The sequence below is a fragment of the Oryctolagus cuniculus genome, chromosome 6, assembly GCF_964237555.1.
Source record: "Oryctolagus cuniculus chromosome 6, mOryCun1.1, whole genome shotgun sequence".
NCBI classification, from domain to species: domain Eukaryota; kingdom Metazoa; phylum Chordata; class Mammalia; order Lagomorpha; family Leporidae; genus Oryctolagus; species Oryctolagus cuniculus.
Genome location: NC_091437.1, coordinates 42168922 through 42241010, shown reverse-complemented (window position 1 = coordinate 42241010; position 72089 = coordinate 42168922). Strand labels below are relative to the sequence as shown.

At 42.4% G+C, this 72089-nt stretch overlaps 2 long non-coding RNA genes across 3 annotated transcripts; one reads left to right on the top strand and one right to left on the bottom strand.

The window, feature by feature from the left end:
• Positions 1–33207: 33207 nt before the first annotated feature.
• On the bottom strand, positions 33208–58322 carry LOC127490526 (uncharacterized). Its single transcript, XR_011389869.1, has 3 exons — positions 57062–58322; positions 56230–56279; positions 33208–37063 (listed from the first exon to the last, which is right to left on the bottom strand). It is a non-coding gene; the product is annotated as an uncharacterized lncRNA (long non-coding RNA).
• LOC103347937 (uncharacterized) lies at positions 57229–63713 on the top strand. 2 transcript variants are annotated; one of them, XR_007918511.2, is made up of 3 exons: positions 57229–57315; positions 57623–57837; positions 63078–63713. It is a non-coding gene; the product is annotated as an uncharacterized lncRNA (long non-coding RNA). The 2 variants fall into 2 exon arrangements; XR_007918510.2 differs by lacking the exon at positions 63078–63713 and adding an exon at positions 59035–59639.
• The last annotated feature ends 8376 nt before the right edge of the window (positions 63714–72089 follow it).

Sequence of the window (72089 nt, the reverse complement as noted above, 5' to 3'; positions counted from 1 at the left end):
TCCAATAAATATGTACAAGTAAATAAGTATCAATTAAAAGGAAAAATACAGGGGCAGGTATTTTGTCCAGCAGTTAAGATGCCACTTGGGATGCCTATATCCCATATCAGCGCTCTCGATTCAAGTCTCAGCTCCACTCCTAATTCCAGCTTCTGCCAAAATGGAAGAAGTTTATAGCTCAGGCTCTTGGGTCCCTGCCACCCATGTGGGAGACCTAGGTTGAGCTGTAGGCTCCTGGTTTTGCCCTGGTCCTGCCTTTGCTATTGTGGGCATTTGGAAAGTGAACCAGTAGATGGGAGACCTCTCCCTGAATGTCGCTGCATTTTAGATAAATAAAACAAATAAAGAGCCAATTAAAAAAGAATAAAAATGGAAGTAAGTAAAAATAAAACAGAAAAAGCAGGCTGTCCTTTGGCAAAACAGGGTCTTGCTAGAATGGGGTGGGAGAGTAGTCTTCCTGTCTATCTTAAATCCCAGTACCAAAGCCCACTCAGTAAGTCACTCGTTTCCATAACCAACCAATGTCTCCATAACCAACCAATGTCTCCATAACCTTTAGCCCCAAATACTGCCCATTCTGTCCCAGGCATGGTGGGATTCTGGGTAGTAGTTAGGGACACTGTCTGTGGAGTTTGGCCATCCTGATTGGATAGCTGACTCTGCCTTTTAATAGCTGTGTGACCTAGAGCAATTTGCTTAATTCTTCCAACTCTTGGCTTTGTAAGTTTCCTTATCTAGAAAACAGGTATGGTAATAATATCTCTTTGCACAGGATTAAAACCCTTAAGGCAATACCTGGTGCCAAACAAACTCAATCGATATTAACAATTTTGATTATCATTCCCATAATCTCATTGAGGCCAATACAATAGGTTTTATTAATCCATCTGATAAAACCAAGACTCAAAGAGGTAAAACTATTTACTGTCTGTGGACATATAGCTCATTCAAGGAAATGGCGTTGTAAATCTAATTTAGGATGGTGCCAAGATCAGGAATCTCCTTCTTTGAACATGTGGGTTTTTTTTATTTTATTTTAAGATATTATTTATTTATTTATTTGAGAGGTACAGTTACAGACAGTGACAGGGAGAGACAGAGAGAAAGGTCTTCCATCCACTGGTTCATTCCCCAAATGGCCACCAAGGCCAGAGCTGGGCCAATCTGAAGCCAGGAGCCTGGAGCTTCTTCCAGGTTTCCCACATAGGTGCAGGGACCCAAGGACTTGGGCCATCTTCTACTGCTTTCTTAGGTAATAGCAGAGAGCTGGATTGGAAGAGGAGCAGCTGGGATAAGAACTGGCACCCCTCTGGGACACTGGCACTGCTGGTGGAGGCTTTAGACCACCATGCCACAGCGTCAGCCCTGAATATGTACAATTCTTTCTCAAACATGAATGGAACCTTGATTTTAAGGCTGTCTTTTGATACCCTCCTGGGGAAAGTCTCCAAGAGGTTCAGAATCAATTCAGAATCCAGCAAGACAGGTGTTCTCCTAGGAGGCTGGAAGACCACAAGGTTCTTTGTCATCATCCAATAGTTATGTCACTGGCTAGCAACAGGCAACTCTCATTCACACAGTCACCAATCCTGACCCACACCAGCGGTTCAGACAGTCACATGGCACCACCCTACAGTAGCTCTAGGAAGCAGGCTTTCTCAGCACAGCCTAGGCTCCCATCTCAGAAGAACATGGAAAAATTTTTCACCACTCAGACATTATGAATATTATACATATATATATATACACATCATACACATTGAAGAATAACTCTTATCCTGCACATGAAATTGAAATGAGCCCTTTTTTCCCATGGGAATGTTTACACTTAGAAGAGTTTGAGGTCAGAGGGAAGCAGCCTTGTGCCTCATAAATGTTCAACAGCAATCTTCCCATGTTGGCTCTCATCTTTGTAGGAAGTAGCTATGGCAACCCTGATTCTACAGCTTAGGAAGGAAATCATTAGCTAGTTAACATCAACCTTAAAGACTCAGGATGGCCCCTAAAAGATTCCAGTTTCCTTTAATAGTCTTTATGTTTGGAGATCATACATTTATGCTAAGTGCGTTACACTAATACTTCTGTAATATCCAACATTTTTAAATTCCCTTCTCACATGCAGAAAAGGCCAGGTTCTTTAAAATCTCTCCTCCCAAGTGATCTTTCTTAATAACAAGAGGTAATACCATCCTGTCATAAAGCATATATGGGGAGAAGCTAAGTGAATCATGGCCAGTACAGGGAAGAATTCTATCCCCTGCACATAATCTCTTCAGTTCATATTTTAAAACCCACTTTAAGTTCCATCTTTTCCAGAAAGCCTTCTTAAAGGACACAAGCATAACATCAGCTAGAGGAGGCCATGAGAATTCTTAGAAACAATCTCAGTTGGTCCCTTATTCTTTAATGTCCTGCGACAATAACAATAGTTCAATGCTTTGTTATATCATTCATAAACACATTTATCGTGTTCTTAAATTCACTGTTTGACTTCCATGTGTATCTTCATTTGTACTCTCCCAATTGCCTACTACAACTTAGGATACAAAGCTACAGTTAGATTAAGTATTGGCTGATGTGTCACATGATGGTGACACCATTTGTGTTTGTGTACTGCCAAACCTGTGGAAGTTGTATTAGCTTTTATTATCCTCTCATGAGTCAAAGAAGCAAAATGGATCCGTTGTACCACAAGAATAGAGCTTCTAATGGAAAGAGTGAGAAGGTTCACTCTTCTAGGCACTTCTTCTGGGAATTAACTTTTACTTGAATGAATTAAAGGAAAGAAGAAATAGAGATTGCTGTGTCTGGCAGATGCAGCCAAAGACCTTATGAGAAGAGCTTAAAGGACTCAAGGTTTCTACACTGACTAATTCCCTCAAGCTTCTGCATTTAGCCCAGACCCTGCTGTTCATTGTGTCCCAGACCAAACAAAGCCCTGGCCAATCACAGCTTTCTTTGATTGGCTCCAACAGGACCACATGATCTGAGTAGAGACAATCAAAGTACTTCCTTAATTTTAATATATAGGCATTTTATATATATAAATATTAAATATATATAATATATATGTGATATATATTATACACACACACACACACACACACACACACACACATATATATATATATGGTCACCTGGCACAGGGATCATTCAAGCCTATATCTGTTAGCAACCATCTTCCTTGGCTATATGGAGGAATCTGCCTACATTGTGACAGAAGGAACTCAAAAACAAAGACAGCACAAAGGGATCACATAAACAAAACTAGTGTCTGCTAATACTGATAGAATTAAAAAGGGAGAGAACGATCCAATATGGGAAGCAAGATACACAGCACACTCATAGAATGGCAAATGTCCTAAATAGCACTCTGGCCTCAGAATCAGCCCTTAAGGCATTCGCATCTGGGTGAAGAGCCTGTGAGAGTATTTCAGGCATGGAAAGCCAAGACACTCTGGAAAAAAAAAAAAAAAAGAAGACCTAAATGAAAGATCTCTGTGAGTGAGATCCCAGTGAAAAGAACAGGCCATCAAAGAAGGAGGTACCTTTCTCTGAAGGGAGGAGAGAACTTCCACTTTGACTATGACCTTGTATAAATAAAATCAGAGTTGGCAAACTCAAAAGGCTTCCATAGCCTTGGTAACTCATGACTAGAGCCTAGGTTTATTACTGACTCCATAAACAGGAGTGTCAATTTGTTAAGTCAACAACAGGAGTCACTGTGCACTTACTCCTCAGGTAGGATATCTGTCCTTAATGTGTTATACAATGTAAATTAATGCTATAACTAGTACTGAAACAGTATTTTACACTTTATGTTCTGTGTGGGTACAAACTGATGAAATCTTTACTTCATATATATTAAACGGATCTTCTGTATATAAAGATAATTGAAAATGAATCTTAATGTGAATGGAATGGGAGAAGGAGTGGGAGATGGGAGGGTTGCAGGTGGGAGGGAAGTTATGGGGGGGGGGGGGGAAAGCCATTGTAATCCATAAACTGTACTTCAGAAATTTATATTTACTAAATAAAAGTTTAAAAAATTTGAAAAATTGGAGTTAAACCTATTACAAAGGGCATATTTTGTCATTTACTCATTTTTTCTTAAAATGTAAAGTTTATTAAATTGAATTTTATTTAAAAAAAAAAAAAAACAAAGACAGCAAAGCCAAAGGCGCATGGAGAAAAAAGCCTTCCTAAATCATGTGAGCCAGTGAATCAAGTGTGGCTCAATCTCTCTCCCCGCAGGACTTTCTAGTTTCTCAAACCATGCCTTCCCTTTTCACTTAAGCCAGTATGACTTGAGTTCCTGTCACTTACACAGAAGAGTTCTGGCAAACACAAGGCAAAGTCCTAGCAGCAACAGAAAGTATACATCATGAGTGTGAGGAAAGTATGTGTTATTGCCAGCTTGATGATTATTTGGCAGAATGAACGAATCAATATATTAGGGTTTCTAGATACTTCAGCAGGAAATGGTCAGCCAAGAAGAGGCCAAAGGCCCAGCACACATCTGAATTATCACTGTTGTTTGAGAAACAGTATCCATCCTTCTCTTTATTATTCCAGTCTACCCTAGGCAATTCTCAAGAAAGCACCAAACATCTTCTTGGTTAAATACTCCGATTTTCTTTCTTTTTTTTTAAGATTTATTTTATTTATTTGAAAGACAGTTACAGAGAGAGCTAGAAACAGAGAGAGAGGTCTTCCATCTGCTGGTTCACTCCCCAGATGGCCGCAACAGCCGGAGCTGCACAGATCCATAGTCAGGAGCCAGGGGCTTCCTCCGGGTCTCCCATGCGGATGCAGGGGCCCAAGCACTTGACTGATCTCTCACTGCTTTCCCAGGCCACAGCAGAGAGCTGAATGAGAAGAGGAGCAGCTGGAACTTGAACTGGCGCCCATATGGGATGCCAGTGCTTTAGGCCAGGGCTTTAACCCACTGCGCCACAGCACTGGCCCCTAAATACTCCAATTTTCTAACCCAGCTCCTTCTTGGTGATTTAACTCTGGTTTTTAACTATTTATTGTCATCAAAATGCTTTTCACATTTCTGTGGTGTTCCTCTCAAAGATCTTTAGGGTTTGTCCTTCAACCATTCACATTCTTCAGCATACCACAGGCCCTTACCAAATTACAAAGAGGTTTTCTGGTAGGATGTTGATCAGATGGTTTAAAATAACTTCCATTCCCCAAAGTAGAATCCTTCAGTGTGGTAACTTAGCAACATGACAAAGCACCTCCACAAACAAAAAGACACAGGAAAGTCTTGGTCTTTTGTCATACTTATTTACTTGCAACAAGTATGTTACTTACTGATAAGCAAAATAGAGATGCCACTGCACATATGTTTCCTGTTGGTGTTGACAGGGATGTTTGTGTACAAACAGGAAGCCCACGTCCACAAATGGAGTCTGGCAAATCTGCCATATATCTGATGCCCTTAGCTAATTTTTCATTCCCATTCCACCCGTATGAAATACCAGGCAATTAGAAAGAGACAATAGGGGCTGGCATTGCAGCACGGCAGGTAAAGCCTCTGCCAGCAGTGCTAGCACTCTGTTTGAACACTGGATAGTGTCCTGGCTGCTCCATTTCCAATTCAGCTCCCTGCTAACGGTCTGGGAAAAGCAGTAGGAGATGCCCCAAGTACTTGGGCCACAACCACCCATGTGGGAGATGCAGAAGAAGCCCCTGGCTCCTGGCTTTGGCCTGGCCCAGCCCAGGCTGTTGCAGCAATCAGTGGATGGAAGGTCTCGCTCGCTCTCCCTCTCTCTCTCCCTCCCTCCTTCCCTTCCTCTTGTAACTCAGACTTTCATATAAATAAATAAATCTTAAAAGTGGAGGAGCAGGGAGAGAGAAACTATTTGGAATCAACTTTAAACTACGACCTTTTTCCTGTGCCTTGCAAGATGTGGAATACCAAAGCAAATGTTCACATGTATCCTAGACACAGTGTACCTGAAGGATTCTAGTACAGTACAGGGAATTAACAAGAAGATGCTGAGGGGGTTTCCTCTTGCACAGGTCTTCAGTGAAGGGCATTAAATGAGACATTGGACCATGTGTGGTGCTGATGATGGATATGGCCAAAGCCTGGGCCTAGCATCATGAAGCAGGTACTCCTGATAAGAAGAGCCTGCGAAGCTATTCTATTTGTCCTTTCTGAGGTCACAGAGCTTTTCTGATATGATTCCATTATGTTAGTAATAATCAGGCCAATGAGGCCACAAATGCCATCTCAGCCTCTGCTTAGTCTCAGGTCATACTGATAAGGCAATGCCAAAATATCTCCAGAGTGGGGTTCCTTATGAGCAGGTTAGTCCATATCAGACTACATCAGTTTCAAATTTTTAAGGAATCCCTGCCCCCATAGGATAGACATGTCTTAGCATAAAAAACAGGACTCCAATTTCTCACGTGCAAAATATCATGCTTTGCTCCCCGAGAGCACAGGCTATTTCAGCATTCCCATTCATCTCCTAGCAATTTTTTTAAAGATTTATTTATTTATTTGAAAGGCAGATTTACAGAGAGGCAGAGGCAGACAGAGGGGTCTTCCATCTGCTGGTTCACTTCCAAAATGGCCGCAACTGCCAAAGCTGGGCTGATGTGAAGCCAGGAGCCAGGAGTTTCTTCCAGGTCTCCCACACAGGGGCAGAGGCCCAAGAGCTTGGACCATCTTCTATTGCTTTCCCAGGCCATTGAAGAGAGCTGGATCGGAAGTGGAGCAGCCAGGACTCAAAATGGCACCCATATGGGATGCCGGCACCATAGGCAGCTACTTTACCAGCTATGTCACAGTGCTGGCCCCTCCTACTGATTCTTATCCCAGTGCTTTTGCTCATTTTGTTCCCTTTTCATAGCCTCCCCAGATCACCATTGGTGGTCAAAATCCTCCCATCTTTTTTTCCAGGAGTCCTTCCCTACTCCCTCTTCTCCAGGCCACACATGCACAGGCTGGCTAAGTTCTCCTTTTTGGTGCTTGTGCATCTAGCAAGTTCACTATAATTTTCCACTGATGAGTCAGTCTCGTCCATGAAACTAAGTCCTCTTTCTGCATAAGAACTGCATCTTAGGCAATTCTGAATCACCAATGCCTGGCACAACAATTGACTTATAGAAGAAAAATACTTGTTGAATGAATAAATTAACTTTTACGTTTTCTCAAAGTAAATCATAACCCCCTTAAAGCGTACCCACAAGTGTGCACGTATACTTGTATTTGAGTATATACACACACACACCTTATTACAATGTTTTAAAAGAGCAAAACAATCAAAACAACTAGATACCAGCATTACAAAAGTCTATCCTTTTGCTTGACGTGAATATCCTCTGCATCTCGTTCACTAAGTCATGTCCAACATGCGCATGTCCCATGACTGATGGAGAACTTACCACTTCCAAACACAACCTATTCTACTCTTGGACTACTTGAGTGTTCTCAGGTCCTGTTCATGAAGAGCTGAAATTGGCTTGATTATTATTTCCATTAACTCACTGGTTCTAGCTGTGTCCCTTGAAGCTATACAGATCAAGCCTAATCCTTCCCACATAGCAGCCCTTCAAATATGTAAAGAAGCCAAGATTTCGGACGGTGCCGAGGCTCACTAGGCTAATCCTCTGCCTGTGGCGCCGGCACATTGGGTTCTAGTCCCGGTCGGGGCGCCGGATTGTGTCCTGGTTGCCCCTCTTCCAGGCCAGCTCTCTGCTGTGGCCCGGGAGTGCAGTGGAGGATGGCCCAAATGCTTGGGCCCTGCACCCCATGGGAGACCAAGATAAGTACCTGGCTCCTGCCATCGGATCAGCATGGTGCGCCAGCCATGGCAGCCATTGGAGGGTGAACCAGTGGCAAAGGAAGACCTTTCTCTCTGTCTCTCTCTCTCACTGTCCACTCTGCCTGTAAAAAAAAAAAAAAAAAAAAAAAAAAAAAAAAAAAAAAAGAAGCCGAGCTTTCTCTAGAGTAACTATCACAAATCCTTTTAAACTGACACCAGAATGTTTAAGTTCTGAATACCTCTCAAAGCATGGCCATTCTTCTAGGACGTATTCCAGATTGATCCCCCAGGATCATCTGTTATGAGATGGACAGTTCTACATTCTAAAATGATATTCTTAAACTTGATGGAACATTAAAATCACCCCCAGGGAATTTATTTTAAATGTACCTGGGAACACCACCTCACAGAAGCTCTGATTCCTTAGATACACATAGCACCTATGGCATCTGCATTTTGGTGGCTACTCAACCAAAAAAACACAGTCAACTAAGATGTCTACAAACTCAATTTTTAATTCTGCAAATGGGGATTACACCTGTGTTGCTCTCAGTTCACAGGGTAAGTTGAATCGTAACTCCAAAGTTGCTTACAAAATACCACCTGACAACTGAATGTACACTCAGAATAGAATGGGGAATCATACATCCTGTAAGCATTCAGATTTAAGCAAGATAGGAGCTGGCAAGGCTGTCCCTTCACCGACACTGAGTTAAAAAGGTTGGTCAAGGAGGTGAGAGCAGAAGTCAAGTTCTTTATCCTCCTAAACAGTAGCAAACAGCATACTGGTAAGCGATTTGCTCTCTCTACTTTCTTAATGTGTCATGGGAAGGCTTTAACATTCCATAAACACTTATATTAGCAAATCAAATAAGCTGGAGAAGCACTTAGGCATAATGCCAAGAGAAAAATCATGCCAGTGTTGTTTCACCTCGTTAATGTTATTAGTAAATTATTAATTGCCACTATTGATGAGTTCTACTTAAAGAGTATCTCTAATTCAGCTATAGAGAATGAGTTACAGAGAGTAAGGCAGTACAGAGACAGTTTCAGGGAGGGAGGCAGACCTCAAAGGATGCTAACTGCTCCGACTCCAGAATCAGACAGTCCTGAATTTGAGTTCTGGTCTTTCCATTTCCTCACGCTTTACCTTTAAACATGGTACTTCACTGTTCAGAGCTACCATTTTCTCATCTGTATAGTGGAAGTCTTGCTGGTATCATTACCATGGGTTATCGCCAAAATTAAATACAAAAAATAGTACAATGCAAAGGTCTCCGTTTATTAGGTGTTACTGTTTTTCCATATTTATATACATTTACATTTATGCAATATTTCTTCCATCTCCATAAAATACTACATCAAACTGTCAAACTATTACTCCCATTGCACAGGTGAAAAAACTAAGGCAAAGGTAAATCGCTATGGAGGTAAAATCCAGGTCACTCAGGCACCTCCCAGTGCTCCATTTTCCAGCAACCTCTCTTTGAGAGCAACCCCCACAGTACCTGCACAGCAAGAGCAGCTGCTCAAAGCAAACTAGGCAGACACCGACCCTACGGAGCTAGAACATAGGAACAGCTGCGGCTAAAATTCTATCCCATTCGATGCATCTGCTTATTCCTTCACTTGTTCCTATTTATTGAACCCTTTTTCCTGTGTCAGGCCCTGTGCCAGGATTGGGGACAACAGTGAGTAAACTAAACTGGAGTGTCTCTGTTCTTTCTAAAAGAAAATATCTATTTATCTGAAAGGCAGAGTTATACAGAAAAAAAAAAAAAAAAAAAAAAAGAGCCCACCACCCACTGATTCTCTCCCCAAATGGCTGTACCAGCTGGAGCTGGGCCAGGCGGAAGCCAGGAACCTGGAACTCCATCTGAGTGAATTATCTTCTGTCAATGGGGTGGGGGACAGGGATTTGGCAACCAGTTGCATAAGTGAGGTTTGTTTCTAATCAGAAGGTGCAGCAGAGTATCTCTAGAAAAGGCTGCCTTTACACTCCCCACGGGGTATTCTGGGAAGGCAAGGACTTCCCACACCTCCCGTTTTGTTGAAAAACTGGAAGTATAAAAGCCTCACCACATCCTCACAATAGAAGAGCAAAGCAGGTAGAGGGGAGCAAACAGCTCAGATAGGGGCAGAGTGAATCATTCAGGTGCAATACCCTCCAGGCCTCTTCTATTCCTCTCCTCCGTACCTACATGCAAACAGCATTTCTGGAATCTTTTTTTTTATTTTTTTTTATTTTTTTTTTATTTTTTTTTTTATTTTTATTTTTGACAGGCAGAGTGGACAGTGAGAGAGAGAGACAGAGAGAGAAAGGTCTTCCTTTGCCGTTGGTTCACCCTCCAATGGCCGCCGCTGCAGCCGGCGCACCGCGCTGATCCGATGGCAGGAGCCAGGATCCAGGTGCTTTTCCTGGTCTCCCATGGGGTGCAGGGCCCAAGCACCTGGGCCATCCTCCACTGCACTCCCTGGCCATAGCAGAGAGCTGGCCTGGAAGAGGGGCAACCGGGACAGAATCCGGCGCCCCGACCGGGACTAGAACCCGGTGTGCCGGCGCCGCAAGGTGGAGGATTAGCCTATTGAGCCACGGCGCCGGCCCGCATTTCTGGAATCTTAACCACAAGACCCCAGACTCTGACATATTCACAGCTTCAGATTAACACCATGGTACTCTAATTTGAAACCCAGGGATTTTGTCCCTGACACTTGATGGCCATGCAGCCCAAGCCCATCACTTCACTTATGGACCTCCATTCCCTCATCCAACTCATTTCTGGTAAATAGCACTTAAAAAAACATACAGAGCATTTTGGAGAGATAATAATTTTATACAGGATAATTCACATTAAGCCATCAGCACTCTACCTGGAATTCATTTATTAGATTAGCTTTGAAAAAGACATGACAATGAATGAACACAACCAAGAGCAGGCAAGCTTCAATGAAAAAAAACTAAAACATGATCCCCTGCGGCAGAGGGCAGGCCTGGAGACGGAGCTTTCACTGGGCAGCCCAAAGCAGTCAAAGATGACAGAACAAAAGGAGGAGCCTGAAGAAGGGCTCAGAGTCAGAGGCGTGAATCAGGAACGTATTAACTTCCTTGGAGAAGGCATTTGGCCCAGTGGTCCCACATCGTAATACTAGGATTCATTCCCAGCTCCAGCTCCTGACTCCAGCTTCCTCCTAATAAAAACTGTGGGAGACATCGGAGATGGCTCAAGCAACTGGGTTGCAGCTACTCAGGAGGGAGACCTGAAATGAGTTCCTGACTCTTGTCTTCAACCCAGTCCGGCCCAGGCCATTTCACATGTTTGGAGAGTGAACCAATAGATGGGAGCGCATGTGCTCTCTCTCTCTCACTCTGTCTCTCTCTTTCTCCATCCTTCTCTCTATCTGCCTCTCAAATAAATAATAAATATTCTTCAAAAGTGATGGGGGGAGGTCACCTTCTCTATAACTTTGCCAACAGCAGGCCCTGCCCTCCAAACTCTGGGCCTCAGTCATTGCACCGAGAAAATGAGCACATTAACTACCCCCTTAAGGTTGGGTGAAGATTGAATCAAGAAACATTTGTCAAGCACCAGTGGGCTTAGAACATAGCAGATACTCTCTAATAACGTGGCTAATTTAAAAAATAATAGTGATGGTAATAAGATAATGGCAGAGATGAGGAAGGCCTGGCAAGAGTGGTCTCTATGGAGACAGATGAAGGAAGAGAAAAGTCAACAATGGTGGCCAAAGGGTACTTCTTAAGGAAGTGGCGCTCACTGCTTTGGGCTGATGGCACCCCATTTCTTAGGACCAATCCTTCTGTCTCAGCTTCACTTTCCATGTGAGAGCATGGCAGGGCACCAACAAGGAGCTTCAATAAAAGGTCTGTGGAATGTAAGAGTACGGTTGACCTTACCATGGACCTCCTTTGTACCAATACTCTGTGTTCCCCATCTCATTAACACTTTACTACTCTTTTAATATGTTATGATTATTATTCCCATTGCACAGATGAGGAACCTCAGCTGCCTAGCAGGTAACATTCTGAGTCCTCATAGCTATCACATGGTGCAGATGGGATTCCAACACCTAGATACTATCAATCATTAACATTTATTGGGTCCTGCTGAACTCCAGATAGTGCAAATGCCCTTAATATATCATGTCATTCAATCCTGAGCCAACTTTAGGAACTGGCTGCTATTAGGATATCCATTTAAAGGTGAGTAAACTAAGATTCAAAGAAGTCAGGCATCTCACGTTTTCACAGTTAGGGGAAGGTATCTGGCCAAACAGTTAAGATACCTGTGCCCCACGTCATAATATCTGGGTGCAATAGCCAGCTCTACTTCTGATTCCAGCTTTCCGTCAGTGCAGACCCTGTGACGCAGCAGATACAGTTGAAGAGATCGGATTCCTCCAGGGTCATGAGCAACCTGGACTGAATTCATGCCTCTGAGCTTCAGTTTAGTCCTGGAGCTGTTGCAGTTGTTTGAGGAGTGAAATACTAAATGGGAGCTCTCTCTGTCTGTCTGTCTGTCTCTCTCTCTCCCCCCCATCACTGCCATGCAAACTAAAAAATTATTTTTTAAAAATTACACAGCCAGTAAGTAGGAGAAACAAGCTCCAAAATGCAGAATCCATATTGATCTTGTCATGCTCGTGGTCTGTGGCTTGTTCCACATGCCACACTAACAACTTGGATAACAGAACAGGGAAGACACAGCATGTTGAAACTGGAATGCCATGTACTGCAGAAGCCTAAGGGCCCAGGAAGAGGAATTTAGCTGGGGAATGGAGTGCCTCCAGCCAGAAACAGAGAGCCCCACTTCCTTAAGAAGTACCCTTCAGCCTCCAGTCCTGTCTTTTCTCTTCTTCATCCTTTGGTGTCTCTTTGTCTCCGTACAGACCACTCTTTTTTTTTTTAATTTTTTTTTTTTGACAGGCAGAGTGGACAGTGAGAGAGACAAAGGTCTTCCTTTGCCGTTGGTTCACCTTCCAATGGCTGCTGCGGCCAGCGCACCACGCTGATCAGATGGCAGGAGCCAGGTGCTTCTCCTGGTCTCCCAGGGAGTGCAGGGCCCAAGCACTTGGGCCATCCTCCACTGCACTCCCTGGCCACAGCAGAGAGCTGGCCTGGAAGAGGGGCAACCGGGACAGAATCCAGCGCCCCGACGGGGACTAGAACCCGGTGTGCCAGCGCCACAAGGCAGAGGATTAGCCTAGTGAGCCGCAGCGCAGGCTCATACAGACCACTCTTGCCAAGGCATTCCTCGTCTCTGCCAGCCCCTCCCTACTGGTGAAGCCATTGATGAGCCAGTTCCCACCTTCTGACTGACTGTCCTGGGGGACCCCAGCTGAGATGCCATGAGTACCAGCAATCTTCTCTCCAACATCCTCCCCTGTGCCAAAAAAGGCTTAAAACTAAGGACCTTTATTATGTGCTGCCTGATAGTTGAAGCCAGGAGGTTTCAAACAGCCTATGGTGAATTCCCTGCCAACTCTGTTCCCACAGGTAAGTGTCTCCTTATCAAAGGGGATCCAACACAGTTCTTGCTAAGCCCTGAGTAGTAGATACAAGTTCCTTGTAAGCCCATGAAATTATTCCACTAAGGCAGTCACATCCTCCTATGCGAAACAGGAGGCACCACATCCTCTGGCTACTATACAACCTGCATCGCACAGCCCCTACTGGAACACTCTATTGCCAATTGCAACCCACTTCATGTGTATCCATGACTAATGCGATGCTGTTGATCCTACTTGTCCAGCATGAGGTGTCACACACTGAGCCATCTCCAGAGCACTAGAGTGGGAACAGAATGAAGAGGAAGGAATTGAAATTCCCTGGATGACAGGCTCCATGAGAAGACCATTCTGTTGATCTTGTTCAGTATTCTCTCCATAGACCAGCCCAGGCCCAGTGCATGCTAAGAGCGCCGACACCTGGACACATGGAATTGAATTATTTCAAAGACCTCACAACTACCCTTGGAAGCTTTTTTTTAAAAAAATGATTTTTTTTGAAAAGTACAATTACAAAGAGAAATTGAGATCTGCCATCTACTGCTTCACCTCCCAAATGGCTGAAGTGACCAGGAGTGGGCCAAACCAAAACCAGAAACTTCTTCTTGATCTCCCACATGGGTTCAGGGGCCCAATCATTTGAGATATCTTCCACTGCCCTTTGAGGAGCATTAGCAGAGAGCTGAATAGCAAGTAGAGTAACTGGGACTTGAACCAGTGCCTATGTGGGATGCCAGCATTGGAGGTGGTAGCTTTACCACTATGCCAGTATGCCACTTGGACCATCTTCCATTGCTTTCTCCAGGCATATTAACTGGGAACTGGATTGGAAGTGCAGCAGACCATACTTGAGCCAGCACCCTTATGGGATGCCACAATGTTGGCCCCCACTAAACTGCTTTTTATCATAACAGATTTGCTTATTCTAGACATTTCAGGTAAATGGAATCCTATGATACGTGGTGTTTTATGATTGGCTTCTTTCACGTTGTGTGATGTTTACAGGGTTCATCCATGTTGTAAGCCATATCGGGGTACTTCATAAAGTTTGCAGAGGGGCAGGAGTTGTGGTACAGCAGGTTATGCTGCCTCTTGGGACACCCATATCCCATACTGAAATGCTAGGGATCAGGTTCTGCCTCTGCTTCTGATCCACCTTCCTGCAAAAGCACCTAGGAGGCAGCACATGATGGCCCAAGTATTTTGATTCCTGCCACCCACGTGGGAGACCAGGCTGGAGTCTCTGCCTTCAGCTTGACCCAGCCCCAGCTGATAATGGGCATTTGGGGGGTGAACCAGTAGATGGAAGATCTCTCTTTTCCTTCCTCTCTCTCCATCATTTATGTCTTTCAAATAAATAAATAAATCTTTACAAAAAGTTTGTGGAAAATGGAAATAAGTTTATTTTTATGTAAAACATATTTGAAATTCATACATAGGGCTTTTTCATAATATACATTTTCCACAAACTTTCTGAAGACCTCTGTACTTCATTCCTTTTCTTACGGAGTAATATTCCATTGTATGGATATATACCATTCATCACTTTGGTGGAAACTGGAGTTGGTTCTACTTTTTGTGTATTATGTAATATGAACCTTTATGTACCAAAAATAAATAAATAAATAAAAGCTGGCCTGGAAGTCACCTCTCCCATTGTGAAAGTACTGCATTTCCTTATATCAGATGACTTTTCTTTGTGGAAAAAATGATGTAAAGTATAAAGGATCATTTAAAATAACAATAATAAGACCTCCTTGGGTTGCACATTTGGTATGCAGCTCAAGCTGCTGCTTGGGATGCCTGCGTCCGTCCTGTATCTGAGTGCCTAGTTTGAATCCCGGCTACTCCACTTCTTTTGTGGCTTCCTACTAGTGTAATCCTGATAGGCAATGGGAGGTAGTTCAAGTACTTGCTACCTGTCCCCAGGGATGGAGTTCAGGACTCTTGTCTTTGGCCTGGCCCAGCTGTGGCTGGTGAGGACATTTCAGCTCTGTCTCTCTGCCTTTCAAATAAAAGTTAATAACAGTAAGAACATCTAACATGTAGTATGGTTTTCCATTATAGCAGACACTGCTATGTGTTCACAGAGAACACTGGTAACCTATTTGGAGTGGTAGTCCTCACTTACTCACAGCTTCATTTTCTAGTTTCAATTTTCTACAACCAACTGTGGTCTGAAAATATTTAATGGAAAACTCCAGAAGCAAACAAAAGTTTTAAACTGTACATCATTCTGAGTAGGATGATGAAATCTCATGCCATCCCACTCTGGCTGGAATGGGATGTGAATCATTCCTTTGTCCAGTATATTCATGCTGTACACCCTGCCCACCCCTGAGTCGTGTAGTGGCTATTTATTATCAGAACAGCTGTCTCACGATTGCAGCCCTTGTGTCACCGTGCCGACATCTGTATCTCACTTCATCTCATCTCACATCATCATCAGAGGAAAGGTGAGTACAGTACATAAGATTTTAAGAGGGGGAGGGATTAGAGACAAATACCATACTCACATAATTTTTATTATAGTACATTATTTTAATTGTCCTATTTTACATTTAGCTATTATTAATTTCTTACTTTTTTTTTGACAGGCAGAGTGGACAGTGAGAGAGAGAGACAGAGAGAAAGGTCTTCCTTTTTGCCGTTGGTTCACCCTCCAATGGCCGCCGCGGCCGGCGCACTGCGCTGATCCGATGGCAGGAGCCAGGTACTTATCCTGGTCTCCCATGGGGTGCAGGGCCCAAGCACTTGGGCCATCCTCCACTGCACTCCCTGGCTACAGCAGAGAGCTGGCCTGGAAGAGGGGCAACCGGGACAGAATCCAGCGCCCCGACCGGGACTAGAACCCGGTGTGCCGGTGCCGCAAGGCAGAGGATTAGCCTAGTGAGCCGCGGCACACTTTATCTATAAATTAATTATCTATAAATTAATTATAATTATCTATAAATTATCTATAATCTATAGATTATCTATAAATTAATCTTTGCTATAGGTAGATATGTATAAAACATATAGCATAAGCAGGGCTCAGCATTAGCCACAGTTTCAAACATCTGCTGAGGGTCCTGAAACAAAGGGATACAACTGTAAGAATCTTTTCTTACTTTCATCAAGTGCTTTGGGCACCAGGTGTTGTGCTAAGGGCTTTACCTACACTCTCTTATGTTTATTTTCATGGAAGTATTTGTCCCATGTTACAGATGAAAATTGGTGGTCCATTCGGGGGTTGTGAAATTAATTCAGTAAGTGTTGATGTGCATTGCATTAAATTAATAGGCAGAAGAGAAAAGGTACAGGAGGGAATGAAATAGAATAGAACATATCAAAACATATTATATGGGGTAAAGGTTAAGTGTTATTTCATTAGCTGAGTTTTAATTCGTGTGCACCTCAGTAGCTGTATTGTGGAATGAAATGATTACTGGGTTCTCGATGGGAGGTCCAAAAGCCACAGTGCCAGAAGTCATGCGGCCAGAAGATTTAGGAGCCAGGATCTAAATCCAGACAGTCTATCTGCAGAGACCACACTCTCCACCTTCAAACCATCACAGGTCAAAAAAAAAAAAAAAAAAAAAAAAAAAAAAAAAGCAAAACACATATGCAGTTTAAACCTTTGTACTATCCATATCTAAAATGTTAAAAAGCAGCATTGAAAAGTGGGGCTGGTGTTGTGGCTTAGCAGGTTAAGCTGCCACCTGCAACACCAGCATCCATATGAGCAGCAGTTTCAGTCCCAGCTGCTCCACTTCTAATCCGGATACCTACTAATACACCTGAGAAGTCAGTGGAAGATGACGCTAGTTCTTAGGCCCCTGCACCCACGTGGGAGGCCCCGGTGACACTCCTGGCTCCTGGCTCCTGCCTGGCCCTGCCCTGGCCTTTGCAGCCATTTGGGGAGTAAATCTGAGGATTTAAGATTCTCTCTCTCTCTCTCTCTCTGTCTCTCCTTCTCTCTCTGTAACTCTGACTTTCAAATAAATAAATAAATCTTAAAAGAAATTATTTGGGCCCATGACATTCACTTGGGAGATCAGGATGGAATTCCTGGCTTCCTGACTTCAGCCTAGACCAGCCCTACTATCAGGAAGTCAATCAGTAGATGAAGATATTCTTTCTCTCTCTCTTTCTCTCTCTCTCTTTCTCTCTCTGTCTTTGTTACTTTGCATTTCAAATAAATAAATTTCTTTTTAAAAAACCAGTATTTCACACACTAAAAAAATGGAGGGGGAAATAGTGAGGACTCATGGGATAATAGCAATGCTTTGTTCTTAATTTGGGTGTTGGTTATAAATGTAATCAGATGACAAAAAACTCATTTGTATGTAAAAAAACTTAAATAAAAATAAAAGTTCCCCCATTCTCTACCAAAAAATTAAAATTAATTTAATGTTTTTTTAACTTTTATTTAATAAATATAAATTTCCAAAGTACAACTTTTGAATTACAGTGTCTTTTTCCCCCATAACAATTAATTTTAATCATATATTTTTCAATTTTCCCTCAATATATCAAAAACATCCCAACATGTGAAAATAAATTTTAAAATTAAAGTTGAGGGAGTTTTTTGGCACTAAGTCTTGGATAGCTAGTGTATATTTTACTCTTGTAGCACCTATCAGTTCCAGGGAGCTCACCTGCAAGTGCTCAGTAGCCACAGATGGCTCATGAATACCATACTGCACAGCACAGCGCTGAACTACACAACCTCCAACACCCCACTGAGCCCTGGCCTTGATCTTCACGATTCAGTACAAAGGAAAATTCCCTGTCATTTCTCATCCACTTCTATTACCTTCCAGTGGCCTCCTTCCCATATTTCCAGAATATTTAAACCCAAGTCCAGTGTCCATTGTTATTAGGTTCTGCTCACATTGGCTACCCTTTGATGTCACATCCTAACTAGGCTTTGAGGGAGAAAAACTGATGTGAAAGGGACTCAGCAGCCAAGGCATCCTTTGTCCTAGAGTGAGGACAAAGACTCTAGATAATAGGAACCTGTAGGGGGAGGAGGGGAATGGCCCAGAACATGCTATTTACAATGCTGCAGGTTCATTGGCCTCTGAATACCAGCTTTTAATAGCATTTCTCCTATTCAGCTCTGAAGAGACACCCTCAATCCTTCACATTCAGCCGTAACAGAAATCAGCTGGCCTCGTTTCTCTTTCTTTGCCAAAATAAGCAGACTGTGGAAGTGCACGAAGATTGGTGTCTGGTCATTAGAAGGGGTGACAGCTATTGAGTAACTTGGGAGCAGCCCATTGGATAATGGGATAAGTATCACACATAAACGAGCTGTAATCACAGCTGATAACAGCCCTTTCACAACATGCACCAAGGCCCAGGTGGCCATTACTTAAGTTGTCTTTGCTGCTTCAGTGGACTGAGAGAGCCTCTGCACAGACACAGAGTTGGCGAGCGCTCCAGAATCCAGGGACAGCCAGGGCTTGGAAGCAAGAAGCAGACATCCTCCAGTTTCATGCTCTTCACAGTTTCTACTAGACCCAGCTGCCCATCTACCGAGGCAAGTCTACTCATCAGTCCTTTGATTAGACTTTCAAAGAGACCAGCCAATCCTCACATTGAATGGGGGAGCTGAGAGAAGACTCACCATGGAGAAGACAATGCCAGGGCTAAAAGAAAAAGAGAAATCATTTTTGCCTGGATGGTGGGCTATGTCTCCCTCAAATTGAGAAATGAAATCACAAGTCCATGGAGTCTTTGTTTATCTCAGTGGAAGTGATCAAGACTTCTGTTATTCACTGGCTTCCTGCTCACTATGCAACTACTGCGCGCAAAGCACCCTAGCTGGATCCTCGGCCCTCAGAGATACACTGGTTGCCTTTCTTACATTGGAGTACTCACACACCAGCCAACAAAACTGATTACAAGAACCCATCACTGCACAGGCTTAATTGGAGCCAGAAATTAAGTTGGACCTGGAGAAAAGGGTACTAAATATTCATGGGGTAGTTGGGGGAGGGGATAGAATGGGCAACTGTTGCTCACAGGATCCTACACATTTTTACTATTACAAGAGCTCATGAGCATCCTATTCAAGTCATGTAATATTTATAAGGCCAGTAAAATGCATATTTTATTATTGGGGAAGTTGAGGTCAAGCATCAAGGTACTCATTTATTAAATGGAGATAAAGCTCTCACTTCATGGACATTGGAAAAGTGGCAGCCAACCATAATTATTTGGAGTGTATGCCACATCCTTTTATTTCCTTGTTAAAGAGGCTGCCCTACCACCACATCAGAGGGTCTGGCTCACAGCTTCTGTCCAAGACAGCCATGACATGACATACTTGCCAAAGACTCTTCCATAGGATCTTAGAATTGAGACCAGACCTTCTTTTCACTCTCTGTGGACCACCTAGACAGCTACTTCCACCATATCATGGAGAAGCAAAATTCAGAGTCTATTCCAAAGAGTCCAAAGGTGGAAGCAATCTAAATATGCATCAGCTATTCAATAGATAAGTAAATGTAGTATATCCATACAATGGAATATTGTTCAACCATTAAAGGGAATGAAGCACTAATGTATGCTACAATATGAATGAACCCCAAGAACATTTATGCTAACTGAAAGGAGCCAGACACAATATCTGTGCATTGTTTGATTCCGTTTACATGAAACAACCAAATGAATAGGCAAACAAATGAATAGGCAAATTCAATGAAAGTAGATAGCAGTTGCCAGGGAATAAGCAGAGAGGGGAATGGGAAGTAACTGCTTCATTGATGTGGGGTTTTATTTTGGGGGTGAAAGAGCTCTGAGAATCAGAAAGACCGTGAGGATTGCTATACAATGTACTGGAAGCTACTGAACTGTGCATTTTAAGATGGTGAAAATGGTGAATGTTATGTGAATTTTACACCCCCAAAAAGTAATTTAATAGTCTATGTTACTCTTTTAAAAATAGCTTTAGTGGATCTATGTCTCTCACAACTAAAATTCACTGACTAAAATAAGTTAAATTTCTTGTCAAGGGCATTTAATTCTTTTTTTTTTTAGTTTGTTTTAAGGTTTACTTATTTATTTGAAAGGCAGAATGATGAGGGAGAGATCTTCCATTCACTGGTTTATTTCTCCAAATGCCCACAATAGCCAGATGTAGGGAAGACCAGAGACAGGAACCAAGAATTCCTTTTAGGTCTCCCACATGGGTGACAGGGACCCAAGAACTTGGACAAGGGACTCAAGAACTCTGACCATCTTCCACTGCCTTCCTAGCTGAATCAGCAGGAAGCTGGATCAGATGCAGAGAAACAGGACAGGAACTGGTACTCACATGAGATGCCAATGTCAAAGTGGCAGCCTAACCTAAAGCACCAAAACGCTGACCACCAGGTCACTTAATTCTTAGAAGTCAGGGCCTGGTCTCAATGCTGTGTGCTACTAATTGCCATCCTATCTCTTTTTCCTCCATACTGTACCCCTATTTAATATGTAAAAGAACTCTTTTTGCATGTCTTAAACAGACAGCTGGCTGGTTCTGCAAACCTGCCCATAAGTGGTGAAGTGTGCATCCAAGTACATTTATTTCAGATCCTGTCAGCAGGACTTTATTAAGAGGGCGTGAGCAGGCCTCTTTGCTTTCCTGCTTTTGTGAGAATTCTTAATGGCTCCAAGGCACACATGCCATTTTTCAGCAAAATCTAATATTTATGTCATTTCCAGAAGAAGAGCATTTGTATCACTTCTCGTTGTGCTTCATGGCACAGACTGGACAAATTGCTCAGGTACTGTATCTGTCACATATCCCCTCACCTGCCTCCCAAGTGCAAGGTTAGGCACACTGTTCACTGAAGCAGAAAAGGCAGTGCAGCACCAGGACAAGAAATAAGTCCACATCTCAGAAATGTCCTGGTCTAGTGTTTTATGGAAATTCAATCTAGAGGAGACCTTGAAACTTTAAGAAGTCACAGAATCTCTTTATCCAAATTATCTGAGACCTGTGATTTAGCTATAAAATTTCAATAATTCTATTATAAATAATTATAATATTTATTTTCAGCTAGCCACTGACTCTTGGTTTTGACTAATAGAAAGAGCTAATGTTTAGGGGAGAAAAGTTAGGGACAATGATGGCAAGGAGGGTGTCTGTTAAGCTACTTACAAAGAAAGGGGTGTGTGTGTGTGTGTTTGTGGGGAGTACAAGGTGCATGCTTCACATGTGTGACCTCACAAATTTCATCCTCCTTACACAGATGATGAAACTGTGGTTCACAAGATTCCATGATCTGTACCAAGTTCCAACATTAAGTAGGTGAAGATGACAGATGTTATCTCAAAGCCCACATGATAGTATAGAATGATTACACAGTAAACAGTCTAGAGTCATATCCTGAGTACACAACAGTGCTTCCAATTTGTACAGCAATTCCCTACTTGTTTTGAAGTATAGACGCCAAGCTGCAGAATTTCTGGGGTGAGAGAGAAACAGGCAGCAGACAACAGGTAAGACTGCAACATGGAGTGGGCTTCAGAGAATTGATGTTTTAATCATTAAGCAAGCAAGTGAAGAGGGCAGCACGAAATAGAAAACACGAAATAGGGCAGCAAACACAAAACTGTGGAAGAGAAAGGTATAATAAATATCTGTGAATCCCTAGAATAAGAACATAATCGTCAACTAGGTACCACAGAGACATTCACTTTGGGGTCTTTTCCTCAGAGGCAGCATACAATGATGATGACCATGATGATGACCATGATGGTGATGATGATGATGGTAATGATGATGATGGTGATGGTGATGATGGCTGCCACTCACCGAGCCTGGTGAGCATGTTCATTACCCTCTGGTAACCAACCACAAACGCCCACACGTATGTATTTTCAGGTCACATGATTCTCTCAAAACTGGATCCATTCCCAGCTCCTAGCGTCAGTTTTGTGACCCAGGTCTTCACCAAGTAGAGCATAACATAGGAACCAATACTGGCCTTGATATGGATTCAGAGATAGACATGATAACCAATCAGAACCAATGGTAGCAACTTCTTCCCTGGAAGCAGGTAAGGGTTGGAACTATTAGTGTCATCTTGTTAGAGGTGCAAAGTTCTGAAAACATGGTTTGAGCCCCCAAACCCGGCCTTTCTCCTGTACATTTACATTTGGCTGAAAAACAGAGTGTCCTTTAGCCTATGGTGGCATCAGTCAGGTTTTGGGCATTCAACTCACGAAATCCTAACCAACATAAACACTAAAAAGCACCTTGGCTAATCCCCACAAAAACATCAAGTACACACACACATACACACACACACTTTTTAGATGAGAATTTGAGACACGGGGAAGTGAAGTCACCCTCCTACCTGGTAAAGGCAGGATTTGAATCCTCATAGTGGGACTCCAGAGCCAGTGTTCCCAACAGCAGCTTTAGGGCTTAGCTCCACTCTTGGCAAACAGAACTCTCCACGAACTCAAAATAAGTCTTTGCACTCAAAATAGTTCTGAAGGCTTAAAATACCTTAAAGGGTGTAAATTTTCTCAAGCTCCTGTAGGTTTGCAACAATCCCTTTTTGGCTTCAGTTGTCTCCCTGAAAAGAATCATTTAAGCAATAAAAACGACTCTCCCTGAGTCATCCTTCAATTGCTGAATCTTCACTTTCCCCAAAATTACAGATAAAAATAACAATGCACAGACGCCAAGACTATAGCTGCTAAAATGGACAAGAGGGAAGACACGAAGAGATCCTGGCCAAACATTGTCTATATCAGTATTCAAGAAGGTTGGATCAATATCATCTGGTCATTTTTGATGGCTTTCTTAATTAAAGTGGGTTTTTATCCATCACACAAACTCTGGGACTGGTAGCATGGAAAAGCCCCAGCTGCTGCCTCCTAAATGCTTTAGAAATTAAAAAAATAAAATAAATACTAGCTAAGAGGACAGAATGACATGTATACCACAACTAAGCAATCTTCTCTCTTTGTTCAGTTTCCTAGCAATTTGCCAGTGGCTGGGCAACTCTAAGAGATAGCAATTGTGAAATCAAGAGAAAGCAAGGAGAATACGCCAGGATCAAAAAACTCAAAGACCTACTGGTATTCTCCAGGAGCATCAAAGACACACTTCAGCCATGAGAATTGTTCAACTCAATCTGTTTGATGGCCAGAAAGAGGTTGGACCTAGGAGCAGGAATTCTTCAGACTGCCACTGTCTAATTTCGAGTTTCAGGTTGCCAATTATAAAATGCTCACTAGGCAAAATCCTCTGCCTTGCGGCGCTGGCACACTGGGTTCTAGTCCCGGTCAGAGCGCCGAATTCTGTCCCAGTTGCCCCTCTTCCAGGCCAGCTCTCTGCTGTGGCCAGGGAGTGCAGTGGAGGATGGCCCAAGTACTTGGGCCCTGCACCCCATGGGAGACCAGGATAAGTACCTGGCTCCTGCCATCGGATCAGCGCGGTGCGCCGGCCGCGGCGGCCATTGGAGGGTGAACCAACGGCAAAGGAAGACCTTTCTCTCTGTCTCTCTCTCTCACTGTCCACTCTGCCTGTCAAAAAATAAAAAAATAAAATAAAATAAAAAATGACATGAAAAGACTTTATGTTTTGGGTTGGATTCAATTAATAGTAAAGAGGGTGTATAATGAAGAAAAGCATGGGCTTTGGATTCTGAAAGAGTTAAATCTACACATCAACCTTGTAATTTAATATAGATGCAACCTTGAACTGGTTACCTAACTGTACTAGCCTCATTTCTTCATCTCCAAGTGAATAAATGCTGCCTACTCTTAGGGCTATTGCAAAAGTGAAAGGAGACCAAATAGACTTAGTACAGTTGATTCCTCTGTATTAAGAGAAAATAAATATAAACCACTATTATTTTTTTATTAGCATTACTAATGATGAGGTTTAAACTTGGGTGTAACTCAGAGGGCAGTAAGGCCCTCCCTTGTAACAAAAAGCCACACTGGAAAGCATCCCAGAAAATGCTGGCAATCAGCAGCAGTACTTTCTTGGTTTGTATTTTGTATTTTTGTATTGTTGATTGTCTGGGGTGAGACACATTTTTTGGCTTGTTCTTTGTGTTTTTTTTAATTCTGTCATTATCATTAATTTTATCATAACTTATTGATGTGAAGGTACCTGGACATTGCTTGCTGGCATATGACTTGGCCTCAGTTTTACTCATGTGAAATTTGTGGGTGCTAACAGGCTGGCAGGTGAGACTGAAACTCCAGCCATGCTGCCAAGCCCTGCTCCTTTCCATCGTAACTTTTCCTCACTGCCCCTAAGAAGACCTTGTAGAAACGCTTGCCTTAGCCGCATATTAAATCATAGCTGTTCTTCCTCCAAGACTATGCACTATCACTTGGACTTTGGCCAAATGATTAGGGAAATAGCATGCTTTATCTCCCAGAGATTTTCCACTCATGAATAATTTTAGCAAATCTAAGGATTTAACAGCATCTTTTTGACCAAAGATCTTTGTTTTTGACTAGACAGTGTAAGACTGAAACGCCTAAGGTAGATAGCATGGCATGGGATGTGGTATGGTCAGAGAAGTCAGGCAAATTTAACCATGGTAGCTACAGGTGCTGTGACTCCTTTTTTACTGAGTTTGTTGGACTCCAGGTGGCCTATCCTACAAAGGAGACTGTATCTGATTAAGTCATCCAGAAGATCTCTCACAACTGTGAAACTCAGCACCTCTCTCTGTCTACACAGTGAGATTTAACGCTTCCTTATATGCCATCTGGTGGTAGTCTTTGATTCTCCTGTGAATTTCAAGGTAAAGTGGTAATCAGTAATCAGGACTCGGTTCCAGCCCCAGCTCTGAGACCCTTCTTTCCATGATAATTACATGGCCGTGGCTTCATATGCTACCAAAGGAGGTATGCCACATGGATCCTCTGTTGAGAAAACACTTTCTTGCAGCTACTAGGTAAGCAGTTGGTTGACAGCCTGCAGCTGTAACACTTGCAAGGTCCATTTGAGCTTTTGAGCCAAGACAGTCTTTTTTCTAGGCAGCCCCCAGCCAGCAGCAAAACACAGCATGGTTACTAGGGTCCATCATTTCTGCTCCACGCAAGTTGCCTCTGATGGGAAATCACTGGTCTGGAGCGCCTCCTAATAGTGAGACATGCTCCATGTTCTGTGCTTGTCACTCTCCCAAATCCTGTTCTCTTTCCCCTTTTCTTCTGCTAGCGCCTTCATCTGAGAGCCTTTCCCTGACTCATCTGTCCTCCCCCTTTATTTTCACAGGAGTTGGCAGCTGCTCCTGACCCAAGTTCAACATCTCTTTCCTGGGATAGTCAACTGACCTGGTATTAACATTCCAAACTTGCTCACTGGTTTTGTAAAGCAGGCATCAATAACAACATCATCATCATTATCATGAAGAGGAGGGGAAGAAGGCAGAGCAGGAGGAGGAGACAACAGTTTTGCAGGATCATTTTGAAGTGCAGAGAGTACCCCCCAAACTCTTCACATCCCACCACTACCACCATTCATTCCAAAGTACTCTTGCCTCAGGAAACGGCTTATAGAGCAGAAAAGCTAAATAACTGATTCTGAGTTTTCATGGCATAGCTTTTGTGTCTTAAGAGCCAGGCTTTTTGAGATTTAAACATCTAAGGTCTGAAATACTTGAAACAAAGTTTGTGCCCTAAAACATTTCAAAGAGAAATTGCTGCACCTAGTGATCCTCTAAATAAGGACTGGGTGGATTGAGAAAAGAGGGAAGAGAGGGGTACGGTGCGCGGGAGGGCAGTGGAGCCTGGCATTAAAAGGAAGAACCCAGAGGTGTAAGTCTTCATCATTGAGAGGGATCACCACTTCGATTAAGACACCCATCTTCTCCCAGCACCTAGGGCCCTGTGGGAGCCACAGCAGCACCCACTAACTTCCTGGCCTCCACCAGGGTAACCACCCCTACAGGACCAATTGCCAAGGAACCTCCTAAGTTGCCCTTGCTGTGGGGGCCTCCTACTGCCTACAGCCAGCAGAAACACTCCCTCTCCAAGCACTAATCCTCTGATGGCTCCCCACGCCATTTACTCTACGACGTCTTTCTCTACAGCCTGCATTATTTACCATCTGCTTGCAGCTTCCTCAAAGAGGTGAACCCTGGAGTGAACATTTGGCTCAGTAGTTTAGACAACATTTGGGATGCCTGCATCCCATATCCGAGTGCCTGGTTCAAGTCCCAACGCCTCCACTTCCCACCCAGCTTTCCATGAATGTGCATCTCCGGAGGCAGCAGATAATGACTGAGGTCCCTGCCACTCCTGTAGGAGACTCAGGTTGAATCCCAGACTTCTGGCTTAGCTTGGTACAACCCTGATTATGGTTGGCATTTGAGGAATAAACTAGCAAGTGAAAGATCTCTCTTTCAAATGAAAAGAAAATTTTTAAATTACACAAAGCATGAACTGTAAATATTTAAAGGAAAGATCCTGTATGGTTTTTTATTAAAAAAAAAAAGCATCCACACCCCAAATTCAGTCAGAAGTGAAAATAAAATAGTAATAACCATTAGCTATTTTATATGATTCTATGCATTCCTGAATGCCAAGCACGATAAAATGTCCTTTCCAGACATCATCCCATGACTCCTCAAAAAGCAAGGCCACTGAGGCTCAAGGAGACTTAGCAAGCTGCACAGACTCATCTAGCTGTAAGAACTGCAAGGTTCTACTTAATTCAAATCTCTCTCTGGTCTTGACATTAAACTCCTTAGGAGAAGAGCTGTCTTCAACTTTTGTGCCCTTCTCTGTCCCCCCACATAACACTTAGCCCAGTACTGGTCACAAGATTCTCAGTAAATATTTTGTGTTTGGACCAGCTGTTTGCTATATGCACCCCTCATAGAAAGGAAAAAAAACGGCTTGCAATGTGTGTCTCCATTTCCTCAGCACCAGCAAGACTCCCAGTGCAGCTGCATAGAAGGAGGTGGGAGGCTGTGAGTGTACATCCACAGGAGAGATCATATTTCAGTCTTTTCATTTCATTTGACAGGAGCAATACTGATTAAAATCAGCCGAACATGTCACGAAAGGGTAACTGGGATCTTCATTTTTTTCTGTGCGGTGGCAGCTGCAACTGTACTTCAGAAGGAAACTCTTCATGCATAAAATTACTAATAGACACCATCTATCTGATGAATGTCTTCTCCTTAATAATTTATATCACTTGATCTATTTTCAAAGGTTAGTCTTACATTAAAATTACAATCCTGAATAGGTCAGCCTGTTATTTAAGAATAAATTATTTCACCTCTTCATGTTAGTGTTGTGTTTGGTTAATGATGAGGTTTTTATTTCTAGCCCCCAATGAAACCACGACGGAAATTGCTAGCCTGACCTAACCCTCATCACCCTGAGTCTTACTCCTTGCTTTATGCTGACTCACTGTCAGTCACTAGCCTGCATGCTTCAAGGCACTTCACTCCATCTTGGTCTTACTCTTCCATATTTTTCTCACCACCTGGCCATCTTTCCCCATTTCCTCTCCTCACCCACTCCCACCTTTCCCAGCAAGGAGCATTCTTGAGCCCTGTCTCTGGACACACAGCTCTATGTCCACACCCTCTTTAGCCCACTCCTCCATTTCTGCAGAGATAATAAAGGTGGCCCACAGTACCTCCTCTAGCTTTTCCCAGGGAGTGACTCACCACTCATTTAATAAGAATGAGGAAGCCCTATGGCACATGCAAAGAGGACTACAGAGAAAGCTGTTTAAGTTCCACAAGAACTATTCCAGGCAGTAGTGATTCACTCCTGGTTCTAGTTTTTGTTTTGCTTTGTTTTGTTTTAATGCAATGGAAAGAGCCCAGATTTGAAATCAGATAGTTTAAATTCAACTCTGGCATTCCTCATCACTTGGTAATTTGGAGCAGAGCAATCTCTGAGAGTTGTTTTCTTCTATAAAAAGGGAATTGTCACATTTCTCTGAGAGATTTGTTGTAAGAACTTATCAGTTAAAATAGGAAAAATATCCCACATAATGTAAACGTAATAAAAAGCAGTTAATTAAAGTTTGTTAAATGAATTAAATGTTGGGGAGGAGGCAGTTTATTTGGCCTAGCATTTAAGATATCAATAAAGACACGTCCCAGTTCAGAATGCCTCGGTTCAATCCCATTCTCTTAACTTCTGACTCCAGCTTCCTGCCACTGCGTATCCTAGGAGGCAACAGTAATGGTTCAAGTGATTGGGCTCAGACCACCCATGTGGGAGACGTGAATCGAGTTCCCAAGTTCGGCCTAGCCAGCTGTAGGCAGTTGTTGGCTTCTGGGGGCTGACAGAGTATACCTCTGTCGCTCTGCCTTCCACATAAATATTTTTAAGTGAATCATGGATTAATAGATTATCAGTACACCGAAGACTTACTATGAGGAAAAGGATTTTTAATAAAAAATTTGCCTAGTGAAGAAGACCAGAAATTGCAAGTTAAATAAAATTAAGAAGATGATCCTGTTGAAGAGTGGCTAACAGAATGCCTCCCTATAAATGGAAGGTATCATTGATAAATAAAAATAAAGTGGAGTGAATGGTCTCTGGTAACTCTACCTTGTAGGAGCTGTTAAGGTAGATAAAGAAAATACTTTGTAGCCAGAAAATATATGAACATATGAAGAGATTGTTATTACTATTATTAAGGATATTAAGAATGAGCTGAATAGATGACTTTTATTGGATGAAGTGCAAACCCCATGAGACGCTTCTCCACCTGAGGTGAGTGTATGTGCACAAATACTTGAGAAAGGTATAGGGTTGGTTTGTTTAATTAAAGGATAATTTCTGTTGTTGCTCTGAGTGCACAAAGTCATAAAGTGTGGGTGTTTAAAAGAGAGGCTGAAGTCATGTGCAGAGAATCTAATTGATACTCTAAAGCTGTTGATTGTAAATATGCTCAGGAGGTAGATAAGTTCACACTGTTTCATGGCAGGAAGGCTTTTTATTGGTAATTTCGTGTAATTGTGAAGTTGGAAGAATCACTGGGCTGGAGGGATCCTCTCCTGCTTCGAATTTTGAGGAGGACCCATGGGAGCTGTGGCCATGACCTTCCCTTTTCTGGGTAAAGGGTTTTCTCTGAAGAGACCAAGAGCAAGACACAAGAAGACAAGAGGTTGTCAGCCCAGGCTTCTCCCCACATTCCCAAGGGCATCCTCTACCCATAAACATGTGTCTCTGCTCCTAGTATCAGAAACAGGCCAGGCAGGGGCAGAGGTGATCTCACAGCGGTGAGATCTCGGAAATTGACAGAACCACACTAAAAGCTTCCAGGAACCTAAGGTGTTGGCCTGCTCATTCTCACACATGTGCCTTACTTGTGATTTGCTTCTACCTCATCACCTTGTATATCTGCTCCATTCTGTCTCAGCAGACTGCTCCTCTGCCCACCCCCCCACTATGAACTTGGCAGACAATAGCACCCCAGCTGCCAAGTTTGACTTAAATTCAAACAACCAACAGACCAGCGGCCTGCCAGGTGAGAGACTGTTCGGTCAGGTGTCTACGAAATCACCTAACAGGGTCACAGATAACAACATGGCTGCCAGGGCTTGCTGAGCAGTTCTCAGCGAAGGCTCATAGGCCCAGAAGATATCCTAAAGGGAATTAACTTCTCTGAGTATAAAAATATGTGATGATAAATTTTTAATACCTGATGAGGCCCAAGTATTGACTAATTATGTTAGCAAATGCAGAGAGCACTTACCATGGTTGCTCTCTCCACAGTTTTAATGGAGCCAACAGGTATGTGCTGCTCCCAACTAAAAAAAGAAAAAGTCTCCATGTGGCCCAGAGGAGACAAATAGGTACAGAGTAGAGTTAATCCTTACATTCTCCTCGGTGAAGGGCTCCGACTGTCATCCTTCCTTTGCACATTGAACAAGTAAGACGAGCACCTGCAGAGCACCTATTAGAGTAGAAGTGGAAACACTTTGAGGTCAACACGGGCGTGCCATTTCTGCTTTGCTCCAAAAGCACAGGTAGAATCTTACCTCCACCAACTAGAAATGTGCCAGGGGATTTCAACTCAGTCTTATCAAGGAGGCATGTACCAATGCCAGCGCACTTGGTAAAGTGATAAGTATAAATACACAACCGATCAAAAAGATAGGGTATGTGTCGAAGAGATTACACAAATAAGACGAGTGTAAGCAAATAATGAAGGATAGAATTAAAAGGGAGAGAATGATCCTGCAGGGGAAACAGGACACACAGCAGACTCATAGAATGGCAGCACTCCTGCCTCAGAATCAACCGTTGGGACATTCAGATCTGGCTAAAAGGTCCATGAGAGTCTCACAGGCATGGAAAGCCATGACACCGTGGCAAAAAAAAACAAGCTAAATGAAAGATCCTGGTGGACAAGACCCCAGCAGAAGGAACAGGCCATCAAGGAGGGAGGCACCTTTCTCCAAAGGGAGGAAGGAACCTCCACTCTGATATGATCTTGACTAAACAAGTTCAGAGTCAGTGAACTCAAGGGGCTTCCATAGCCTAGACAGCTCATGGCAAGAGCCTCGGGGTATTGCTGACGTCATAAATAAGAGTGCCAATTGTTAAATCAACAACGGGAGTCACTGGGTACATGCTCCCCACATAGGATCTCTGTCCTTAATGTGTTTTACTATGAAATTTAAAGACAACACTACTAGCCGTACAATACCCTATACCTTGCGCGGTTGTGTGAGTGCAGCCTGTTGAAATCCTTGCTTAGTATATACTAAATTGATCTTCTGTATATGAAGGTAATTGAAAATGAAACTCGATGAAGGGCGGGATGGGAGAGGGAGTGGGAGGGGGAGGGCCGCGGGAGGGAGGGAGGTGGGGGGGGGGAGCCACAACAATACAAAAGCTGCACTTTGTAAATTCACATTTATTAAATTAAAAAAAATTTTTTTTAAATCATACCTCCACCCAACACAAAAATCAATGTGATTAAATGCAACTGCATTGCTAATGGGTTTTCATAATGACCTCTTCCTTTAAAGAGAGTTGTCCTAAAAGTGCAGCCTGGTAAGTCACTTAGCCCAGTAAGACAAGGGATGTGTCTTCCCATGTTACAGGTGACAAAACTGAGGCTCAGAAGGATGAAGTCCAAATGACTAACAAACAGCAGAGCTGATACCAAAACTAACATCTTCTCATTTATAACCCAGTTGCCTTTTTGGTATATTGCTTCACTTCCCTATAGGTTACTATAGAGAATTTCCCATTATAGATATTTTTCCTTTCATCACTCAAGAGCTACTATATAATCTTTATCTGGTTCTGTGCCCCAGGAAGAGGACTTTATCAAGGGAATTAACAGAAGCCTGTGGCTCTAACTTATAGCATGTTGGGTCAATCAGAGGAACCAGAAAGAAATCATGGAGTTAGGTCATAGTATTTTATATGTTCCTTCCTCTGGGATACCTCTATCAGAGGCCACAGTGCCTACTGGAGTTTCTCCAGGTTCCAGTAACTCCTTCCTCCCCTTGATCTTTGAAGACTAAGGATGACAATTTCTTCTAAATGCTGCTAACCCTCAAGTGCTGCATCACCCCTTGTTGGTGTCCCTTACTCCTGCCTCTATTAAACTCACCCTTTTTCTATCAGAACCCTGAGTGACCAAACAACTAACAGCATTCCTTAAACCTCTGGTTATTGTACAATTGAGGTATGTGTATATATTTTTATTAGATGGAGACACAGAGATCCCCACTTACTGCTTGACTTCCCCAAGAGCCCACAATAGCTGGTGCTGGGCAGGGCCATAGCTAGGACCAGGAACTTCATCCTTATGGTTATTGCGACCCTGGCTCCCAGGGTACATATGAGAAAAAAGCTGTCAAGAGCAGAAGTGGAACTCATACACAGGCACTCCAATATGGGACGAGAGCATTCCAGGCACGGTCCTAACCATTGCACCAAATGCCTACCAAGTCTTACTAATATCCTGTGAGAAGGATAGACTTTATAATCTTCTTCCAACTCACCACCCACAAATACTCTCAATTTGCATGAAAGGGCACAGGTGTTTTTCCATACTGTGCTCATAACAGAAAAAACATACTTTGCTCCTCTTAATCTTAAGTAGGCAGCCTGGATGGCTGGAACCCATTGCCAAGGTTCTTGTCTCTCACATTCAGGATTAGCTCTACTGATCCAAACAGGAAGTTCAAAAGAAGAAGAAAATACTGAAAGGACTCGCCTACCTCTGGGAACATATGGGTCAAAAAGGCTGAGACTTAGAGACAGAGAAGAATGACAATAAAGAGAAAGAGGAAGAGAACACGGTACACTGTACATACAAGGGGTCTTAGAAAAATTCATGGAAAATATGTATTAGGAAAAAACTATGCATGTGTTTCCAAACTGTTTTGTACCAAAATAAACTTCTCTTTTAATTCCATTTTTTCCATGAATTTTCTGATGCCCTCATAGAACAACAGAGTTATAAAATCATAAGAAACAACCCAGGGGGCTGGCGCTGTGGTGCAGCAGGTTAACTCCCTGGCCTGAAGTGCTGGCATCTCATATGGGCGCCAGTTCGAGACCCTGCTGCTGCACATCCAATCCAGCTCTCTGCTATGGCCTGGGAAAGCAGTAGAAAATGGCCCAAGGCCTTGGGCCCCTGCACCTACATGGGAGACATGAAAGAGGCTCTTGGCTCCTGGCTTCGGACTGGCACAGCTCCTGCTGTTGCAGCCAATTGGGGAGTGAACTATCGGATGGAATACCCCTCCCTCCCTCCCTCCCTCCCTCTCTCTCTCTCTCTCTCTCTGCCTCTCCTTCTCTTTGTGTATAACTCTGACTTTCAAATAAATAAATAAATACATCTTTGAGAAACAAAAAAAGAAAGAGTGAACCCAGGGCAAGTGTTTGATGCAGCTGTTAAGATAAAGATTGCATTGTCCATGATCAGTATCTGGGGCTTTGCATTCAATCAAGCTTTGTACTAACACACACCCTGAGGGGCAACAGATGACAGCTCAGGCACTCAGGTCCCTGCCATACATTTCAGAAACCGGGATTAAGTTCTGGGCTGCTGGCTTTAGCCTAGTCCAGCCCTCACCATTCACTGCAGGCACTTGAAGACTGAACCAGCAGATGGAAGATCTCTTTCTGTGTATCTCTGTCTCTTTATCTGTGTTTCAAATAAAATGAAAATAAAAATTAATAAAAAGATAAACATTCCAATCCATACTGCCTGTGTATAATACCTGAACTTCAGTCAGCTGTTTAGTTGCTGACATATTTTTATTTGGCCTAAGACTAAATAAAGAGAGCAATTTACTTCAAAGTTGAGTCTTTCAAAACATGAGTACAAGAAAACAACTTATAAGTGGGTCACCACATACCTTCCTCTTCACCACATATACATACGTAAGTCAACATTCTCCATGCAAATTGCTCTATAACACTATTTTAGTGTTTACTGATCCCTGTCAGCCAACTGTGCTCCAAAGACTAGCAACAATCTTGCCCCAAATGACAAACTTACTTACTCAGAGCAGTTTTTCTATGCCTTCTCAGTGCCCAGGATCCAGCACAGTGCCTAGCACATGGTGGGCGTGCAGGAACTGTTTTTGAGTCAAAATGAATGCTGCAACAATTTTGGAAAGTACTAGATCAGTAGAATCATGTCAGAGAGAGAAGAGGAAATAGAAGAGATGATGCTGAATGGTGCCCTCGGACTGAGTCTGTGCCTGATCTCTCCCCCTGCTCTCTAGCAGTTCTGCAAAGAGCTGCTTCCTCCAAGCTGCTGCTTCCTCTTTGGAGCTCACCAGACATGGCCACTTTCCTAATCAGAGCTGCAAGTGAGCATTCACGTGGACATTTCCATCTAAGTTGTGTCTGCCCTTACCAAGCAATGTTTAACAATAGAAGAAAACGAGTTCCCAATTATTCTCTGAGGAGGGCACAGCACGGAACACACTGAGCAGGTGGCTCCCGCTGCATTCTTTGCCTCCCTACCAACAAGTCACACACCTGAAGGGCGGTAATGAAAGACACCTCCAGCTCTTCTTGCCAGTCAGCATCCCAGTTTTTCCTGACTCAAAAATAGTTTTCTAGCTGCTGTTTCGAGTCTCCACAAGGAATTCAGAGTGTCGCTGATGATAAAATATTCAGCTCTCCAGAAAGCGAGACAGCAAAGCGAATTCTTCGCTACTGCAGCAAAATGTCTTACTTTATTCTCTCTGGTACAGGAAAGAGCAGGTGCCTCTTCTCCATCCCCTGTGCCCCATAAAAACTTGGGGGCACAGTGACACCACAGAATGTTTCCCTGTATCCAGTACTCCTTAATACTTAAAATCTGGAGATTTCATTCCAAGTAAATTCCAGATACATCTTCTGGGCTCTAGTTCTGGCACTGATGGAAAATAAAGTAAATAAAGTTGGCCCTTATACTTAAAGAACTCAAAATCTAGCATTTTTTCTTGTTTTCATGGATTTATTATTTTCAACCTAAAAGGGACTGAGGTGGCTTACCAAAAATGCAAATGCTACAAATAAGATAGAAGACAACTTAGAATAAGTGGGTGAAGAAATTGAGAAAGAACTAACATGAGGATGAAGGTAGGAATGCAGTTAACACCCAAATTGCAGGCTGTAGGATCACATATGCCTGCGAGGTATAATCCTCCACTTGACTCCAGGCTTTCTAGAAGACAGGAAACAGTGAGGAGCCAAGCCAGGTTTCCAAGTAACTACAGTGAGTACCGTGAGCTATGCAATCAGAATATCTGGGTTCTAAACTCAGCTTTGAGATCTAAGAGAAATCACTGGATTTTTCTTCAATTGCCTTTCCTTACATGCAAGATAGACAACGGTGCCTGATCCAAGGGATTGTTTGAGGAATAAAAGAACTTATGCACCTAGGAATGCAAAACATCCAAAATACTGTACCTGCTTCTTAATTCTTGTCTATGACAAGACAGAGTGCAACAAGTATTGCAAGCAAAGTTCAAGTTTATTGCTGAAAAGAGGAGAAAAAGAGTGATGTTAGCTGAGGATGGGAGAGGGACATACATCAGGAAGCACTTTGCAGAGGAGGTGGTAACAAAATGTACACCGAAGTAGAAGTAACATTTTGGCTACTGGATGGAAGGAAAAGAAAGGAAGATATTTTCAGCAGAAGGAACAGTACAAGTGTTAAAACAGAAAAGTACATCATGTGCCAAGGAACAATAAGTATTTGAAAATTCAGAAATATAGTTGTTTCTTGTCAGCATTATATCAGACAAAAACTTTTAAATAATGATAGAAACTCAACTGGACTTCCAAACCAAAAGACAGGTTATATTATTTCCCTTAACTCAGAACTTAGTGGTAGTTTCAGGTACAACTGGATCCAGTACCTTAAACAATATACTATACAAACTTAACTTATCTCATTCACACAGTTCTACTTCCCTCTACATCAGATTCCTTTTCCACCAGGATCTCTCCTTGGAGAATTAGCCAACCATTCCAGATTTTCATCTCCCCAGCCTCAGGTTGGTAGAAATGCCCCCAGCATTCATCACTTAAAAGATACTTGAAGTAATTCTGGAGAACTTCAGAGAATACTTCTATTCTCCTCCTGAGCACAAGACTACACTAGGACTGCATGGCTGACTTTAATCAAAGAATCCTGAGTGGAAGTGAAGTTCTCACTTTCGGTTGAGAGTTTTAAGAGCTGCTAGCTGCATTTCCTTCCTCATCATGATGACTGCAATTCTTTCGTGTCTGGGTAGGACTTCATCAGCCTGGCTTACTGACCAGCAGGCTCCCAAGCACTGGGTTTTCTCACTCATAGTGGTCTCATGGTTTTCTATGATCTAGAGAAAGAGCTTGTCAATCTTGCTTTCAGCATGAGATCAAGTGCCAACCAAAGCATCAATTTCTATTTGTCCCATTCTACTTCTTCTCCAGAGTCTTTGTGAACTCTCTCAAGCCCTAACTTCCAGAAAAATATCTAATCTCCTTCAACACTTTCGTATCTTCTATGAACCAGACGCATGTGCTACCTGTTGGTCAGACACCAACACTACACGTCCTGTTCCAAAATGCAGGAAAGGAGATCATGGCTTAAACCATGTGATCAGATAGATTTGTGAAAATACCCAAGAGCTGATGACCCCCACCATTATTTGATACCATTTCTTTCTTCAACTTGTAAGGAAAAAAAAAATTTAATGTTGGAAATCCTAAGGAAGCAACATAGCATGGTTGCAGGTTATAACATCAACAGAGTCATTATTTATGACAGTTCTCTTCTGTACAGTTATAAATGTTCCCCAGGGACTCGCAGGAACCTAACCTTTTATTTCCTTTTGGGCGCACACATTCAGCATTTACTAATGCATTCCTTAAAGCTTCCTTTAAACTGTGAACCACTGGCAGGCTTAATTTTTCTTTGCTGTTCATGAGCGAAGAATCACCTTAGGCTCTCCCTTTTCATTACCTAAAGAAGGCAAGTTTTCAGCACTTCTGTGGCTTTCCCAAGGAAACAGCCACAAGGTGTTTGGAAAAGTAAATTGGCAATAGGCTGGTTAAGGCATATACCTACATGAGATAGAGGTAGTACAGTTGTCAACACTTCCTGGCCAGGAGGTAGGACCCTTATCAAATTGTTAAGTAGGCAAGACTACTTTTGCTTACCTGACACCTGAATGAATTTCCCAAGTCTTCCTTTTTTTCACTGGCACACCTCTTCATTTCTGCTGCCTGTCGCCTCCCACATAGGTAACCTTCTTATCGTCTTCCAATTCACCCATTCATCACTTCAGTGCCATTCTCCCAGGTGGCTAGCAGGGAAAACTGTCATTTGATGAATTCATTCACACTTAGCTTGAGTTACTTTTTAAAACTTGATTATAAACTTTGTCAAAGGCATTTGAAAGTTAAAAGAAGTTTATTCAAGGAAGAAATCCACATCAAACTAAGCTCATGACCTATGTCTGTTTTTCATTTCCCTGTGAGCCACAACTCTCTGTCTCCAACAAAAAAACTTTGGATATTCCAGGGTTTACCAGGTTAAAACTTATCCCCTCAACACAGCTACACGGATGCTTTGGGCATTTTGCCAATTACTACTTAAGAAAACCTGACTTCCCTTTCTCTTCCTTTCAGCCTGTGTCTTCCTCCTAAGACACAAAGGGACATCTTCCTAGACTGTCATTCTTTTCTGCTCTATTTTTGAGTAGCCTAGTAGGGAAAACAAACCTATGAACACAGACAAAGCAATATCATATGGCAATTAAAGTAACGGGAACAGAGACCTGTAGAGGGTAAAGGTTTGAGTACTAACTATGACCAAATGGCACTGTCCCTTAGAACTCTTCTGTTTCTTAAATGCAAAGAGGAATCAAATTATTACTAGATAAGGAAGAGGCAGTTCAACAGGAATTGAGGTTGACATGATGCACAAGTCCAGAAGACATCACTCATCCAAGTGAATGGTGCCCCTGGGATTGTGTGACAGTGATGCTGACAGGCTCTTTCAAAACATAGCAACCAGTTCCACCATCTCCATTGGGCAGGTAAAGCCATTCTGAGAAGTTTGATGGTTATCCTTTTGAATTTCTGGACTTCATATCTTCTAGAGACCCTTCAGTAAAAAAAAAAAAAAAAAAAAGGGGGGGGGGGTTCTAAGGTGGCAGAATAGCAACAGGATGCTCTAAATTACATGGGGTGAAATTAATATCTGAAAAAGGGGAGGTGATTAGAATGGCTCTCATACAGAAATCAACAAATAACAAATGCTGGCAAGGGTGTAGGGATAAACATACCCTAATCCACTGTTGGTGGGATTGTAAACTGGTACAGCCACTATGGAAGACAGTATAGAGATACCTCAGAAATCTGAATATAGACCTACCATGGGACCCAGCCATCCCACTCCTGGGAATTTACCAAAGGGAAATGAAATCAGAATATGAAAGAGCTATCTATACCCACATGTTAATCACAGCTCAATTCACAATAGCAGATATATAGAATCAACCCAAATGCCCATCAACTAAAGTCTGGATAAGGAAATCTGGGGATATGTACCATGGAATACTACACAACAGTTAAAAAAAAAGAAATCTGATCATTTGCAACAAAATGGATGAATCTGGAAAACATCATACTTAGTGAAATAAGTCAGTCCCAAAGGGACAAATACCATATGTTCTCCGTGATCTGTAATAACTAATAGAACGCCCAAAAAGCAGTCTGTAAGACTGAAATTGGCATTTTGAGAAGCAATGACTTTCAACAGCCTTTGTCTTGCTGTTGAGGAACAGTTTTATTTTTTTCCATACTATTTATTGAACTCTTCACTTAACATAGAGTTAATCATAGGTGTATAAAGTTAATTAAAAATAGATCTTAGTAAAAAATAGGAGTGAAAATAAGAGAAGGAGAAGGAAGTGGAGTGAGAATTTAAGTGTGGGGGTGGGAGAGTGGGTGAGCGGGTGGGCATGTTATAAACAATCACCATGTTCCTAAAGTTGTAATTGTGAAATGTATGAAGTTTGAAACTAAAGCAATATGGTTCTGCAAACATCCCTACAGACTTAATTCTATGGGTACAGCTTAAAAACTTGCCATGGGACCTCAAATCCCCTTACGCTGAGTATTAAAGTGATTTTAGTGTTAAAAGTGATCATAGAGATAGGATTAAGGGTTAAAGTCTCATATAGATAGGATTAAGTGTTAAAGTGATCAGATAAATAGGACTAAGTGTTTGGTAATAATAGAAATAAAAAGGAGTGAATGTTCCAACATAGGAAGCAGTCCATACAGCAGACCCATAGAATGACAATCATCTTAAGTAGCACTCTGACCTCAGAATCAGCCCTTAAGGCATTCTGGTCTGGCTGAAAAGTCCATGGTAGCATTTCAGTCATGAAAAGCCAAGACACTGAGGCAAAAAAATGTTCTACATTAAGGACTTCTGTGGGTCTCACTGTGGGTAAGACTGCAGTGGAAAGAAGCAGCCACCAAAGAAGTATATACTTTTCTCTGAAGGGAGGAGAGAACTTCCACTTTGCTTATTGCCTTGTTGAAATACTGAAGGAGTTGTGGATTCAAAAGTTTTCCATAGCCTAGGCAGTTCATATCATGAGCCTTGATTGATCACTGGCCTCATACATAAGAATGTTAATTGTTAAATTAACAATAGGAGTCACTGTGCTTTAACTTCCCATGCAGGACCTCTGTCCTCAAAGGGTTGTATTATAATTAAGTCTAAGTACTCTCAAAAGATGTGTCATTCTTGGGTTCTTCTTTAAAGATAATTAAGTTGAGAGAGAGAGAGAGGGAGGGAGGGAGAGGGAGAAAAAAAGAAAAAAGAAAGAAAAATTAACTCTGAGATGCAATAACATTGAACAGTCCTTGACTGGACTCTTAAGGACCAGGGAGTTTTTTGGGTTCCTCTCCTCTCCTCTCCTCTCCTTTTCTTTTTTCTTCTCTCCTACAAAATGCTGAACTCTTTAAGAAGAATAGAGTTAATCTTTGGTGCATAAAGTTAATTAAAAATGGATCATAGTAAAAAAAAAGACTGGGAATAGGAGAAGGAGGAGGAAGAGAGGTGGGAATGTGGTTGGGAGGGCAGGTTGTTGGGGAAGAAATGCTATGCTCCTACAGTTGCAATTATAAAATGCCTGGAAATACATACATACATACATACATACAATACCAAGAGAGTACCAAGAAGAAATTGATGCTTCCATCTATTACATGGTAGAGGTGGAAAAGGTACTCCCTGATCTGTCCTGTGTTTGCATAACCTTAGTACCTATGTAAGTTACATTCATCATAGCAAAGTATTATTTTGTTGATTGGCATCTGCCCTCTAAAGTTAACCAAAATGTTGTGACAAAAGTTTGTTTGGAAAATGTTAAACTCTTACCTTATGGTTCACTGAAATTTTTCAGATTTTTTGAAATATTTTCTTAGATTCCAAATTTCTCAGCAATCTTTTTTTTCCATTTATTGTTTTCCCTTGAAAAATAATTTTTCTCCCAACTTGCTAACTGGTGCTTATGGCACCCTATTCATCAAACAACCAGCCATGCAATCCCAGTCTTTTGCACCATCTTCTTGCAATTTATATCCACTTAATTTGCCAAGTCTGTTGAGTCTTCCAGTTTGCTGTCACCTGCTTCCTCATCTCAGTCCCCACAGGCATCACCTCTCTCTTAATTATCATGTTCACTCCAATCTCTCCATGCTCCACTCCTCCTAAAACTTCCTTAAAAATAAAACCTTGGGGCCAGGGCTGTGGAGCAGGAGGTCAAGCCGCTGTCTTCAAGTTAGCACCTCATATTGGCAGCAGATCATGTCCCAGCTGCTCCATTTCTGATCTGGCTCTGTGATAACAAGCCTGGTAAAGCAGCAGAGGATGGCCAAAGTACTTGGATCCCTACACCCATTTGGTAGACCAAGATAAAGCTCCTGGCTTTAGCCTGGCCCAGCCCTGGTTGTTGCACTCATTTGGGGAGTGAACCAGCTGATGGAAGATCTCTCTCTGCCTCTCCCTCTCTCTCTGTAACTCTACATTTCAAATAATTTTTTTTGCAAAAAATAAAACCTCAAAACTTTTTTACTGTTCTGATCTAATATCTTCAAAGACAATTAGGTACCAACTAATAACAACTCTTCAGCCAGGCATGACAAAGTCTCTATAATATACCCTCTGGCTATTTTATTTTTTGGCAGCCTCCTAGATCACTATTCCTCAAAGTATGGTCCACGGCCTACCAAGGTATCACAAGGACAGGTCTTGAAATGACCCCAAAATCCCTGTCCTTTCCTCAAATCTCAAGAGCTGATTATGAGCAATTCCACAAATAACTATACCATGACTGAGTATTTTTCATTGGGAACCCACTAAGGAGGAAGGGGACCAAAATCAGGTAGTCATACGCTGTAATTACCACCACAATGGAGTTTCCCAGGCACTCTACTTCAGTATTTCACTAAACAGTTTTGATATCGTGCAGAATTAGAAAGCTCCTCTGTGTGCACATGTGTATCAATGGAATTCCTATGGATAGGCTGGGTGGGGTAAGTGGGCTTGAAGGCATTTTACCCAGATAACCCCAGTCAAAAAAGCTATCGGTAATGCTGCTTTAAGGAATCTCAATGACAGTCAAAGTCACTCTTCTCTGAGTCTGTCTGTATGCTTTACTTCTTCACCTTTGCTAACTCAGATCTTTCTGCCTAGGCTGCCCTTCCCATACCTGACTGTACACTAAACATCCTTAGACCAACATTGTGGTACGTTAAGCTGCTGCTTGCAATGCCTGCATCCCTCATCAGAGTACTGGTTCTCCAATTATCTAGCTCACTGTTAATGTACCTGGGAAATCAGCAGAAGGTGGCCCAAATGCTTGGGCCCCTGCCACCCATGTGGGAGACCTGGGTGGAGTTCCTTGCTCCTGACTTTGGTCTGGTCCAGTCCCAGCCATTGAGGCCTTTTAGGCAGTTAACCGGTAGATAGACTATCTCTCTCCCTTTTTCTGTCATTTTGCCTTTCAAATAAAGTAAGTATAACAAATGTTTTAAAAATACCAAATATGGGGCCAGCATTGTGACACTGTGACTCCAGCACCCCATAAGGGCACTGGTTCGAGTCCTAGCTGATCCACTTCTGATCCAGCTCCCTGCTAATGTACTGGGATAACAGCAGAAGATGGCTCAAATATTTGGGCCCTTGCCACCCATGTGGGAAACCCAGATGAAGCTCCCCTGACTTCTGGCTCCTGGCTTCAGCGTGGCCCAGCCCTGGTCATTGCAATTACCAGGAGAGTAAACCAGCAGACAGAAGATTCTCTCTCTTTGTCTCTCTCTCTCTCTCTGTAACTCTGACTTTCAAATAAATAAATCATATATACATACACACACACACACACACACACACACTCTAGATCCATTTGAAAAGCTCCCTAGCCCATCAAATTCAATTTCAACGTGTTAACTCTACGTGGTCCTAACAGATCTACTGTGAAACATAATTCATCTATTCCAGTGTCATTATATAAATTCTTACATTATTTCCTCTGTCAGATTGCAAACCCTTTGAAAGTAAGTTTTGTGCCTAATTTCTATTTGCATCCCTTCAAACACCTAGCACAATGCCATATACATAATGAGCCCCCCCTAGTTTGCATCAAAACAGAAAAAAGCAGTAGCCCCAATGATAGAACAGTACTTGAGGTAAAGGAACAGTTTTACATAGTTGAAGTACTTTGGCTAACACAAATGGAACTATCCAATCTATAAGAGTTATCACATGTATAATTCCACTTTAAAATCAGCCACACATAGGATAAAACATTTTAAGCAAAGAAATGGAAAAGATGTCCAACCCTGGGGTGTACTGAGACACAATGTATCAAAAAAGAAACTCTTGCCATATTTTCCTGAATCTGAAATCTCTCCAAAACTGACCCTCTTCTGTCCAGAGTTGTATTCCCACCCTACTCCCCCCACCCCCACACACACGCACACACGCATACAAGTCACTACTTGGACAATTTAGACAATTTAGAGAGCTCCTTGGATGCTTATATCCTTAATATGTTAGGAGGCAGGGTTGTGATGCAACACGTTAAACCACCTCTTGAGGTCCCCCCATCCCATATCAGAATGTTGGTTGGCGTCCCAGCTGCTTCACTTCTAATCTTACCCCCTGCTAATATTCCTGGGAAAGCAGCAGAAGATGGCCCAACTACTCGTGCCTCTGCCATTCATATGGGAGACACTGATGGATTTCCAGGCTTGGCTGGCTGAAGCCTGGCCCATCCCTGGCAATTGCAACCATTTGGGGAGTGTACCAGTGGATGCAAGCTCTCTTTCTATCTATCTCTGTCTCTGTCTCTTCATCTTTCTGTCTGTAACTTTGCCTTTCAAATGAATAAATCTTTTAAACAATAAAATAAATAAATGTCTATGTGAAATGACAAAAATCACACTTTACTAATGGGCCAATAGCTAAGACTGTATATTTCAACTTGAGTTCTAGAAGACAGCTGAGAAGAATACTAGCCAAGGAATCTCACTACCAAGGTTTCTCTTTCAGCCTGGCTTCTTTCTAACAGTATGTACTTGAAAAAGTCACCTTCAGAATCTCAGTGTCCTCATCCTAACGATGGGGAGAAAAATCACCAAATTCTTCAAAAGAAATTTCTAAAGATTCAATACAATCATGCATATGGAACAATTGTGTGAGCTACAAAGTGCTCAGGAATTAATTTTTGCACTGAGTTATGCAAGATGAATTAACCTAAACCCAGAGACTTCATTTGATTTTTCACACCAGTCAGAACATGTTAAGTTTCAGTTGCAGAATGACTTCAGAACTTCTGCAAAGCAGAATGGCTGAGAGTTGGGGGCTAGGAATTTGAGCAATGATCAGAGGAAAAAGAGAGGCATGGAAAGGGAAAAAAAAAAAAAAAACAGATGACTTTCTTGATGTTTCCCAGACACTGAGAAATGACAGCCTTTAAGTCTATAAGGACACATTCTGTGTCCCTGAAGTCAAAGGATGCGCCCCAGCTCCTCAGTTTCCCTGTCACATGGACGGGGGAGCAAGGTTTGAGCAAGAAACAGGGTCTCTCCTGAATTCACAGCTAAGGTTCTGCTGTCAGGGAACTCCGCCCCTGTTTCCTAGAGATGGGTCAAAAAACTCCCAAGGCATTTCTGCCCACAATTCTGCCCTATCTCCCCAGGAAGGAACAGATGAGGAGTGAAAGGGCAAATATTTCCCAACTCGAGTCACTGAGGCTAGCACAGAAATAGAACAGGGACAGCCAGCTCCCTAGTTATTAATATTTTAAGCCTGGTGGCCTGGCTCTGCAGTGTAGAATGTGATGCCCATATAGATGCAGTTCTTAATGAGCCAATTATTTTCTTCCTAAGAGGGAGAAGACTGGTCTAGGAGGACAGATGCTGGATGCCTAATACCCTCCAGTCATCTAGCAAACACAATCGGGAAGAATTCATTCATTTCCCCACTCGACAAATACTTACTAAGTCTCCACTGTGTATTGTCTCAGGTCATGGAAACTAAATTGACCAGAACCTTGTTATCCCAGAGCCTTCCTTCTGAAGTGTGTGTGTGTGTGTGTGTGTGTGTGCCCAAGTGTGTGAGAATGAATGAAAGTGAGAGTAAGAGTGTTGGAAGGCAGAGGGAGAAAATAGGATAAATAGATGAATTAATTCATTTTTAAAGTAGGATAATTTCAGACAATGTTCAGGATCATTAAAGAGAAAGAGAGTAGTAAGAAAGAGACTGCAGAATGGGATGGGGGAATGGTTGTAGTCTCAGAGTAAAGGAAGATCTCTTTGAAGAGGTAACGTTTGAGCTAAGAACTAATAAGAAAGATTCGGTTGTGGAAAGCAGACACGACTTCCCAAGAAACACCACCACTTCTATTTCAAAAGCAAAGCATGCTCAGTGTTTCCATGATGGAGTCTACTCACACAGCTCAGTGACACTTCAGGAATTATGGTATCCAAGTTGCTTACTCCTCTGCTTTCCTGGAGCTGGGAAACACTCTCGAGGTGAATTAAGACATTATCAGGAACTTCATTTTATATCTCCAGCTTTGGATGTTTCATAAATTTTAAGTTTCTTTTCACAGCATATTCCTCAAACTCACCTGTGACAGAATGTGTATTGCATAAATACATGCATATGGGCATATTCCTGCGCGCACACACACACACACACACATATATACATATCAGTATACTTGTGCATGCAAATTCACATGCATATATCTGTGAATATATTTATATGTATATATAAACATACACACACGTATACATACACATATATACATACTGAGCTTCTTGACATGCCTGTCAAAGATTTGGAGATGACGCTTAGAAATTATTATATGTGGTAAATAAATATATATTTCTGATGCCCTTGATCCCCTTCTACCTCACTGATGACCCTAAGGTTACACATGAGTTTATGTCTGAGCAACTTCAAGAAAGCAAAAGCTAGGAAAGTGATTTTAAGAGATACAGGACATGGCACTTAGAAATCAGGCAATCATTTTCAGCTTAGCAAGGGTGCAGGACACCTGTGGCAGTCAACACAGCCCTGCTGCAGAGGACTTGCAGATTTTGGCATCTCAAGAGAAAAATCCCTTTTTCAGGGATGTCAATGTTTCACGTGTGCCTCCCCTAACCGGGGTGCTCATACGACCAGTGACTGTGGATGTCAGCGCATTGTCTGAAACATACTAGACTAACAACAAACTTTGTTGGATTTGCTGGATTCCTAAAATGGTCACTGACAATAATGGTAAAAGATGGTTTTCACCGGAGTGTGCGAAGGCAAGAGCAGAAGACATGAGGGGATTATTTATAAGCACATTGGGCACTTCCTGCTACACTCATCAACACTTGGGGGCTAATTTTGCAAACCAGGAGGGTGCAAGAGGCAGTGTGTAGAAGCAAGGCAATTACTTCTTATTTCCCCCTTGTGTATCACAATAAAGGGACCTGTATATGCCAACACAATCCAGGTTAATGTGGCATTTTATATCCTTGGTAAGGCCAGAGATATTTCAATGGTCAATCTGTGTGACCATTTAAAACTATAAGGAAATAGTTTTGTTTGAACATACATACTCAACACAAACCAAGTAGGCACTGTATACAAAAGCAAACCCGAGTTAAGAACCCGGCTTCTGTTGTCCACCCTACTTTCCTAAACAATTGCTGATTGTCTCAATTCTCTATTGGGACTTTCAGGTGATATCAACATCCTTGCTTTCTCAACAACTCTGATGTCCTGAGCTGTAGTTCTGGGATCTCTGCTGAGATGATGATACATATTATTTTACAAAAATAACATTTCCTTCACTGTAGTGTATGTGTACTCATTGACAGCGAGTGACTTGTAGTGAGGAATCCTTTCCATGAGATTTTGACCTTGGTCATTGTGCAGCTCACCAAGAACCTAGCTCAGCAGTCAGCAATTAACCTTCCATCCACAGGAGCATTTTCTTCTAAATGCACTTTTCAAACCTCTGAGTACTTCAGAAGATAAAGGTAAGCCATTGGAGGCCAGTGTACCAACTCAGTGCCAAATCACAGATGTGTGGTAAACTTCAACTGTAGTGTTCACCAAGGACCTCCAAGTCATTAACTCTTAATCACGACTGTAATAATAATGCAAATTTTAGGCATTGTTTTAAAAGGGGTCAGAGGTCTTCAAAGAGAAAGGAAAATTATTCCATATTCTCATCTATGATGAGATTCAAATCCTTTACTAAAGGCTGTAAGCCCTCCGTCCTTTGTGCCTCCTTCTGCACTCACCCCCATTCTCCCCTCCACACACATGCATAAACCCTTCATTATGACAAAATGATGTCAAGAATATGATCTTCTATCCAGGTTCAAACTCTAACTACTATCTAATAGGCCAAGTTTTCTTAACTTCACCAAACCTCAATTTCTTTACCAGTAAAATGGATATAATAAAGCTTGTCTCCCAGTACAGATGAAAATATTTGACTAAAGAATGTCTGTAAAACTCCTGTGAGTGTACGGAATTGGGCAAATACTCTATAACTATTAACAAAAAAAAAAGGGTGGGGGGGAACCAAACAGAATTCAACCTAACCCAATAAATTGCTTCCCATCCCCTGAGTAAAGATTCCTTTGGGCCAATGGTAATGTATCAGTGTAAGTACTTACAGATCTCCAGAAATAGCTGAATGGGTTTTGTGGATGAGAAAAGGAGCCAGTGGCATGATGGTTTTAGTTAATGAGATGACCTCCTGGGAGTCATAGTCTGAAGAGTCTAGGAACACAAGCCCACGTAATAAATCCAATGGCACCTGGACCCAGTGATAGAAGCCACAAGTCCTATATTAATCCTGTAACACTTCCTCCTCTGGTCCATGCCAGAACTCAAAGGAAACATGTTTCTACTTTACAATCACCATAAACATCCAGAAATGTCTCCTGAGTCCAAAGTGTATTCTACCTTCAAGACTTCTGATTGGCCTCTTCTCAAAGACAGAGACAGCCCCTCCTAGTACCAGAGTACTAGTATCTCTAGTGTACTGTCACCATACAGTGTGGCATGGTGGTTCCAACTAGCAACTCTGTAGAAATGAGACCTTGCTCAAGTCCGGGATCTGCTTCCATTTTGCCAATCTCTTGACCTCTCTGTACTTTGGCCCCTCATTCACCTGGGTTGTGGAAAGAACACCTAATCCACTTCCTAAAGTTGTTGCAAGGACGAGAAAACAAGAAAGCTCTTAGCAGGGTATCTGATCTACACAAGGGCTCAATGAGTAAGAGTCATCCTGGCCACTCTCGAATCAGGGCTGGACAAGAGTATAGAGAGGGGGCTGGAGCCCAGCAGCCTTTGGCAGCCAGAGGATCAACCACTGAAGGCGCTGTTCTCACAGTCTGCAGAAAGAAAAACAAGGAAAGGCCCCCTTGCCTGCCAAAACTGTGCGTGGTAAATAATTGATGTCCCACCATGTGTTCTTTTATTCAGAACCGCCTTTGAAGTTTCCCCTCGCCCTTGCCTCGGGGAATTGGGAGTGAGGAGGCTGTGAAGGGAAGGAATTGCAGAGGAGGAATGGGCCATGTGTGACCAGGAAAATGGAAAAACTAAAAGCATGTCTGGAATCCATTCAGGTTTGAAGGCACTTATTGTAAGTTTCAATAAGGCAAGGATTCTTAGGAGCCAAGATCCTAAAAAACGGAGAGGATCAGGAAGAATTCAAAAGTAATTCCTAGGAACAGCTGTGGGTGCTAGACCGACAGCTCCCTCCTGGGGAGGGAACAGTTGGTGAAAACAGTGTGCAGCAGACAGGAGTTTACCTGTGCAGGAGCAGCCAGCCAGGGCCTCACAGGGACTAATTATGAAAATATGATTACAATGGATTAGTAATCTTGTCAATCAAAGCCACATGCCAGGTAGCACCTGGCAGTGAGTAAAAATGCCACAGGACAGAAGAAGATGATGTTGTGGGTTTTTGTACAAAACGTTCCTCCCCAGGAGGGCAGGTCTTCCTGGGTTCAGGGGCTGAGAACGTGCAGTGGAGGCACTAACAGGCCCTCTAGGGACAGCAGGAAACTCAGCAGGACAGTTCTCATGCATGTGTATTTGAAATTCTGTTTGGCGTCCTCTTATTGCTACCCTTGAGAATTGGCCCAGTGCTTGCTCCCTAATTTACATAAGCCTGAAAGGAAATTAGTAAATAGAGTTTAAGAAACAGTGGGAACAGTAATGGCACAGCCACAGCTGCCTTTCCCAAACACGCAGAATGTTCCTTACCCAGGGCCCGGCACTTCACAAGCTCCATCCCACCTCATCCTTACAACACCCGGTCAGACTACATCTCCTCCACATCATCGGCAGCTCATACATGTTGTAATTCGACCGATATCACACCATGAGCCACACCATGAGAAGAGTAAAGCCACTGAACGCCACAGCTCATACTCACAATCATCAGGTTGTAACGCCTGTGGCAAAGTGGGAGGCCCCAAACCTAAGCTCTCCTCTAACCCTTGGCCTCTGTTTGAGAAGTATTCTAAAAGTCAGCATCATATCCTCAGAAAATCAAAGACCAGCAGCAGGAAAACTTTATACAAATCAGGTGATGCTTGTTCCAGAGAACTATTTTTAAGTGAATGTTTACTGTACTTTGCCATTGTATTCAGTGCTTTGGCTGTACTTTGATATTAAATCCTTACAATAAATGTACAAAGGAGATATTATTCTACTTTGTAGATGAAAACAGGGCACTTTAGAAAAATTGCAGAAACTGATCCATACCTCAGTCAGAAGAGAAATTCCAAACCATGGTGTCTTTGGTCCCTGAGACTCATTTGAGAGTTTTAACAAACCCTCATCTGCTCTCAGCCTGACCATGTATGTAGACCTCTTGGCCACAACGTGTTGCGCAACCTTACTTTCCTAATCCATACACAGGACTACATTTGTGAGGGCATTTATACTGAGCCATAATGATGCAAAGTCACTGGAGTGGAGGGAGATACAATTCTGTCCAAATTCACAGAAGTGTTAGTAGTGAGAAATCCTACAGCTACGTAAATTTTATTCATGAATTTCAAAAGCATCAGAGTGAAGGAGACAGATGTTTTCCAGCCTATAACTGTTGGAATATTAAAAAAGAGACATGCTCAGCTAAATTTAAAAAAAGAAGAAAAAATTATTTTGTACTGCCTTTTAGCAGAAAAGCAGAATTAATACACTAATGGAACGTGAGTTGGACTGCCACTCCTCCTACGCCCACTTAGGCTAAAGCACTCAGCACCCACTCCTGAGATTGTTTATTTGGATAGCCTACAAATCTCCATCGCTGTCCTGGGCACAGGGGCTCAGCTTACGTATCACAATCCATGCCCCTGTGCGAACACAGAGCCCTGAGCAGACACTCAGCCTAGCAGTGATTCAAGGGTTCCCTCCAGTTAATCCTACGTAGAGGCAGAGAGATCAACGAGAGGATCTTTCCACTTCCTTTCAAGGCTTAACATTCCATAATCCTGGGGAGAAATAGATGTGATGTATGGGAGGCATTCAATTCTTAGACTTAAACTCCCTCTCACTGACCTGAAAGGAAAAAAACAAACCTTTAAAAAAAAAAAAAAAAACTGCATGCACACTGCCCTGTTGCAGTGACAGATGGCATTGTCAGGAACTTGATGAGTAGCGCGAACCACCATGGAAAAGGATCCATACATAAAGCACACAAAGGAATACGGAAGTACAATCGAGAGCTGTGTTGATAGATTTCCCCCATTTCAAAGACACCACCCCCTGGTGTACTGCAAGCAGCCCAGACTGAAGGAGAATTTTTATGAAGAGGGCTGGTGAATGCATACCAATGCTGTGAGTGACACGTGTGAGAATACTGCGAACCAGAGGTTGAGTCTATTGATAAACTCAGCCGACACAGGAATATACCCACAGCACAAAACCAGCCTTGAGCATCAGAGTGTCTTCCTGGTAAACAGCACTGGGTTAGCTTGGAATTCATGCTTCACATCAGGAGCCTGTTTGCAGCCCTCCTTCAGAGCCACACTGTTCAAGGGAGGGAGAGGGGAGGAAAAACAAAAAAATCCTCATAATTGCTGAATTATCCCTTTGAAATATGCTGCTCTCTCCTCATATAGATAACAACTTCAAAACACAAGGGCATTCTAAGAAGAGAACCCTCTCTGTGTTCCGAAGAGATGAAAACCACACTGTACATTTTAGGTCAAAGGAAATGACTTCTGAGTGTTCGCATTTGTATTTGAAAGTGCTTGATGGCTTTTCGTTTCCTCGAGGAATGGGTCCCAATGCCTCCACCTAATAAATACTCTTTAAGTCTGTCTTACGGGCCGGCGCCGCGGCTCAATAGGCTAATCCTCCACCTGCGGTGCCGGCACACCGGGTTCTAGTCCCGGTTGGGGCGCCGGATTCTGTCCTGGTTGCCCCTCTTCCAGTCCAGCTCCCTGCTGTGGCCAGGGAGTGCAGTGGAGGATGGCCCAGGTCCTTGGGCCCTGCACCCACATGGGAGACCAGGAGGAAGCACCTGGCTCCTGGCTTCGGATCAGTGCGATGCTCCGGCCGCAGCAGCCATTGGAGGGTGAACCAACGGAAAAAAGGAAGACCTTCCTCTCTGTCTTTCTCTCTCTCACTGTCCTCTCTGCCTGTCAAAAAATAAAATAATAATAATAATAATAATAATAATAAAGTATGTCCCACAGAGTCCCCAACCATTCTTCCAGCATGCTCCTCTCCACACCCCACATGAGGGGCACACCATCTGCTGTCATGGCACATTACAGTCCCACCGTCATGCCTCTAGTCATGCCACTAGTATCACCTGGACTCCTGCCTTCTCCAAGAAAAAATCTCAGCTACCCCTCAAAATCTATCCGATGCTTCCTCCCTCAAGAAGCCTTTCCCAAACATCTCCATCCCTAGTGTCTCTTCCTTCTCTGAGTTACTCTTTTAGGCCTGGGATCTTTTGTTTTGTTTTGTTTTGTTTTTTGCCAGACAGAGTTAGACAGTGAGAGAGAGACAGAGAGAGAGTTATAGATAGTGAGAGAGCAGCTGAGAGAAAGGTCTTCCTTCTGTTGGTTCACTTTCCTAATGGCTGCTCCGGCCGGCGCACTGCACCGATCCAAAGCCAGTACCCAGGTGCTTCCTCCCAGTCTCCCATGTGGGTGCAGGGACCCAAGCACTTGGGCCATCCTTCGCTGCCCTCCCAAGCCACAGCAGAGAGCTGGACTGGAAGAGGAGCAACTGGGACTAGTACCCGGTGCCCCAACCGGGACTAGAACCCAGGGTGCCAGTGTCACAGGCGGAGGATTAGCCAAGTAAGCCATGGCGCCTGCCACAGGCCTGGGATCGTAAGACAGACCTTCCTGTGATCTAATGGCTACCAATGTTCATGCTTTGATCAACTCAATGAGAAAAGAAAACCAACAGTTGATATTAACTGGGGATGTACTACATTTTGAGGCATTAAACACAAACTATTGTGATCACACTTAATCCTCACAACCAACCCATAAGTACACACCTATGCTACAGGGGAGGATAACTCAGGTATAGGGAGGTTGCATATCTGGGTCATAACACCAGGGCATGAGTCCAGGCCAGCCCAACTCCAGATCCTCTGACTATAAACATCCTAGGGAGCTGATCATTCTCCTGGATCTCCCTTAGGACTTCATACACTGTGTATTCCATTCATTTCTAGTGAAAGAAATCCTAGAGTAACCTAAATTTCATTCATAACTTGCTGATTCTTCATCAATCACCCAAAATTTATTGAAAATTTTCCATGTGGCCATCTCTGTGCTAGGTCCTGGGTAGATAAAACACAGCTCCCCTGTCTCTGGAGCACATAGTCATAAAACAGGAGCTCAGTAACTACTAGAACTGGTCTACTATAAACACAAGCTAATTACTGTAACCTCAACCAGATCTGTGTACAATGGTCACTTTGTCAAAGAAATATTAAGCTATATTAACCACAAAGACTGCTATGATTGACTATGGCTTGTATACCTTGAACTCACAGAGTTCTGCAAAATTTTTTATTTTAATTTTTTTATTTAATTAATACAATTTTCATAGGTACAACTTTAGGAATATAGCAGTTTTTTCCCTTTACCCACCTTCCCACCCCCACTCCCGTCCTACCACCTACTCCTTCTTACATCCCATTCTTCATTAAGATTCATTTTTAATTAACTTTATATGCAGAAGACCAGCTCTATACAAAGTAAAGATTTCAACAATTAATCTGCAAAATCTTAAGTGAATAGTATTAGCAAAGTAGAAACTTCACTGAACTATGGTGTTTACAGGTAGGGCCTTCAGTAAAACATCAGAAGTAAATACAGTCATTGGTGCTTCTGTAACTGAACATAATAACTTCTAAAGAAGAAAAGAGACCAAGCATATACACAGGCTAGTACATGTGCTCCCATCTCTTGTCATGTAATGCTCTGTGCCACCTTGGGACTCTGACAGCAACAGAGTTCTCAGATATAGCTCCTTGATCCTGTACCTCCAGAACCATGAGCTGAAGTAAACCTTATGTCTTTACAAAGTAGCCTGCCACAAGTATTTCACTATAGAAATGAAAATGGATGAGTACAGAATCATTGGGATATAACCAAGAGTACCGGGTTTCCCCCTGAACTATGCATAGCATGCTGTGCAACCTCCAGCAAGGGGAATTCCACTTATCAGCTGTCATATAAAATCAAAAGGCTGGCCAACATCACAATTTGGCTGAGCATCAGAATCACCTACTCAATGATTCTTTTTATTGCTGAATGAGTATCTGGGAAAATATTAGGGAATGAATGAGCAACTTGGCTGATCTGTTTTGAGATTTGGAACAGAAGGGAACTCCCTTCAATGATTGCCCATTAATGATGTACAATTGATCTTCATTACTCATGGACTCCACATGTGCCAATTTGCCTACTCACTAACATTTATTTGTAGCCCTAAAATCAATGTCTGCTATGCTTTCACACTCATTCGCATATATACTCAAAGTAGCAAAAAAAATTTTGAATTGTCCAAAGTACATGATCCCAGCTGAGTTCAGACAAAGAGATGTTCTGCTTTCTTATTTCAGCTCCCATACCAGAAATAAGTGTACTTTTTGCAGTCTATTTAACACAACACTTTTTACATTATTGTGCTTTTTGGTGTTGATTTTGCTATTTATATAGCTGCCCAAGAAAGTGCTGAAATGCTGTTCAGTTTTCCTAAACATAAGAAAACTGTGACTGTGTCTGACAGAGAAAATACATGCATTAGATAAACTTTGTTCATGTTGAGTTAGATTTATTAGCAATAAGTTCATTGTTAATGGACCAGCACTACCTATTAAATAATGTATGTTTGAATAAGAACACACATCAAACAAGGTTATACATTCTTCAATTGATTAAAGTATTATGATTAGAAAATCACAGGAATCTAAGCCTATATTTTCTCTAGGGGTAATATTTCCATACTTAGTAATTTCATGTCTATAGTAACTTATAGAACATTAACTATTGCAATACTGAGAATAATTCTATTCCTGGTGAGCCTGCTATAAAAGAGGTCTTCAGGCCAGGTCTCAATGAGTTAGCTATGACATTTCAAGCGTAATCACCAAAACAACATAAGATGAACAGAAGGGAATGTATTAACAATGCTGTGCAATGTCTTTGACAAGTTTGACAGTGCAACAGTCACCCCCAAAGACCAAGACTAAAAGCAAAGTCCAGGAACATTGCTTCTCAGTATAAGCCCTTATGTACCATTGGATTTATTAACAATAGCTTTGTTAAAGCATATGTGTTAGCTTATAACAATAAAGATAAAGGAAAAAAATCAATTCATTAGCCCCCCCTTTGATTTCAGAGTTCCAAAAACCATACTCATAAATCATTTTCTTCCTGATAAACAGACTTTCTTTTTACCCCAGTTTTTTGATCTGAAAAATGATAAATAGAACAGTGCTTGTTTCCTATGGTTTTCATGTGGGCTAAATGAAGTAATGTATTTAAACAAGTTAGCAACATGCCACTGGAATGTAAGCAACAATGAGAAGGAAGGCACAACATAATCTGGTAGAGGTGCAGTTAGAGAATTATGATTTCTAGAGGATTCTTACTGAGTAGAATCTCTCAAAGATGCATTTTCCTGACTGACCCCATATACCTCCTTCCCAATACAGTCTTTTAGTCTGAGTGATTATTTTTGGTTTTCTGAGGCTTGTGTCTAAACCAATAAATTGTTAGCCAAAAGTTGTGTTTAAGAGTATGAATTTTAGGGTCTGGCACTGTGACGTAGTAGGGTAAGTCTCTGCCTGTGGTGTCAGCATCCCATATGGGTGCTGGTTCCAGTCCCAGCTGCTCCTCTTGCAATCCAGCTCTCTGCTATGGCCTGAGAAAGCAGTAGAAGATGGCCCAAGTGTTTGGGCCTCCTGTATCCATGTGGGAGACCCAGAAGAAGCCCCTGGCTCCTGGTTCCACCATAGGTTCAGCTCTGGCCATTGCAGCCATTTGGGGAGTGAGCCAGCAGATGAAAGACCGTTCTCTCTATCTCTCCCTCTGTCTGTAGCTCTACCTCTCAAATAAATAAACAAATTCTTTGAAAAAAAAATGCAAAAGACCCCATATTTTAAAATAAAAGAGCATGAGCTTTAGAAGCACACAGATCTGGGTTTCAGTTCTGACTCAAACAAGTATTAGCTATTAGCTTTGGTGTAGGCTATGTAACATCTTGGGGCCTCAGCCTCCTCTTTGGAATACAGGGATCACATTTCTCTTGAATACTTTTAAGTAAGATTAAATGGGATTGTCTTAGCGTCTCCTGAGAAGTAGATGCCAAGACAGAAATGAAGTACTACAGATTTATAAAGATAAGAAGTACTGCTACACAGGCTAAAAGTTTCTATTTTGGATACTGAAAAATTTTGGAAATAGAAATAGATGGTGGTGATAGTTATACAGCATTGTGAATATAATTAAGGTACAGAATTGTGCTCTTAAAATTGTTTAAATAGCAAATTTGACATATATGTATATATTATATTCACAATTCATAAGCAAGGTTATATTGGAGGCAATACCTGTGAGATAAAATGGGAAGAGGCACTGGACATGCAGGGAGAACCATAAGACTATAATGCAGATCTGACTCTAAGCATAGGAGACTGAGATAGAAAAGTCTTATACTACAAGGCAGGCTTAATGAAAGTTCAGCAAGTTCATGAGAACATGCACTGCTTCCTAAAAATGGGGCTCCTTGGGGTCTCTGCCACTCTCAAATACTGGCGGGAAGTATTTCCCAGCAGGAAGCATGTTGTTGGCACACACAGAAAAAAAGTCATAATGACTTTCAGAGTACAGACTGTGGGGCCATGAGTCAATTATGCTCTTTGCATAGCCTCATGGCTGCCGAAAGCCTCATGCATGTAGAAGCATTCATCACCCTGAAAGGATGGTAGATAGTAAAAGTAGTGATATTCTCTATAGCAACTATCAAAATACTATCATCATTAATCATCATCATCATCATCTTTATCTCTACGTTTGTTCAAATTACCATACAACCAACCTATATTTCCAATTTGTGTTAGTTATAACAGGTTTTACTGACTGCAGTACCCATCAAGGTAGCTTAAACTGTAATGTCCGTATTAGAACTGCTAAATTCTGTGTCTCTTGTAGGTACAGAAAGACAGGAAAGTACATAGACTCAAAAAGAATAAATCAGGAGTTGTGAATTACATCTTTGTGATGCCTTCAAATTCCACAGCCTTCAATCACATTTCACAGGCGGCACTGGTCTCCACTGGCTTGGGGACTGTCGCACTACTCATCTATTTTCTGCCCATACCATATCATCACCTACAGCCCAACTCACCAGGAGAGAGAAGTCATGTAAACTTACCTTCATCAAAAGTGAACCAGAAAGCAACAAGAGTTCTTCTCTATATGTTCCTAGAGTACAAAGCAGAGGAGGGGGTGTTGGAGGCTTGCAGAGGGGACAAACAGGAAGGCTTCTCTTTCCCTGAGCAAGGGTGGGAAATGTCTTCTCTGCCAAGGGCCATTTGAATATTTCTAACATCCTTCACTGGTCACCTAAATTAGCAACTTAGAAATAAGCCTGCTAAACACGTATTGAATTTCAAGTCCCACCTGTAGCTGCCTTGGCAAGCCAAGACCAAATGATTTTGAAGGCCTTATACTGTCCATGGGCCAGATATTCCCTACCTCTGCCAGTATAGGGCAACTAACCTTGGACTATTTAAGTCTGACTTTCTCTTAATCACATGAAGAAAATCCACATACACAAGAGACAAAAATGATACAGAGAAGCAGAAATGAAAAAATGGAAAAAAACTGGTTAGGGCCGGCACTGTGGCATAGCGGGTAAAGCCTCTCCTTCATTCTCTGTGTAACTCTGACTTTCAAAAGGAAGAAAGGAAGGAAGGAAGGAAGGAAGGAAGGAAGGAAGGAAGGGAGGGAGGGAGGGAGGGAGGGAGGGAGGGAGGGAGGGAGGGAGGGAGGGAGGGAGGGAGGGAGGAATTGGTCAGTACTAATGATACAGCACTCTGGCCTCAGAATCAGCCTTAAGGCATTTGGATCTGGCTAAAAAGCCCATGAGAGTTTCACAGGCATGGAAAGCCAAGACACTGTGGCAAAAAAAAAAAAAAAAAATGTTCTTAATGAAAGATCTCTGTGAGATCCCAGCGGAAAGAACAGGCCATCAAAGGAGATACCTTTCTCTGAAGGGAGGAAAGAACTTTCACTTTGACTATGGCCTTATCTAAATAAGATCAGAGTTGGTGAACTCAAGAGGCTTCCATAGCCTTGGAAGCTCATGACAAGAGCCTCGGTGATTACTGACATCATAAATAAGAGTGTCAATTGTTAAATCAACAACAGGAGTCACTGTGCACCTGCTCCCTATGTAGGACCTTTGTCCTTAATGTGTTGTACTATGTGAATTAACGGTCAAACTACTACCCAAACAGTACTCTATACTTTGTGTGTCTTTATGGGTGCAGTCTGTTGGAATCTTTACTTAGTATATACTAAATTGATCTTCTGTATATAAACATAATTGAAAATGAATCGTGATGAAGAATGGGATGGGAGAGGGAGTGGAAGATGGGCTGGTTACAGGTGGGAGGGAGGTTATGGGGGGAAAAGCCACTATAATCAAAAAGTTGTACTTTGGAAATTTATATTTATTAAATGAAAGTTGAAAAAAAGTACTAATGATACTCAGACTACTGGTCTGATCATTCCAAAACCAGCTCTCCTCCCTTTTCTAACAGGTGAGCTAGGCCACAAGAAATGTCAAGAACCCATTGGAAAAGAAGAGCTACAAGATAAGATCCTTGAGGATGAAGGCCCTTGACTAGAGGAAGGGGTTGCATCTGAAGATGTGTTCCAGCATCTCCTGACAACTGGCCCTCTACTCTAAGTGGAATGGATGCTAATGTGTGAATCGAGGGGGCAAAGGAGCCTCGGGACTGTCCGAGGCATTATGGTAAGAATGACATAAATTATACAAAATTTAGTATTTATTCCTTTGAGAACAAGAAATCTAACATTACCCATTCCATTGGTCCAAGTAGGCATAATGAGGACAATTAAGTCTCTCAAAGATTCTGCAAACTACACTTCCCCCGAGGGAGGTGACAGTTATTAAGAGAACCCAAGTCAAGCAAAATGATCCATCAGCTGTAATCACAAGAAGCTTCTAATTCCAAAATCTGTGTAACCAACATTCAAGATAATATGGCTTTTAGTTAATGTTTGAGGGGCCTGTGTCCTGTATCAGAGTACCCGAGTTAGATTCCTCACTCTGGATCCTGACTCCTGCATCCTGGTAATACATGCCTTTGGAGGTAGCAGTTATGGCTCAAGTAATAGGGTTCCTCCCACTTATGAATGAGACCTGGATTATGTTCCCAGACCCTAGCTTTGGCTCTGGTCCTTGGGGCTATTTGGGGAGTGGACCAGTGGATGAGAGCTCCCTCTCTCTGCCCTACGATTTCTGTCAAATAAGTAAAAGTTAAAAACAAAATCTCTAATGTGCCAAAATAGGAGGCTTGCAGAGGTTCAGTACCAGAAAACAACTGTTCAGCCCTTCTTCCATTTGAAAATAGGAAGTAGCTGACAACTATGTATTTCTCAAAATGATTTCATCTGTAAAGCAGGCACAGACTAAGAAAGCTTTCAGCTCTGCAGGTGGGGAAGGAAGTAAAAACCAAGCAGTCAGTCAGTAAAGGCCTAGCAGCCTTCCTTCTCGTGCAAAATATGGTACGTGAGACCAATCCAATGCCTAGGAATGTGGGTGGCGAGAAGGGCAAGAATGTGCCACACTCAGCTCTCAGGTGTAGCCAGTCTTGTCATGCTAGGCACAGGTGCAGCTAAGATACATACTCCATAAGCCTTTCAAGGAAGGTAGTCACATACACTTTCCATCCCACTCTCTCCATAGTACTTGCCTTCCCTAGAGCTGGCAAACTGGTTACACTAGATGACACCATCTGCTACAAAGGAAACTCCAAGTACAGAACCCAGACCTCAGTGGAAAATGTGTTAGGATAGACACCATCAAATAGTGTAATTATAGTAACCATAGGATTTTATCCAATCATTAGAACAGAAACCCCATCCTGTCTTTAACAGTAACTCTGCCATTTACCATCACGAACCTGTTATCTTGATTCCCCCACAGGTGCTTTGTTGGTCACAAGAGGAAATGATGAAATCTTCCAGTTTTCAGTTATCCAAGTACAAAAGTATCTTTCTCGAGCAAATCTGAAAGGTTCCATTTCTTACAGATTGTACAAGCCTACAGGGCTCCTGAAGAAAATACCTGCTCTCTTTCCTTTGAATCTCTACTGCTTTCCTTTTGCTCTAAGAACACCACAGAGAGAAACCAAATGTGCCTAATAAATCTGCTACCAGCACATGTTACAGTTCCAATGGCGATTCTTCTATTCACATTTTTCCAAGCCACTGGCACAATTTTATCCCTTTACTTTAAACAAGGCCCTCTTCCTATACTCTTGAAATCTAGGGCATCCACTTTGGGCTTCCTTGTCTTCAATCTGTTCCCAGTTCTCTCTCCTCCTTGTCACCATTCTACCTACCCCACTGCCTACAAACTCCCATAAGACTGCCAACAGCCTAACCTCTTAATCAGGCCCTGCTCTTTCTCCACAACAATTCATCCCTCATACTGCCTGACATATGAATATTATTACAGCACCTTTGATCATTTCATACACATACAAGTTCCTTTTCATTCAGTCCTCATTACTTAAAAGAAGAAATTAGCTCCGTACCTAAGGACTGAACCACACCTGACTCCAGAATTGCATCCCATTCTTATCTGATATACAGGCTTGCTCCAGGTGCACCCTAAACCTCCTTGCCTCTGCAGCATTGTTTGTGCCCTTTCTGCCACCTAGGATATTCTCTCCCCCTTGTCAACTAGTCCAACACTCATAACAACCTCAGGTCTATGTGCCACTGATGCTAGAGTGTAAAGTCAAAGGCTGGAAAGGGAAGCATGCCTTCAGTTCATAGAAACTGTTGTGGACCACAGGAGGGGCTAGCACTGATCCCTATGATACTAGGAAGCTACTGAAGATTTGCAGAGCAGTACATGATCCTATTAGACTGTAGTAAAGTCTTACTGCAGCATATAGATTAAGAGATCAAGCTATTGTGGAAATACAGACAAAAGTGATCTCCACTACCACAGTTCCACAATGATGTAAAAGAGTGGGCTGAAACTACAACTGGCATATGGACACCTGCATCCCATATCAGAGAACCTGGTGCAAGTCCTAGCCACTCTCCTGCCAGCCCAGCTTCCTGAGAGGCAGCAGCTGATGGCTCAAGTACTTGAATCCATGCTACCCATGTAGGAGGCCCAGATGGAGATGTAGGCTACTGGCTTTGGCCTTGCCAAATGTTGCAGGCATTTGGAAAGTGAATCAGCAGTTGTAGAATCTGTGTTTCTATCTCTCTCTCTTTCAATTAAAAAAATTTTAGAAGAAAGAAGTGGACTGATTTGAGTGCTATTAAGGAAGTAGAACCAACAGAATTAGCCATTTGATGAAGCCAGGAGTGAAACACTCATATTTCTGGCTTGGATAGAGTACCGCTTACTAAGACAGGAGAACATGGGGCAGGAATAGATTGAAACAGGTTGCATACAATGTCAGAGGGATTTTCAAGGCACAATGTCCAATTAGTTAACAAATAAAAGAAGCTAAAATTCATGAGAACTACCTGGTCTTACTTTTTCAACCTGGGTAACACCAGCTATAGGCAAATGGTCATCTAGTCACTATAAAGAGATTAAATCTATCCAGAACAAGTATATGGTGTGAGTACAGATGAGGGCCATGATGACTATCAATATTTCAAGGATACCCAGGGGAGAATTTTCAGAGAGAACACAGAAATAAGAAATCTCAGTTGTAGAAGAAACACCAAGAGTGAGTGAAAAGTGCAGGACGGAGAAAGAATACCTACAAGAGATTGATGAAGTCAAGTAGAACAGGGGATGCCATTATCCTTCAGATTTAGCCACAAAGAGGTTACACATGAAAACAAAGTATTTTTTTTTCCTTTGGAAAGGTGGGATCAGATGCCGTGTGTGCTGTTAAGGACACTTACTGGATAGAGTTGGACAGCAATAAGGCTGTGTGTCTCCCAGCACGCCTTCCAGACCCCCGTTCTGATTGAGAGGCCACAGAGCCTTATTCAGTCCCCTCACACACAGGAGGCACTGAACAAACACATGTAGAAAAGGAAGTGCGAATTGACATTCCCTCTTGCAACAACTTCATTTGTAAGCACAGCCAAAGTTGCCAGAGAGAGGGGAGAAGACGCTTGCAGTTGCTCAGTGACCTTGTGTGGCATTTGTCTATCTCTCACCCCATTTGCAGACATTAAATTAATCATGCCCTCTCTTTCCACCTCTACTAGTAGGTCAATAGACTTGGGTTTTCTGGTCTAATAAGACTCCTAAATGAGCTCTAGAGCCTTAAGGCAGGGCCTGGGCTGAGGAATTCAAGTCACCCTCCCTTCTTTTATCTAATCCTGTTGAGTTGATGCTAAAAATTTTTTAAAAATCAGACTGGTTTTGCCTTCTGATTATTTCTCCTGGATCCTTCAGTGACCTCCCTCAGAGAGAGTGACCACTCATCACTCAGATGACAGGCGAAAGCCACAGCAGCAAGAGTCCAACTATCATTTATTAAGCCCTTACTACGTGCCAGATATCCTCCTGCCCTTCCTGAACCCCCTTACAGCTCAGTCCTGTTCACACTCTTCTTTGCTCCACACTGTCCACAGAGTCAATTTCATTGGCCTCATTTTCTTGTCTAGTGTCTTTAATTCATTCAGAGTAAGACAAAATAAAAGAACAATGTGCTAGATTAAAAAGCTGTTATCAGATTGCAGAAACACATTTGAGATCAAAGTATCCTATTGTTGGTAATTCTAACAAAACAATGTCCTGGGAACAAATGGGGAAAAATGCTTTCTCTTTGCTTGGCTTAATCAATTTATTAATTGTGCGATGGCCACATTTATCACTACTGGAGTTCATTTTCACAAAGGACTACACAAGTAGTCTCTGAAGGGAGACATGGCTTAAAACACTCAGGGGAAGGAAACATTGAGTAGGTAAAGCTGCGCATTGGCTACTACTGTGAATTATTGAAAGGGGGCTCTGCCTGGGGAACAGAGCACTGATCCTCTGACAGTCACTCAGAATTAAGGATTTATTTTATCACCATCTGTGCCAGTTGACAATTAATTGCCTTTAAGCTCCGAAGTCACCCTTCATTGCCCACTTTGTGAAAAGTGGTTCTTTTGAATGACTTGTCATTTGCCAGAGGGCGTTGTGTTTGGTTTTGTCAATAGAGGGCGCTGAAGATACACTTCAGCAGAAAGTTTTTCTTGGTTCCAATGGGCTCAAGAAGGCTACTGCAGACTAGCTTCCCATGAATGCTGTTTTCCCCAGCAACAGAGGGTAAACTGCTCACAAATGCCAAAGGGCAGATTTCTAGTAAGTTCAGCCAATGTGACACAGTGACTTTCATGCCATTCAGGGAACCATAGCCATGTCCTCTCCAACAAGGTCTGGGTCTCAGTCTGGAGACAGAGGGGTCTCTTTTGGGACACTCAATCTCAGTCCTTGGGGAATTGCAGCTGTTCCCTCTCTCTGACATCTCAACCTTCTCAAGGGCTCTATCCACTTCTTACTAGCCAATCCACCATTACTCCAACTCTGTGTAATATTTGATTCTTTATATTAAACTGTTCTTATTCAAATTACTGTATGGCATTTGTCATCTGAGTTTTGGTGGGCACAGCATTATTTATGCTTGTGTGCACATGCACACACCCAAAATGGTTCACAAGTTGTAGAATGGTATAAATTGTGATGGCCTTCTAGATCCACCCCATCCTTTGCTGGGCTACAGACGGTCATATTAGCTTTTAAAATCCTCATCATATCCCTGTGAGACAAATATTTTATCCCAAATTTATAGAGGGGAACTGAAATTTTGAGTGTTCTTATTTATCCATGAAAGCCATATGGGATACTCTACACAGTTGGCTGCTCCAACACTGATGTTTATTAATATAGTTAGGAGCATCAGATCTTTCCAAAAGTTGCATCTATCTAATAATAATATGGATTATTCTAGCTGTTTTTTTTCCCTCTTGACTTCTCTCACAACAACCCAGATTCAAAATCCAGGCTGACTGATTCAGAAATTCACTCTCCTGACTCCTGTAACATCACTATAACCTTCAGTCCTCAACACTTCATCTGCTACATGGTTGAGCACACAGAGGAAAAAACACCTTCTAATGGAGACCTAATTTTTCCCTGCACTTCCAAGAAATGAGTCCTTCAAGGAATCCTGCCTACATTAAACTCTACAGTGAAAATGGGATAGTCAGAGACCAGTGACTGGGAAGTAGCATGATGTCAAGCTATTCTTTTGCGTACATGCGGATACCCACGTCAAAATAAGGATCCAGCATTTTCAATAAAGGAAAGTAATAGCATGAAGACTGACAGCTGTTTCTCTCTAAAGCTGGAAAAGATACTTATATAAGATTAAGGCTCAATCTGACATTTTTTTCCCAGTGCCCCCTCTTTTCAAAAAAATTTTAACAGCCACCTGCAAAGTATTTGTTGGAGAATTTTTAATGACTTCTTAAATCCCAAATCATGATCAGCAGAAGACCTGCATCTGCCAAGGCTTAAATATTGTGATCCACTCTCCTGTCTCTAGAACTCACATTATCTTCCAAAAGAGCAGTGCCGACTGATAAACAAAGAAAGCCAAACAAGTAAAAATGTTTTAAAGCAAAATCCATCCTTGGAAAAATAGCTACTTTTTCTTTGTTTGTTTTAGTTAAGTCCTGGCTTAAAACTACTTTGCTTGAATCGAAGACAGAAGTGGGCTGCCAACAATGACTCCTGGGTGCCTGCTGGTAGAAGTCCAATACCACAGGCCAGAATGCAAGGCCTATGGAGACAGCTTTGTCTCATCAGCATAGATGCATCTTCTCCAAGCTCAAGGGTAAGATTCAGCCACGACACACCTGAATTGTACCTCCACGTAGTAATATACTGCAACCTTTCTGTCAAGTAAATAAACCCTTTGCCCCAGACTCATCCCCCTATCTCACCCTACTCCACCTCTCAGCAACTAGTTTCAATTCCTGGCATAACCAGGAGACCTCCTAGACTTGTTTCAGGCCATGAGAGCTTAAATTCTTGGTCATCAGCGTCGTTGGCAATCAGCCCCCTAAAACTCCTATTGTTTGGCTCCTGCCAGAGTAGTTGAGGACCCAACAGAGGGAAATGCATCACTGATACTGGCACTTGACACTGATATCCTGGTGGACAAATATGAGATGCCTATGTAGACCCTGAAGCTGTGACCCTACATTACCAGCCTGATCTCCCATGGTACTGATCATGTAGCTATTGGTGGTAACCACAGCTCCTGGGGGACTTCAGCCATAAGATCAATTTAGGTTCAACAAGGAAAATTGGAATAAAGAGGATATTGGCAATAACAAGATCGCCAACAGATACTGAACATGAATAATGGGTTGTATCAGTATCGTGGGTTCTACTGGATGCCCCAATAACAGGAGGAAGGCTACAAGTAATAGCCCTCTTTACACCATTCCCATTTTAGTTCAAGTTGCTATAATGGGATGAGTTGAAAAAATCTTCTGGATTCTCACTCAGACATTAACATTAGCATACATAACACAACCCACACTAAAGACGTAGTAATTTATATGAGTACTACAAACATCAAAATAATTATCCCCGATTTAGAGAAATTTAAATATTGTTTCTGGGCCTCAATTTAAGACACAGAGCCAAAGTTTGGTACATCTTCCAGAAACAGGGCTTTGCTTCCTCTCTTCTGGCCTGAAGGATTGAGTTGGACCTAATCAAAGATGACAGTCCAATATACTATTTTTATGACATCTGATAATGGAAATATTGAGTATTTTAAGACTTCACACAATATGGTAAGAGCTGGGGAATCTTCAATGTCAGGAGTATGAACTCAGCAAAATCTGAAGCAATTTAACACCATGAACATGAAAGAAAATGTCATGGACAAGTTTAATGCAGTTTCCCTCATCAAATCATGACTCAGACAGGGGCATCTAGCTAGTAAGAGGTAAAGCAAAAGAGCACAATTTGTAAAGGTAAAAAAGAATAAGACATTTATTGGAGTACTATCATAATTGATACTGTCAACAAATTATATCATTTGGCAAACAGCTTTGTAATGTAAGTTTAAGTATAGCTAGGAGTTGGCACTGTGGCATAGGTGAAGCATCCACCTGAGGTACCAGCATTCCATATGGGTGCCAATTCAAGTCCCAGTTAATCCACTTTTGATCCAACTCCCTGCTGATGGCCTGGGAAAGCAGAAGATGACCCACGTGCTTGGGCCTCTGCACCCACGTGGGAGACCCAGAAGAGGAGCCTGATTCCTGGCTTCAGATCAGCCCAGCTCCAGTCATAGCAGCCATTTGGGAAGCAAACTAGCAAATGGAAGTCCTCTCTTTCTGTTTCTCCCTTTTTCGGTCTCTGCCTCTCAACTAAATAAATGAATAAATATTTAAAAAAATCTTTTTGGTTTAATAACCAGAATCTCCAAAGAGGTCAAGAAACTCCACAACAACAAAACAAGCAACCCACTCAAGAGATGCGTCAAGGACCTCAACAGACATTTTTCAAAAAAGGAAATCCAAATGGCCAACAGGCACATGAAAAAATGTTCAGGATCACTAGCAATCAGGGAAATGCAAATCAAAACCACAATGAGGTTTCACCTCACCCCGGTTAGAATGGCTCACATACAGAAATCTACCAACAACAGATGCTGGCGAGGATGTGGGGAAAAAGGGACACTAACCCACTGTTGGTGGGAATGCAAACTGGTCAAAGCTACTATGGAAGTCAGTCTGGAGATTCCTCAGAAACTGAATTTTTATTTTTATTTTTTTTTTTTTGGACAGGCAGAGTGGACAGTGAGAGAGAGACAGAGAGAAAGGTCTTCCTTTGCTGTTGGTTCACCCTCCAGTGGCCACCGCGGCCGGCCCGCTGCGGCTGGCACACCGCGCTGATTCGATGGCAGGAGCCAGGTACTTATCCTGGTCTCCCAGGGGATGCAGGGCCCAAGGACTTGGGCCATCCTCCACTGCACTCCCTGGCCACAGCAGAGAGCTGGCCTGGAAGAGGGGCAACCGGGACAGAATCCGGCTCCCCAACCGGGACTAGAACCCAGTGTGCAGGCACCGCAAGGCGGAGGATTAGCCTAGTGAGCCACGGCGCCGGCCCAGAAACCTGAATATAACCCTACCATACAACCCAGCCATCCCACTCCTTGGAATTTACCCAAAGGAAATTAAATTGGCAAACAAAAAAGCGGTCTGCACCTTAATGTTTATTGCAGTTCAATTCACAATAGCTAAGACCTGGAATTAACCTAAATGCCCATCAACAGTAGACTGAATAAAGAAATTATGGGATATATACTCTACAGAATACTACACAGCAGTAAAAAGCAATGAAATCCGGTCATTTGCAAAAAAATGGATCTGAAAAAAACATATCCACTTTTTTTAAACACTCAGATCAATTTCATCCCTCAAACACATTCCTAAAACTCTTTCCTAGAGGTCCTCTCAATTTGACTCTCTTTATCTTAATGCCTCTTTTGAGAGTCAAGAGTGTTCCTCAAAATATATGTTTACCTTGAACCCCAGACTGTGAAACTACCTCAAAATAGGTTCTCTGTACATATAATGAATCAAGATAGGGTCACACTGCATTAAGCTGGGTCCTAAATCCAAGGACTGCAGTCCTTATATAAAGGAGAAAGCCTACAATATGAGATAGAAGAAGCCATGTGAAGACACAGACAGCTACTGGGGTGATACAGCTATAAGTCAAGAACACCAAGGAAGAGCAAGAATCGTGGTGCCACAGGTTAAACTCACTTGGAGTGCCCCCATCCCTAGATTTGAATGCCTGAGTTTGAGTCCCACCTGTTTCCAGTCCAGCTTCCTACTAATGCATACCTGAAGGGTAGCAGGTGATGACTCAAGTGGTTGAGTCCCTGCCACCCACATTGGGAAGCAGAATGGAGTTTCCTGCTCTTGGCTTTAGCCTGTCCACCCCAGCACTTGGGGAGTGAATCAGCAAATGGAAGATCTCTCCACTCCTCTCCTCTCCTCCCCGCCCCCTCTATTTGTTTAAAAAGAATTTCAAGGACGGCTGGGAACACAGAAAGAGACATGGGGCCAGCTTCTTCCTCAGCGACCACAAAAGGAACCAGCCCTGCCGACACCTTCATTGATGGCTTCTGGCCTCCTAAATAGTATGAAAATTAATTTCTGTTATTTTCAGTCAGCCAGTTTGATTTGTTGTAGCAGCCTAGGAAACCAGTACATTACCTTTAACATCTACAGTCTACCAGGGGTTCCCCCATTGCACTGTATATTAGAAGTCACTTAGAAGTCCCACTCCCAGAGTCTCCGATTAATCAAGTCAAACAGGTTCCCAGAGGCTGCTGATGCTGCTGGTCTGGGAATGACATTTTGAGAGCGACTGTTTTATGCCATCTATTTGAGTGCTTAATTTCATTCAATTTAGAACTTCATGACATCATATCTTACATCATGTTTATAATAAGCTCATAAGTGCAAGGTTTGCCTTCCCAGTGATCCCATGAGTGCCACAAAATCCATGCTTTAACCTACTTTTGTTTATTCACAGGACAGAATAGAGAATGGCATGTTGCTAAATTGAATGGTCCAGCACACTAAATCTTGTTTCCTCATAGGTAAAATGGGGTTATGGTATTTAACAGAGATTTTTGTGAAAATTCAATAGGGGTAACTTAACTAAAATATCTATTATCTTGCTTCTAGAATGCATGCAACAAATGTTAGGAACTATTATTTTTTGACATTTTTATTAATGTACAAAGGTGGATATACCCAGGAAGAATCTTCTGAAACAACAGGTATGTCCAAAGTGAAATACAGCTTGTCAGAAACAGACACAGAGGGCTGTGGACTTTGTGCACACCAGGTAGTCAGGAAGGGAGACTGCTAGTAGTAGCTTCAGTTACACAGAAGCCCCACGTGCTTCTCCACTAAACTCCGGATTGACAGGGTGGTGGCAGCCCAAAGGAAAGGAATAGCAAAAGGAAAATAGATGGCAAAAATAGAGGACCCCCTCCAATAGCTGTGACATTTGACTATTAAAAAAAAAAAAAACACGAATCTCACACAGTGACCAAAATTCCAGGACCACTGGAATATGATGAATTCTTTCTCACAAAATTGAGTTCCTTATTCTGTTATTCCCCAAATACGCAGCATTCTACTGGCTGGAAAGCAGATCACTAGAGCCAATGGAGACCTCTCTGCCTCCACTGCTCAACAGGTCAGGACAATTCATGTTGTAAGATACTGTGTCACACATCGATAGCAGCAGAGGTGAATACTGGAAAAAGCAAATACAGACAGAAACTTCCAAGGCCAACAGCAACCAAAATGAGGATGTGGGTAATCTTTTGCATAAGGATGCATATTCATTCTAGAGCCAGCATTCACCATTAAATGGGAAAGTGATATCTGCAAAGGTCACACCAGGAAAAGTGCATGGCAGGTGTATAGGGGGTAGGTCCTAGGGTCTGATTTGTGAAGTTTTTCCTTTAAAGTCAGCAATAAAAAAGGAAATTATATTTTCCCAATCTTTAGCACTTGTCCTAGTCCCTTTCCTGTATGAGGATACTTCAAAAACATCATGCAAAATGGAATTAGAAGATGAGTTTAGTTTAGTTTAGTGAAAAAGATTTGTGGGGCCAATGTTGTGGCACAGTAGGTTACAGCATCACCCGGGATGGGGATGCTGGCATCGCATATTGGAGCACTGGTTCAAGTCCCAGCTTCTCGGCTTCTCATTCAGCTCCCTGCCAATGCACCAGTGAAACCAGCAGAAGATGGCCTGAGTGCTTGGGCCCCTGCCATCCATATGGGAGAACTGGATGTAGTTCCAGACTCCTGGCTTCAGCCTGGCTCAGCCCCAACCATTGTGGCCATCTGGAGAATGAATCAGCAGATGGAGATCTATTTCTCTCTGTGTCTGTCCCTTTGTCTCCCTCCCTCCCTCCCTCCCTCTCTCTCTCTCTCTCTCTCTCTGTCACTCTGCCTTTCAAAGTAAATAAATCTTTTTTAAAAACTGTAATCATAGATAGTTTTTCCTAGTACACATTTTTCCACAAATTTTTAAGTCCCCTTGTACTCATCCATAACTGAGCAATCTTGTCCTGTCCTTCAGGCCTACTAAATAGCAATCAGACACTGAATGAGCATCCTTGTGCCAGCCACAGAGCACAGGGTTGGATACCCAGCAGGGACAGGAAATACGTGGCCTGTGCCTTCCTGAAGGCTGGTAGGGAAGAAGAACAAAAACCTTTAAGTAATTTTTCAATGACGTGATGTCATGTGCTAAGGAGGAAGGCAGGAGGAAGAATGCTGGGGTGTATTCAACACAACCTCACTCTCTTATCCAGAGAGAAAACTGTGGAACCTGCCTAGCACCCAAGTCACAGTGCTGATATATACCCTATATCCACAAGGAATGTTATTTTACATCTCCATCAATTTAATTGACTGGTGATTTCGACCGGCTCAGTTCCTCTGTTTTCCAGTTGAGCAATTTTACAGACTGTTAAAGTCTTCCACGACTTCAAAATAAGGTGACTAGGCTTTCCTTTAAGTACAGCCCTGGGGCTTCTCCATGAGTTAGATAATGTTTTAGGAAATGCCTAAAGCAAGGAACTGAAAGCCAAAACCATAAGAGAGAAGACTGCAAGGAGGAGATGGAATCCTACTTCCAACAGTAACATGTTTCATCTAAAAGAGAACACAGTTCAATCCAAAGAAAAAGAAATTGGGAGAATAAGCCTTGGCTTTAGTATAGAATCAAGCATGGGATGTCCTTGGGTTTCTCTCTGGTTTGACTTTTCAAACAGTAACTTTGGATTATTAACTTTATTCATATTGTTGTTGTAAATTTTCATTGACACCACAATTAGAACAAGAATCTTTTATTGAAATATTTTTTACCTTCAAAAGGGAGATTCCATCTAACCCCTGTGGAATTGCTAAAGCCACTTTGCAAACAGGACCAAGGTCATGTAATAACCACCATCATTCATGAAAAGACCTATAAAATGACCAATCCAAAATAGAGATGCTAATTCCTGCCCACAAGGCATTGAACCCAGAATAGTTCAACTCTATTCCCTTATCCTTTAGTCAGTCAGTGAGTCCATGAAATTTACTTGGCACCCACCAAATAATACACTGTGACAAAGTTCAAAATGAATAGAGATGTTGTTTCTTATTCATCCACGGTCTCTGGCTTCTGAGATCAATGCAATGACCCTTAAGCTATAATTTATAAATTACAATAGTACAAATAATTTAAATAGATTCAGGTAGGATTGCATGGCCAGCACATAAAGAGACTCAAAAAAAGATTTATTGAGGAGAAACATGAATTTGTCCAATCAAGAGTTAGTCAGTTTGAGCCCTGTAGCTAACATTCTCTTTTCAGACCCAAGTGGAAACTACATAATGAAAAACAAAGACAGTGAAGGGGAAATCTGTAACGTAATTATTTCTGACACTAAGGGCAATAAGTTTAAGGAGGGGCTATTCACACTATGGGCAATAAGTTTAAGGAGGGGCTATTCAAAGTTTCTGAGGTGTCTGTTACCCATTGCAAGGAGATAAGGAGTTTAGATGAGGATGTGGATAAGTGCGCTGCTCCCTTCACTAACAGCGTTTTGTCTCTTCTCACCCCCCCTCTCCCACAAAACATGTCACCTGGCCTAAACACTAAACACTTGACTTTATAATACAGCTGCCTGGTTGCTCGCTCAAGCTCCTGAGAATTCTAGAATGAGTAACATAATTCTACTTTGAGTAGAATTTGTTTAAGGAATAAGAGTTCAAAATCCGGAGTGGTGGGAGCCAAGTTTGAATCACACCTTCATGACTTTCGTCTGTGTAACTTTAGGTAAAAAAAAAAAAAAAAAAAAAAAAACTCTTGGCCGGTGCCACAGCTCAATAGGCTAATCCTCCGCCTGTGGCACCAGCACCCCAGGTTCTAGTCCTGGTCGGGGCGCCATATTCTGTCCCGGTTGCTCCTCTTCCAGTCCAGCTCCCTGCTGTGGCCCGGGAGTGCAGTGGAGGAGACCAGGAGAAGCACCTGGCTCCTGGCTTCAGATCAGCGCAGTGCACCAGCCGCAGAGTGCCAGCTGCAGCAGCCGTTGGGGGATGAACCAACGGAAAAACGAAGACCTTTCTCTCTGTCTCTCTCTCTCACTGTCCACTCTGCCTGTCAAAAAAAAAAACAAAAACAAACAAACAAAAAAAAACCTCTTGCTGCCTTAGCCTACTTCTCTGTGAAATGACATCAACTTCACTGAGTCATTATAAGGACTGAATGGGAAAGTGTCTAAAACACTTAATGCAGAGTCTGGTATGTGATTGACAACAGAGAATGTGACCTAACATTGTGATTTAGGTCCTTACTATCTCCTCTTCTTCACAGGCAAATGTTCAAGTTAAGAGATAGCAGTCTCAATGCACAATGAGTTCTTCCTCCTTATGACTTTTTATTCCATGCTGCATAGAGCAACAGCAAAATATAGGATGAGGTGCAGAGAAAGGACACCTAGATTAAAGGGTAGAATTCTTAGATCCCAGTCCTAATTTACAAAAGAGTCCCTTGGGCTAGAATTTCCTCTCTCAAGCTAAAAATTGAAAAAAAAGAAGGGAAGGATTAGTGCTTCATTAAAAACAGCTGTAATATTACTTTTGCTGCCTACATCACAATCACTGTATCAAATAAACCAGTGTTTGTGAAAGCATTATATTAACCACTCAGCCTGAATACAAATACAGTATTTAAAGGAGAACGCCCTAAGAAAACAACTCAGGTGAAGGCACATGCCCACATTTCCTGCTCCACACTACCTAGTTTCAAGTATCCTCAGCCACTTGCCATGCAGCATTCTCTGGACAACTTCCACAGTAATTCCCCGTACATTCCTGAGCCAAACAGGGAAGAGCTGTGGAAGCGATTCCCAACTCGCTCTCTCTCCCGGCTGCCTCTGGAAC